This window comes from Oryctolagus cuniculus, chromosome 7, assembly GCF_051225735.1.
Source record: "Oryctolagus cuniculus isolate XC-2025 breed Fujian yellow rabbit chromosome 7, ASM5122573v1, whole genome shotgun sequence".
Lineage (NCBI taxonomy): Eukaryota > Metazoa > Chordata > Mammalia > Lagomorpha > Leporidae > Oryctolagus > Oryctolagus cuniculus.
Window position 1 is genome coordinate 89,192,825 of NC_142873.1, and position 72,089 is coordinate 89,264,913.

General features: G+C 39.3%; 1 long non-coding RNA gene across 1 annotated transcript; it reads left to right on the top strand.

Moving 5' to 3' along the window:
- Positions 1-9,488: 9,488 nt before the first annotated feature.
- LOC149125647 (uncharacterized) lies at positions 9,489-46,268 on the top strand. The gene is made up of 4 exons (XR_016236734.1): positions 9,489-9,622; positions 39,354-39,400; positions 42,872-43,025; positions 45,871-46,268. It is a non-coding gene; the product is annotated as an uncharacterized LOC149125647 (long non-coding RNA).
- The last annotated feature ends 25,821 nt before the right edge of the window (positions 46,269-72,089 follow it).

Below are 72,089 nucleotides of genomic sequence, written 5' to 3' on the forward strand. Positions count from 1 at the left end.
CCTGCAGACTCCGCATCTGGTGAGGGCTCACTTCTCAGTTCCTCAGTGGTGTCCTACCACTCTGTGCTCACACTTGGTAGATGCTCAAGAAAATTTCTTAATTACAAGGATTGCTCAAATGCTATGCTAGATATTCTCCATTTTAGGGCATCTGAATCCCATAGAAAGAGAACTGACATTTTCCCAATAAGAATATTTTTTCCGGAATTATCTTACCTAAATACTGTGTTTAATTTGTTCAATAAGCCTGAAGCAAAGACCACCTTGTAGATTTCACAGCTGAGGAGCTTGAGAATCAAGACATGGGTCAGCAAATATAGAACTGTATTAGGACCCGAATAGTTCGGAAATAGTTCAGAAGCCAAAGTCTAAGGATTTGTCAGGTGAACCAAAAGGAACTATAACCATGCTCACTACCTTCACAAAAGTGTATTAAGAATACAGGAGATTTAATAGCTAAAGTGGTTTCTACAGTCAAGTCTGTTGATTTCCTCAACATCCTAACTGAAACATCTACTTTTATGATTTGGTATATAAAGCAAGAGTGATGAACTGAGTTCTTGCTATCTCAGTTTTTCATATACCAGACCTTTAAATCCACTCATATAGAATGTCACAGAGATCACAGCTGTGAACAATACAAGGATGCTAATAATCTTAAAGTTTAGAAAATCTGAAAAAGAATTTTAAAATGTAAACCGAGTTACAGATATTATATTATATTTAATTATATTATATTAAATATAATATATTTAATAGACATGTTCATAAACAAATTCAGCAATAATATTTTCAGATACTCAAGCATGAGAGACAATGCAATATTGCCCATAGCCCTGCAAACTTGTGATTTCCTGGATTCAAGTCTCAGGTCCTGCAATTTAATAGCCAACTAATCTTGAATAAATTGTTTCATCTCACAAGTCTCAGCTTCCTATTTTGTAAAAGGAAGGAGACAATACTTGCATGCATATGCTATACTATTATGCAACATTACTGTGGATTTATCCTTAATTTATTTACTTGCTGCTATATTTTAAATCAATTCCTGTGCTGTTTCTGTGTCTCATCCCCCCTTTTACATATAGCCACTTATTTGCTTTTGAAAAATAGCAGTGGCAGGGGCCTGCACTGTAGTGCAGCCGGTTAAAGCCCTATTCTGCAGTGCCAGCATCCCATATGGGTGGCTCTTTGAGTCCCAGCTGCTCCACTTCAGATCTAGCTCTCTGCTATGGCCTTGGGCCCCTGCACCCATGTGGGAGAACTGGAAGAATTTCCTGGCTCCTGGCTTCAGATCAGCTCAACTCTGGCTGCTGCAGTCATTTAGGGAGTGAACCAGCAGAATGGAAGACCTCTTCTTCTCTCTGGCTTACGTAAATCTGTAAATCTGTAAATCTGTTTTTCAAATAGCAGTTTCATTGGATATGTAGAATTATACACCTAACAGGACTTTCTTAATCAGCAGTAGAGAATAGGAAAGAGAGTTTGCTATGGTCTGCATATGTCTTTCAAATTTCATGTGCTGGAAACTTAATTTCCAGGGAAACAGTTTTAAGAAGCGGGGTCTAAGAGGAGGTGATCTGGTCATGAGGGCTCCACCCTCAAGAGTGAATTAATCTTGTCAGGATCAGAGTTGTGTTGTTTTGTTTTGTTTTTAATTAAGAGTGCATTTGCTGTTGCGATGAGGGTGAAGTTCTTCTTGGTTCTTTGTCTAACAGTTACTACGAATGAAGGCATGGGAAAGAAAGAGCCCATGAAGGAAAAGTGAGTTTATAGAATGCAAGGAAGAGTCTCCTGCTAGTCAGGAGATCTCTCCAAGGTAGGAGCTGCCAAGTTACACTGACAAAGGCTTTTTATCCCTGTCAAATGGGGAACTTTGACTGACTGGCTGATATGCTAATGAGGCAACGGAGCTAAGACCTGTTTTGATTCGTACCTGAAGATAGGGTTTAAGCAGGATTGATGCTTCAGCCAACCCTCAGAGTGGGATAAAAAGAAGCCACTGGTCTAGGATAACCAATCCTCAGCCCAGGATAACTACCAGTCATCAAGCTAGTCAGCTGTTGTTAGCCAAAGTTTTTGCACGGAACAGTGCAGCTGGAGTATTGCCTACCCACCCACTAAGAAAACAAAAGGTTTGTTGCCCCTCTTTTGTGGCTAGGAGACCTTTGCTCAAGGGCTGTCTTAGTCAATGGAATGGGGTAGGGGCCTTGTGCACGGAAATTCCTTGCAAACATTCAGGTTTTTTTTTTTTTTTTTGCCAAGAAAAATTGCCTCACTGTGGATTTTTTGTTTGTTTGTTTGTGAACTTAACTCTTTTCTCAGTTCCTCATTCTGGAAACGGGGCCCTTTCCTTATCTGCCTGTCCATGAACTCATCTGACTCCTGCCACTGTGAAATGAGTGAGTTTAGCCTTTGCTTCCTCCTTTGCTCTTGATCTATCCTGCTCCTCCAACTTCCATGGGATGACTCAGCAAAAAAGCCCTCAAAAGAGCCATAGCCTTGGACTTCCAAACCTTCAGAATTGCAAACCTGGAAAATTGTTCTTTAGAAATGACTCATTCTCAGGTGTTGTGTTACAGCAGCAGACACTGCACTAAGAGGATTAGAAGTGATACAGCTTGTTTTTTTCTATTAAAAAAATGAAAAGTCTTTAAATTGGTTTTGTTATTTAGTAACTTAATTTGAATATCATTTGGTGTGAAATTGGGTTGCTTTTCATTCGGCCCCATCCCAAGAATATATTGCTAGAACTATGAAAAAACACTCATTATAATTGTGCCCCTAGTATAACACAACAGAGTGATGTAGAATTACACACCTAACAAGACTTTCTTATTCAGCAAAAGAGAATGAAGAGAGTTTGCTATGTTCTGACTGTGTCTCCCAAAGTAATATTATATCTGAATATTTTAAACTTTTTTAACTGAGGTGCAGAGAGACTGAGAGAGAGGGAGAGAGAAAGAGAACACTTCCATCCATTGGTTCACTCCCCAGATAGTAGCAATGTTCAAATATTAGCAATGATCAGGACTGGATGTGGCGAGGCTGAAGCCATGGACTAGGAACTCAATCCAGGTCTCTCATATGGGTGGCAGGGATCCACCATTTGAGCAAGGCAGGAAACTAGAGTTAGATCTGGAACTAGGAATTGAACCCAGGTATTCCAATATGGGATGTGGGTATGAAATCAGACATGACCCCCTAAAATTTACACCAAAATGTGGCTCCTTAAAGTTCCCCAGAAGTGCTATCTGGGGTGCCACATATGCTACCGGAATTTGGGGTGCCATACAATTTCACCATGGGCTTATTGATAAATCCCCAATATTAATAAGCCCAAGAGGGTTCTTGCCTAATATTTAGAGAAGAATTCTAAATACCGGCACAGATAAACGAGACAGCATGGTACATTTTAAGCTTTTATTTAGTGGGAAAGATGCATAGGAGAGTGAGAACTTTATTAAGAGAGAGAGGGAGATCTGGGTTCATACCGAGCACTAGCAACCAGCCATGTGGAGGAGCATCTAGGCCAGGAAGCCTAGGGCGGGTGGCCCGAAGGCCATGTGCCCCTGGAGGCGCAGGGCTACAGCAAGCCCTCTCCTGGCAAGAGGCCAGGGAAGAAGAGAAGGGGCCGGAACACACGGTGTCCCAGGCTTTTAACCCACTTCCATAGGGGAGTGGTTAATTAACCTGATTGGCTGGCGGGCACCCAGGCATGGCTAGGTAGGGGGATGAGGTCACACAGGGGCGTGGCGAAGCCGTGGTCTTTCAGCTCACAAACCTAATCGATTTTAACCTATATGCCTGCTACTTCAGGTGTTCTGACTATAGTGTCTTCACCACCAAGCTAAATGCTCACCCTTATATGAGAGTAAGACTTTTTAAAATTTTATTTTTAAGTAAATCCTTCCTACCACCTACTTCAGACCATATTCTCATTTTCTCATGAAAGTCAGGTTGGAAAAAGGATTCCATATATATAAACCATATGCAATTAACTTTTTAATTTTTTTAAAGATTCATTTATTTATTTGAAAAGCAGAGTTACAGAGAGGCAAAGATAGAGGCAGACAGAGAGAGAGGTTTTCCACCTGCTGGTTCACTCTCCAAATAGTTGCAAAGGCCAGAGCTGGATCGATCAGAAGCCAGGAGCCAGGAGCTTCTTTTGGGTCTCCCCCATGGGTGCAGGGGCCCAAGGACATGGGCTATCTTTTACTGATTTCCCAGACCATAGCAAAGAGCTGGATCACAAGTGAAGCAGCCAGGAATCAAACCAGCACCCATATGGGATACAGGCACTGCAGGTGGTGGCTTTACCAGGTAAGCCACAGTACCAGCCCCTGCAATTAACTTTTTTAAGGACTACTTTTCACCTATCCCATAGATTTGTGAGTCTAATTGATTTGATAAGATTTGAATTAACAGGAACCAGGAGTTATTTTTGTTTGCTCTCATTTTCCAAGAATCCTTTCAACATATTGCTATGATCTGAATGTTTGTAACCAACCAAAGTTTACATCATAAAATCCTGGATCCAAGAGCAAAATGACAATAGGAAGTGGGGCCTTGTGGGCAGTGATTAGGTTATGAGAGTGGAGCCCTTTTGAACACTAATGCCCTTGAAAAACATGCCTGTATGAGACCATTCACCACTTAACCTCACGAGGACAAAACCAGAAGTTGTCCTGTATGAACCAAACACCAAATCTGCTGGTCCCCGGATCTTGGATTCCCAGTCTCCAGAGTTTTGAGAAAGAACTATCTGTCATACCTAGTTTTTTATATTTTGTTAGAGCAATCCAAATAGACTAAGATGAGAAATTGGTACCAAAGAGTAAAAGTGCTGTTCTAACAAATAAATGAAAATGTAGATACAGTTTTTTTTTAAGATTTATTTATTTATTTGAAAGGCAGAGCTACAGAGAGGCAGAGGTGGGGAGGAGGGGGCCGAGGGGAGCAGAGGTCTTCCATCTGCTGGTTCAGTCCCCAAATGGCCTCAATTGCCAGAGCAGTGCTGATCTGAAGCCAGGAGCCAGGAGCTTCTTCCAGGTCTCCCACATGGGTGCAGGGGCCCAAGGAGTTGGGCCATCTTCTACTGCTTTCCCAGGCCATAGTAGAGAGCTGCATCAGAAGTGGAGCAGCTAGAACTCGAAACAACAACCCATATGGGATACCAGCATTGCAAACTGCAGCTTTATGCATTACGCCACAGCGCTGGACCCAAGAATATAGTTTTTTTTTTTTTTTTTTTTTTTTTTTTTTTTTTTTTTGACAGGCAGAGTGGACAGTGAGAGAGAGAGACAGAGAGAGAAAGGTCTTCCTTTGCTGTTGGTTCACCCTCCAATGGCCGCCGCTGCAGCCGGCGCACCGCGCTGATCCTGGCAGGAGCCAGGAGCCAGGTGCTTTTCCTGGTCTCCCATGGGGTGCAGGGCCCAAGCACCTGGGCCATCCTCCACTGCACTCCCTGGCCATAGCAGAGGGCTGGCCTGGAAGAGGGGCAACCGGGACAGAATCCGGCGCCCCAACCGGGACTAGAACCCGGTGTGCCGGCGCCGCAAGGTGGAGGATTAGCCTATTGAGCCACGGCGCCGGCTCGAGAATATAGTTTTGAAACTGAGTAATGGAGTAGAGCCTGGAAGAATTTGCAAGTGCATGTCAGAAAAAAATGTCCATTACCCCGGATAGATCATAAAGGGAGATTCTGGTGAGGGCTCATGAGAAGGGGAGAACTGTAGAGAGAGCCTAATATGCATAGAAAATACTCAAGTAGTCATGAGCAGAATGTTCGCAGAAATACTGACAGTAAAAGCCAGTGTGATGAGATCTCTGGCAGAAAGGAGGAACATATTGGAATCTTGAGCAAAGGCAACCCTTGTCATAATGTGTAAAGAAACTTATATTCATGTCCTAGTGTTCTGTGGAAGGTAGGACTAGTGAATGATGGAATAGGATGTTTGCCTGAAGAATTTCTAAGCAAAGCATTAGAGGCATGACTTGGCTTGCTGTAATGTTTACAATGATATATAAGAAGAGAAATATGAAAGCATAATTTTTAATCCAAAGGGAAGCATAATTTAAAGATTTGAGAAATTCTCAACCTATTCATACTTTATACACTGAAAAAGTGTGTTGGGGGGAGGGGGCAGTGCTGTGGCGTAGCGGGTGAGGCTGCTGCCTGCAGTGCTGGCATCCCATATGGGCACCGGTTTGAGTCCCGGCTGCTCCACTTTTGATCCAGCTCTCTGCTAGGGCCTGGGAAAGCAGTAGAAGATGGCCCAACTCCTTGGGCCCCTGAACCCACGTGGGAGGGAGACCTGGAAGAAGCTCCTGGCTCTTGGCTTCAGATAGGCGCAGCTCTGGCCATTGTAGCCATCTGAGGAGTGAACCAACAGATGGAAGACCTCTCTCTCTCTCTCTCTCTCTCTCTCTGACTCTGCTTGTCTATAACTCTGACTTTCAAATAAAATAAATAAATCTTTTTTAAAAAAAGTGTGTGGAAGAGAGAATACCATGGGTATGGTCAATCAATCATTTAATAAACATGTTAGTGTCTTTGGTTCAGGTGCTGAACAAGGCCCTGAAGTCTTCCAATGTTATTGGAGTTGCCACTCCCATCACAGACAAAGAATGCAAGGACTTGAGAAGAAATAATTTTAAGGCAGCCAGAGTGCTCAGAAAATCTCACTGCTCTGCATCCCCTGAGGCTTTGCTCACCACACTCCACCATGACACCCCTTCAGTGCCCCAGGTGTTGTTTTAGAGAGCTTTAGTATGGTGTCCACTGATCTCAGCAAAACTTTCTGGGTGTAACTGCCTTCATTAGATTGCAAAGGATGCCTAGAGAGAGCTGCATCCTGGAAGAAAACTGCCTTGGGACAGACTCATCCCTTGGACTACAGATAGGTTTGTGACTTTCATTCTGGAGAGCCAAAGGGACCTGACCCATTGCACAGAGTTGCTACAGAGGTGAGGCGGGTGGGGGAGGGGTGCACACAAAGCCATGGGGCAGGAACATCACCCTGGCAGGATCTCTGGGCCCAGGGACAGATCCCTGAGTACAAAGATTATGTTCAACTTTTAAAATTTTGGACTTCTTCAGAAATAATACTCATCCTTCTTACAATTTCCCTTTTTTTTTTTTTCAGAATGGGAATATCCTATGTATGCCCCACAATTGCAGTTTGAAAGTATTTATCATGTTTGATTTCACTGTTTCAAAGCCAGAAAACACTTTATTTCAGAATGAGTGGAACCCTATATCTCATCTCTCTGATTTAGGTGATATTTTGATGAGATTCTAGAATACATTAAGACTTTGGGGCTATTGGGATGGAATGAACATATTTTACATATAAGAGGGACATGAACTTGGGAGATCCAATGAGATGTTTAGTGTCTGAATGGGTATTTAATGACCATTATATAGAGCAGTATTTTAGATTTTGTTTTTGGTTCTGAGATGGTATGCAAAATAGCATTTTATATTTTATTACTAAGCTATTTTAATATATAGTAGTGAAATAATTATCATATCAAAATCAATTTAATGGAGATCATAAGTTAATATGCATTTTAGAGAACATAATCAAGTAACATATTGTCAGTTTAAAGAAAAATACTAAAAAAAAAAGTAACATTTACTTATTACTGGTTATAGTAGATATGGCAAAGTTATAGGCATGTTACATGTCAGGAATTTGGAAAATACTGGCATAAAATATTTTGAGGGTATACCTAATAACACAGAAAGGATTATGATTGACTAACCGTGTCTACCACAAACATTGGAAGGGCAAAAAACTGCCCCAACTGGTAGAAGTCATGTCTTAAATTATTTGAACCTAGCAAAATAACAAAGATCTTGTTATCATTGTAATTGCATGTGCAGAAAAGGTATCACTTCTATCTTGGGAGTAGATAAGAACTAAAGATACTCTGTTTTCCTAATTCTGACTGTGGTCAAAAATCCATAGATTATGGAAAATCATGATTTCCAGTAAGGCTGCAACTTACTCATGCAGAAAGGGTTGTGATTAATTAATGAAGTCTTCGTGAGCCATTGGAAAGGGAGAAAAAGAAAAAAAAAAACACCTGGCAGCATGTGCCATGTCTAAAATCTTGCCCTTCCTTACACCTTACTCCTTGCTAACCTGAGGGAAATTCTCGTTCTAGTGTCTTTCCTCAGCTGTTCTACTGGACTTGGGTAGCTTAAGTTAATGCTGCAAAATACAAGGTTGTGTGAGGAGATGCATTTCAGCTGTTGCAGAAATACCACTGTTTCTATTACTCTAGCAGTTGAGCTGAAGTTCACTCAACCGCACCAAATGGCACAAATGATGTCTTAAATTATTTGATCCTAGCAAAATAACAAAGATCTGGAAAGAGTTATCAAATCTTATCATTGTAATTGTGTGTCCAGAAAAGGTATCACTTCCATCTTGGGAGTTAATGATAACTAGAGACATTGTGTGTTCCTAATTTTGACTGTGGTAAAAAAATCTATAGATTGTTGAAGATCATAATAATAGTAGTATGGGATAGGAAAAAACTTGTGGGCAACTAAATTTTTTATGGGAACTGAATAATTAAAACCTAATTCTGTGGCTATTCTCCTGGGTGGTGACTGGGTTTATGACTGTAGGCACACCATACTGGGACTGAAACATTTAGTAGATCTAATTCTACAGAGAGAAGTATTTTGTTTATTTATTTATGTATAATTTATACCCCACCTGCCTCCAAAACATGTTTTATATCAAAGAAAAAGTAATAATAATAGGTGGTTGGTTGGTTTCAGAATCAAAGTAGCAAACTATATTAATTAACTGCATGCAACATTTCTATCCATTTCGTTTGGCTGTGATCACCCAATGACTATCACAGTTAAATGGATCCTAGAATGCCTGTAGAGAAATAAAATGGTAGAATAAAATTCTTAAAGTTAAAAATAATAACAAAACACTTGGGACTCAGTTCTGTTAACATGTCTAAACTCATTCAACCCATTCAGTAATTCCAAATATTCTGCTTGAACATAATGAAAAGTGTTTGTAGACAAGCACCCTAGAAATTCAAAGGGTTAAAGTAGGGACCCCTGGGTGGCTAAGGGACATAAATGGACAGATATCTATCCAAAACATCAAAAGTATCCCCCATTAAGTAGTTGCCTAATTTCTTATAGTGGTCTAACCTATTTTGAGGAGTAAAGTCATTCACAGCTTTCTGGCTTTAAGACATGAGCTTAGTGTCTTAATACTCATTACTATATGCAGAAATCCATTTCTCTCTTTGCTATCTCTTTTGGAAATCTTTGTTTAATAATGCTCAGTAAATTAGGCCTCTATAGGGTTGGCTTTATCCCACCCTGCCAGTTTCTTTCCCTTTTTGTACCTCTGTAAAATATCTGCGTAGAGTCTCTGATTTGAAATGTTAATTAAGGTGGGCCTGGCCTCAGGTTACAGTATACATTCCTTTTTACATGCAAAGGGATATGCTAACTAGGTCACTGAGAATCTGAGGGCCAAGAGGGACGCCTCCAGAAGACAACACAAGTCCATGAAGAATGGGGCAGTTTTCAGCAACTCTGAAAGAGACAATCGGCAAGACCCTGTTGGCTGAAGTGAGTTATCTGGCACACAGAAGCTTCTCATGTTAATTTTGGCCATGAATTGCATTTTGTAATCTCTTAATGTTAAGTTTGTATCCAGTTAACATAGATGTAGTATGATTTAATTAGAAATTTTAAAAGCCAGATATGTGAATAAACCTGACTTACTGATTTCAAAATGGCAAATAACATTGAATCTACTTGAATTCCAGAGGAGAGCTCTCAAGATTTTAAGGTTTCTGTGGAACATTCTTTTCGAATCTTCCTGGCCATGCTGAAAACCTAGATCCCTATATTGCACAGGAAAAGAAAGGGTGTCTGTATTTCTGGGTGCAGTGCGGTTGTGAGTGTGCAGGTCTCAATTGTTACGCATGAAACTAGTGTATATGGGATTGTGACTGTATTTCATACACAGTTCTTCCAGCAAGCAAGATTTAGAAAGGCAAAATCTACATTTGAAAGCAAGGACATCATAGATGTTAACTTTAAATCACGTAAGATGTAGCACAAAGAAATAAATTAATATTGTTGTGTAAAAAGTACCCTAAATTAGCCTCCAGAGACCTGAATTGGAAAATAAATGCAAAAGTTACACCTTTAATTACTGCGGTAGAACCTTTGAGATTTTGAAACACTTATTTGTAAAAAGCACTTTCATAGTTATTTTGGAAAGTATTTTCAAATTCTTTTGATTAGAATGTTGCAGATGAGAAATGCAATTCATTATTCTCATACTTGAGATATTTAAAGTTTTCCCTTTTATTAGCATGAGCACATTTTATCTGTAGAACTATAGAAGGCAGTCATTCAAACAGATGCACAAAAAGTATTCAGTAAGAAACATTTTCTCTCTAAGGTCAATCTTAACCCCCTTTGTCTTTTCTTGCCAATTGAATAGTCTTTCTTCCTTGCTTTATTGCAGGAGTTCATTGTGTGAACTGCATGCCCTCCAATAGGCATGGACACTGTGGAATCATTCAGTGCCTGCATTTAGTGGTCAATTGTCTGTTTTCAGCTTCCTTTTCATTCTGAAAAGTGAACTAGCTATTCTCTTCATGTAAAGTCTGTGCAGAGAAAACATTTGAACCTGTTAGACAATTAGTACTGGGGGCAAATACATGAACGAAAGAGACAATGGGAAGAAACCACTGACAATGGAGAGCTTGGGATTTTACCCCCGCTCCCTTTATTAAGAATAACCTTTATCAAGAATAAGCAAGTTGTGTGTGAGGAGAGGTGCAGTGGGTGGGGAGGATGGGGGACCTCTCTAAGAAAGATGAGGGAGTTGGCAGTTGCTAAAGATTATTTAGTTTGAATATGGAATTTGAGCCCAAATCCAGGAAAAAGATCACCACCTTGGTATTTAATAAATATTTCTTTTCAAAGAAAGACAAATTAGAACAATTTGGAGAAGGGTAAGTGATGTTTTTTTGACACCTGAAGAAATATAAATTAATTTCTGACTGAAGTTTGGAATTCTTCTCTTTGAAAGACTTTTGAAAATATTTGTTCCTTACAGTATTATTTAATAGTGCATTTTATGTAGCTATCGTGACTCTTGGCTTTACTTGTTGGCTACTGCTGCTGAAGCTGTAAAATACTTTCAACCAAAATGAGACGCAGCAGAGTGATTTACCTTATGACTATCTGGAGTTCATGCTTGCTGTTCTCCAAAACCCAAGAGTGGTCCATTTAAATAACATAGGTAAAACTTCAGAAAGTAGCCACCACTTCATTCAGTTAAAATGTAGTATCACAACCTTGCAAAATATTGGTCAAAGTCAGTAATTCTTTATTTGATGTAGAGTAAAATCAAGACAGCCATGCCAATTGTCTACTGTGAACAAAATCACTACTATGACTTTCTTTTTGGAAGTGATAGAAAAAAATCTCATTCCAAAATAGGCCACCTTACCAGAATGCACTGAGTTTACCTTCCCCACTGTGGCTTACTCTGACTCATTAGGATACTACTTTTCCCGTCATGATAATAATGATGTAGCCAGACTATTCCACTTCACAAAAAATATTTAAATAAAGTTTCTTCAAGCACAAATTAGATGCAGCATATTTACATTTTTATTTGATGAAGCCTGTTCCTGCTATCTTTGTTCTTAATTTGGTCTCAAAAGAATTAGCACTAAGAGGAAAAATAGTCTGTAAATATGTATGAAATCAAATATAGAGGGTAAGCTAAAAGGTATTGACTGCCAACAGAGCTTAGCTGCAGGAGGCAAAATTTTCTCCATAGTTTTCTTCTTGGCTGAAACACATTGCCTTCTATCTAGATTATTTAATCCTCAAAATGCACATCAAAGCGTCTCATCAGGTGGCATATGTCTTTATAGGCAGTTGAATGTCAAAGATCTAGCTTAAAGATTTTTGAAAAATGTAAAAACATAATAGATCCCAGATAATAACACAGCAGTGGCGCTCCTGTCTTCTTCCTTCCAGCAAAGTACCAGCATCACAGGCTGTGGCTAATCTCTGTGGCAGGAGCAAGAGCACATGCCACCGCCGAGAATGTGTGACATCTGCCCAAATAGAAACGAGATGCTTAAGCCGGGTTCCAGACCAATATTTGTTTGCTAGCAATCCCAATCTCTCTCTACACCTGTGGCTGCGCACAGCTCTGAGCCGTAAATTCTGTCCTGCTCTGGTGCCCAATTAGGCAGTGGAACAACTTATGCAAAAATATCAAAGAGGCATTTTCTGTCCTGTTATGAGAAGCAGGATGCAAGCTTCAGCACCAGCTCTCCCTATTCAGGATTCATTTTTCAGTCTTTGGCAAGGACAAATTACTTGTAACGATTACATCAACTCCTTTAAATGATTATATCATTGTGAGTTTAGTTTAAAAGCTCTTTAACACATTTATTTTGTACTTCAAATGTTGGCTTTTGTGTTGGAGAGACAGTACAGTGTAGGGCAAGAGACAAAAGCCCCTGTGTTGGTTGCAAAATGTCATACACAAGAGACTAGGTGTAATAGAAACTGCCTGAGTAGTTCCTCATGAGGCTAGAGTTGGGTTCATTTAGTTGAAGATGTTTAGGTATAGAAGAGCTAAGCCTTTGTGTCATTGAAAGATGTTTCAAGAGATTAATTTATAGTCAACATTATCATCTTTGCTATTATTGTCATCCAATATCTCTCCACTTCTTCAAAGAAAATTTCCATAGCTTCTTTCAGATTTTCAAATAGAAAAAAGAAAAGTAGAATCACTGAGGACTGCCAGCAACCAAACACCTCCTCCTTTAATCATGCCTCCCCAACCCCCGTGCCATAATCTGCCCGGCAACAAGGCACTTCCGGCTACCTCTGGGGAGACATTAATTCAAGACTCCTAGTGATCTGGGACATCATATCATCACACAACGGTTGTATTAATTGCATTATTTAAGTCTGTAAGGTATTTAGGGATGCATTTTGGCATAAAGACACTACATACACTAAAATTTTATTAACAGATGCAGATGAGAGAAATGGGCAATGAGGTTCCAGGTGCAGTGTTCAGCACGCCTCCACACTCTGGCCAGCCACCACTTGTTTTCTGCTCTATTTTCCCCTCTTGGCTGTTCAATTGCATTTGAACCTTTACCCAGATAGGAAAACAGGTTGAAAGCTTTCTAGGACCGTTGACGTTTTGGACGATGTGATGAGTTACCTCAGGAGTGTTCCCCCAAGTTGTGTTCTTTCTCCCTCTAGCCGTGATTATACAAAAGACAGTGGGAAAAAGAAGAATGGGTGGGAAGTCTTGTGTCTGACAGACACCAACATTCTCTAGTGGCTATTTGCATCTCTGCCCAGCTTGAAAATGTTGTCTGTTGTGCCAACACAGCTTCCTGAGTTGTAAAAAATGCTTCTCTCTGTTGGAGGGCTCAGAAAGATATTCTTCCTACAAAATCTCTTTACAGAACCTCCAATCCCTTTGGGCATATTCTGCCGGTGTACGGTAGCGCTGAACTGTCATCGGGTCCTCCTTGGTCTGTGAGATTGGGACGCGTAGAAATGGCTGTGACCGCTACTTTTCTCTTTGGGGATTTGCCCTTTTTCCATTTGCTTGGAGATTGAGACTGAGCTTTGTTACAGAGAATTATCCTGTGGCAGTGGGCTGGGGAGATAAGTCTTTGTTGAGACATAAAACACATGCAGACAAAAGTGTGAAAAATTGAAATGACAAGGTTGCTGGGGTGTTGTTTCTTAAATTCGGTCAAACGTTCAGACGTAGGAAGTGAGGTAGTCTCTGTGCCGTCGCTGTGTGCCTCAGTGACTCTACATTCCCTGTTCCCGGAGTGAAGAACTGTGAGACTGTATCACGGCATCTGCCAGACTCTAGCACTCTTGCAGAACTGGCATTATCCTGATGTCAGTAAATTACCGTTTTCTGTATTGGTTTTGGTGTGAATGGGAAATAAAATTGATGCCAATTTATAAGGCATTGGAACCAAATAAAGGCCAAGTTTCTTACTATCCATTGCTAAAATAACTATGATTCTGTTCTATATCATTAACACATATCTGTATTAGTAGAGTACCTGTAACATCTGTATCTCTATGTATAGAGCAGAGAATGTATTTGTGTCTTACTATTAATTGAACATCTGACCTCTTTTTTTGTCTCTGGCACAAATAGTCTCATTTAATTCAAGCTAATATTTTTACATCTTTAGGCCTCAGATTTAAGATTTCTGAAGGATACATGAAATGAATTTAGTTGCCGTGTAGAATGTCTTAAATACTAAAAAACTGCAACAACAAAGAACTGTAAAAAATGCATTTAACATCTGCACCTTAGAAAAGAGAAATATGTGGTACCTGCTAGTTTACTTTCTAGTTGTGTTGCAGAAGACTGTGGCTTTATTATTCCTTCTCTACTTGTGAATTCCTTTTTTTTTCACCTTCATAAACATGATTTAAGTCCTATTTATTCTGATTTCAAAACTCCTAATTCTAAATGCCAATATTAGTAAATTTGATGGATGCGACTTTTTTATTTGCTTTCATTTATGGTAGCAAGATTTTGATAGCTAGGTTAATGATAACTACTATTCTGAAAATCCAGAATTTTGTTTGAAATCAAAAATTTTAATGAGAAACAGGTTAGATATGTTTAACTGAAAAATTAAATAAAAATCATAAAGTTACACAACACACCAGAACTGTTTCTTTTTCATTAATGCAAATAATCAAATTATATCTAAATATTAATATAATTCAGTAAATACAAGAGCTGTCTGGCATAAATATAAGACAAGCAAATGAAAATAGCTCTTGGAATGAAGATCAGTGTAAAGCACATTATTAAAATAACATTTCCTGAAAAACTAGTATTTTATTTTCCGTAAACTGTCTACTCTTAAATTTATCCAAACTTCGTTAATTTTTAAGTGCCAGAAATTACATGTAAAAATATGTTTTCCCTTCTTCTGAAACTGTTACTCTGGAATCTAAGATCTTGGTTTCCAATCATGGCTTTGTTACTAATTTACTGAATACTAGAATAAACCATTTAATCTCTCTGGTCTCATCTTCCACATTAAAAAAAAAAAAAAGAAAGTTAGAAATTATAAGTCCTTTTCCAATTCTCATGTTTTGAATCCACTCTTTTTTCAGTGCCAGGTGATCTTTTGGAAAGCGTACTGTCACTTCCTGTCTTCCTGTACAGGATTCTGCAGTGTGTTAGCAGGACTTTAGGCTTTCTATAAAGAAAATATATATGCACCTAATAAAATGACATTACTGTGCTGCCAATTCATTTCATATTGGTCTAAAGCAGAAAGTTCTATACCCATTACCTTTAAAGTCAGAAAAAAAAGACATTTATCTCATTTGTGTATGTTTTAAGGATTCCCGTTGATATAATTTTATGATATTATGATATCCATCTCACAATATATTATCATTAATAGAGTAATTTGTGACATTTAAGTTGATTATTCTAATTAAGAGTTATGATAAATCCTCATTCAAAATTCATAACTGTTCCTAGCAAAACTTTTTGTTGCATATTTAAAATATTATTTATTATCCAGCTATGAGTTTTAGTATATAGCTTAATTTTTATTTATAAATAACTGATAGAGCATAGAAATAAATGAAATAAATAAGTCAAAACAAATCAGAGCATAGAAACCATTTGTTCTTGATTGAACAATACTTATTATGAAAAAAATTAATATTAAGCAACCTTCTAAAAACTAGTAAAATTAGTTTATATTTTTTACTATTGTATAGAGGACCTTCACACTCATTACTGCATTTAATTCACAAAGCAAACCCATGAGAACAACTAAGATTCCATTATGAAGATTAAGTCACTAAACTGGGAAGGCTAAGGTCACACAACTAGTAAGCAGGGTGGCTGGGGGTTTTGGCTTGTACCTCAAATCGCTTGCTTCTCTCACAGCTTTAATACAAATCATAAACTGTCTATGTTAACAAAACTACAGACACATTTCCAAGTACCTAAAATAAAACGAACCAACGTTCTTTAATGGAGACCTAGGTAAATTTTAGGAAGTTAGAAGAGCCCATTTGTGTGTGTGTGTGAATTTGTGTGTGTACATAATAAGAAGGGGAGGCAGTTTTAAAACTCGAAATAAATATCCACTTCCCTGAGAAATTCCGTTGTTCATTGAAAGATATCCCCACCAGATAACCTGCTCCAGTTCAAGTGTGTGAGCAGGACTAGGTATGTGGAGAGCAAAGACTAGAGTGAACTCTACCGACCTTGCCCGCTGCCCAGTTCTGACAGCAGCAGCACTTGCAGCTGTTTCTCTCTTACTACTTGGCAGCATTCACTTGTTCCTGGTTAGGAGGTCAAAGTTAAGTTTTACCCAGAACTGAAATCCTGAGAAATAATCTAAGGCTGTCCTGCAGTGGGTAAATGGAGAAGAACAAAAATCCTCCTCCCTTCTCCCTCTTTCACTCAGTTACATTTTCACAGATTTTCAGGTTTTGTTTCATAAACCAAAGCATCCATTTATATCATGTTTTTCTTTTATGTTTCTAGTTGGCACAACTCCTGTAGAACTTCCTTAGTTTTTTTGGGTCAATTATACAAAATAAAACTTGAAACCATAATTTGTGAACTTTCTTTTCTGTTATTTTGAGAACTCTTGATCCTTCAGTTTTGCTACTTTATGATGATCAAATTAAGCAAGGCAAATAAATATTGAATTGCACACATTTTCATTTGGTTATATCCTATATGCAGTACCATAGACAAATGGATTTTTAGGCTGTTAATGTTTCCTTTTCTAATCCAATGAAAGTTGGTTTTCTGTTTTTTTCTCCTGTTTAGTAACTTTTTAAAGTCAAATGTGGCTTAGCCCCTCATCATAATTTATCAGTGCAGAGAGCAGATTCTCATCTTCTGTTGTGTCTGAATGGGCTTTGGTGGGTTTGTCAATAGAGATTGAGACCATGCAAACTCACAATACCCTAACTTTAATCCTTTCACCTGAGACTGAACACTGTGCTGCAGCTAAGAATTTCTGCACCTTGGAATACAATCCTAGGGTCCTCAAAATTAGTTATTGGGCCTGGAGAGAGGGACAGTATTACTTTCTTTTTTCTCACACTTCAAGAATAATGAAATAAAAAATGTTAAATTATAAATACTTGCTATAAATATTATAGTTCATGCAAAATACTGACATTTGAAACATGGCCAAGTCTCTCTCAGATAATTTCTTGCTTCAAATACAGAATTATCTGTGTATATCTCTTTTATTTCTAAAACCAGAAACACCCGTCTCCTCTCTGACACATTTATTTAAAATAAGAATAAATGTATTACCTATGCAGATTATTTTTCACTATCACTATATTTGAGAGTATCAGAAATAAAAATACACTTAACACTGATGAGATCAGAGGTGGATTTGTAAGGAAGATAATCTTGTAATTGTGAAGGGAGGTGCTGCTAAAAGACCATATAGCATAAATAGTTGTTTCAGATGAAATAGTTAAAAAAAAAAAAAGAAAACAGTTGCTAACTAATCAACTTGGAGTAAAAAAAAATAACAAAAGGAAATTGTAACTAGAAAGAGTATAGAATCTCTGTGAAACTTCAAAAGGTACAGCTGGCTGGAGAATGTACAGTCCCCTGAGACTGCAGGATAAAAACCTATAAATGCACCCTCTAAAGTCTTTTCTCCTGACCTCATGCCAAGGTTAAGATAGAAGATTTTTTTATGACTTTGAAACAGAGTTAAGGTGAAAGAATTTGATGAAAACAGATGAGAAGCAGAGACCCTTCCGGACTCAAAGGGAGAACTCAGAGGAAACCAAGAGCTGACATCCCTGTGCCCTCCCATGTGCACCTTGTTTGGTGTTGTGATTATTGCACTTGCAATCACATACCCAAATCAGTGAATTCTGAGGGTGAGAAAGTCAAGGTATAAAACACTGGAGCTTCAAGGGAGAGCCACGTGGAGCTAGCTGCACGTGTTTAGCGTACAGCCCTGTGTACTTCAAAGTGGCCGGTTCCCTTCTCCTTGTCTCAAATAAGTGTGAGGAAGAAAAGTAGCAGCGATCTGTGGGGAACAAAGACTACTGCTACTCAATTCCAAGAGAGGCAGAGGAATATTCAGTCATGTTCTCCACTGGAGGCTCTGTGTGCTGTGTTCCACATGCACGGGTATACTTCACTCCATTGAGGATACTGTGTTCAACAATAAAATGCCAGCCAAGAACACCATGCTTTTAATTGCATCCTGAACTTTGTCACCATTTTCTGCCATTTTCAGATTTTAGTTCTGTTCTTCTCAAAGAGTAAAAATATAACAATAGCAATTTTTAAAAAAATGCTTTCTAGAAGGAAGCTCCAAACGTTTGGGAACATTTACAAATTCTTTCAGATTCAAATCTCATCAAACAGACAAAACAACGCTTGTTATTAACACCTAAACTAATAACACATGCTTGAAAATCTAAGTTTAAAAACAGTTCTAACAGCTGTCTAACCTGGAGATAGAAACAAATCAACCCATGTTGGGCAGGGAGGAAGCAAAAATCTTCCCTTCCTTCTGTTCTGTGTTCAATAAGGTGGATGCATCTTCCACGTGGTTAAGCAAGGAGGCACACTAGCATGAGTATACACCGAAGAGATCCACGGTGTAGGCAAGGCAGTCTGCATTGGTTCTTCCTTTGGGGCTAGGGCTCAGCCCACCTGGTCCCCTACAGACAGGCAGGGAGAACTCTTTTAACCTGCTCATGATACATTTTGTTTTCAGGATTTTGCAGTTAAAGCGCTAAGCACCCCCTACAGTTCTGAGGATCTGATTATTACTTGACTTGTGCCTGGGAGGAAACTTGGAGACCAAGATAAGAAGAAAGAAAGGGACACTTGGAAAGCTAGATGACTGAACAGGTGAAGGGGAGACAGGCCAACCTGAAACAAATGAAAAGACAAGCAAGTAAGAGAAAACCAAAGAAAGGAAAAGCTGGATTTAAACTCAGCTCCTTTCAAATGAGACTGGTGATGGAACACCTGAGAGTGTCGCGCCCCACGAGAGAAACATGCTGCCTGGCTTTAACTGTTAACCCCAAATTATGAGAGTTTTTGTCGTAAAACTAAAAGCTGTTTGACTCAAAGCGCAGTCTTTGCACATGAGATTGCGCAGGTTGGGACGAGCCTGGAGACTTAATTACTTTCCTGCATCAATTGCAGGGGATCCTTCAGGCCGCGTTTATGGCATATTGATGGGAAGTAAAAGAAACCTCACACAAAATGAGCCTCCAGTGTGCTGGTTTCCCAGACACCCAGGGATGCTTGATCTCTGTGCCTTCCTTTCATAATTTCTTTCTATTCAGGAGCAACATACTTGCCATGGATGCCGAGGCAGAGTGGAGTAGGAGAGTGAGAATAAGTGGGTAATGCAAAGGACTGGCTCACAATTGCTTTTGCAAGAATGGTTTCTGCCCCTCCCCCCCGCCAAGACTATGATCTAACTCAGTGGCCATACTTTCTAAAGTGAGAACGCTCCTTTCGTTTGTGTTTCTGTGGGGGGCTGTGTTCGCAGTTTTGGACAGACATCTTGCTTCTTCTGTTTAGCTTTTGTATTGTTTGGGGGTGAGCACATGCAACTACTCCATCATGAAAGTGATGTGTTTAGCAAAGACTCATTTCCTGATGTTGGTGTGGCTTACTGTCACAAAATATAGAATAAATCCAGGGACTGAAACTGCTTTTTGTACAAAAATAGTCACAGAATTCTACGTGTAAAACCTTAAAACTAGGCTGCTGGAGAAGAATTCCCAGAGAATGAATGGATGTTGGTTTCGCTGAGGGAGAACTGTGTCTTGGACACTGCTCTGTCTCCAACCCTGTCCTTTTCCTCCCTGGCTGTGTTCCTGCCGATCAGCTTTTGCAACAGTTCTCTGTGTGCTGAAAGACAAGCAGCACGTCAAGGCCTTGTCATCTCTGGTCAGGAGAGTAGTTTGTCAGGAGACTTTTCAACTATAAAAGCATCAGTAACTCATCAGAATATTTGTTGTTTCTTTCTGACAAAAGAGGCAAGTGTCTGTCAAGAAAAATCGGGGTTTTCCTGGCGGCTCCCGAGGAATTTGGAGTCCGCCTTGAATAGCTAAGGACTCCAGAATCCTTGTGTGCAAAATAGATGCATTGATTCTTGTAGAGTCTTGTTATTTGTGACATGCAACAGTGTAAGTCAACATGACTTTGCCTATTTGTTACCATGTGTGAGGCAGAATGTGCGGCTTTCATTAGCAAGGAGCACATTATGAGCTGGGGCTTTAACAGAGGTCTCACTGGAAACCCAGGCGAGGAGAGGTCACACATAATAATTGAGCAAGAAGCACTGGCAGGTTAATGGGTAGCTCTCTAAATGGTTAACTATCGATGTATTGTTTGGATGTTTGGGAAATTTTCCAAAGCTAGAAAAAATGCGTACTCATGCTTATAAACAAACAAATCAGTTGCTTAAGGGTTATAAGAAATTTAAATGCAAATAGCACTTTGTAATGATACCCCAGAGACTGACATGGTAGTCAATTTCTTGAGACTGCATCATGGTAAACTTAGATTTTGCTACCGGTTTCCTTAGTAACTGGAACAACATATTGTTCAGGACATAAAATAATATCCTGTTTCAGCCACTGAGAATCTTGAGCTGAAATGTAATTGATTTTGCATGAGGTACAGGATTATCATGTCCTCCCATTTTGGTGAGGTATTCCAGCACAAAATGAACATAGTCGGAAGTTTTTCTTTTTTTCAAACCAGCCATTTTGTTTCTAATCATTTCGTTGGTAGAATACTAAAATTGCTAGCAGTGTGGAATGTTATATCTTTAAGAATAGATTATTAAATAGAATTATATAGTGGATATATAATTCCTAAGCATACAAAGATGTCTATTTTTCTTATCTCGCATGCAGAAAGCAGCATAATATGAAAGTATGTATCACTATTAAATAAGTGATGTTTGTTTTGTAAGCTCCAAATAGAATTCAGTACATGCCCATGTAGATATAATAAAGTATGCATATAGAGGAAGCCTGGTATGCCATATAACTGTGCAATCTGAAATCAGAACAAAGAGTCAGAAAATTTTGTGTTAATTTAGGTTCTGCAGCTGGCCTACTATACTGCCTTAGGCAATTATTAACTCTCTCGAGTCTTAATTTCCTTATCTATAAAATGGGAATAATAACATCTGCATCACAGGGGTGTTTTGTGGGCAATTACTTGATGTGTACAAAGAGCTTTAAAGATATATTATGTTAAATCTTATGCTTGTTTTGAACCACACAGATAGCAGGGTGTTATAGGGATAAAATTAGAGTGTTTTAATGAGCTAGAAAATTGCAGGCCCCTGGTTTAGGAGAGGAATGTCTAAGGACTTAGAACTGTGTATATTATACTGTTTCTACAAATAGCACTTCCTCGAATGATATGGCCAGGTAGAACTGGTGAGCTATTGATTTTCTGATGATATCCTTGTGTTCCCAAGGAGGTGATAATGTTATGCTCTGTGCACCTTTTCTCTAGTGAATGTTGTAGTTTCCCCTACATTTCCCACTGCCCCTTCCCAATTCATTGGGCCATTGACCTCCTTCCTAGCTGTTCTGTGAGAGATTTGGGGTCTGCATGGAGGTTTTCCAGATGGAACTGCTGCCTACCATAATACCTTGTTAAATTCTTTGCCAGCACAGGGTCAGTCTTTTGTCACACCAGCCATGGACTGTTTTTTTTTTTTTTTTTCCTATGAAATAGCAGCTTGCCAAAGCAAACACCCTGGATATTAGAAGTGTTTTGTTAATTCCACCACTTACTGAGCAATTATTGAAGATCTACAATGAGCTAGCTAATATTTTAGGCAAGCCTGGATTACGAAGAAACATGAAGACTTGGTACCCTCCTATCAGCTGTTTCCCAGTACAACCCACTAAAGAATAATGTGCTAAGTGCAAGCCTTGTAATCATTCTACAAAGAGCTCTAATCAGTTTAACCATGGCTGAGATGTTCAAACATGCATTCCGGGAGCAATGACATTACAGCCTGACCTGATGGCTCAGAAACAACTTCTGAAGATAGTGAGAAGAAGGAAGACAAGGGAAGGTTGTAAAATACAACACACCACTAGGTTTTGGGAGGAAAAAGGGAACAAAAATTTGGTGGATCTCAAACAATCTCACTTGGTCGTAATATCAGTTTTATATAGTAAAGGCAAATAGAAGATAAATGCAAAAAATATTCTGCAGTGTCCCTTCTCATGGTTCATAACAATACATTAAGTGGGGCCGACAACATGGCATAGTGGGTAAAGCCACCACCTGCCATGCTGGCATCCTATATGGGTGATGGTTTCTGTCTTGACTGCTCCACTTCTGATCCATCTCCCTGCTCATGTGCCTGGGAAAGCAACAGAAGATGCCCAAATACTTGGGCCCACATGGCACCCATATGGGAGACTCAGATGATACTCCTGGCTTTTGGCTTAGGCCTGGCCCAGCACTGGCTGTTGCAGTCATTGGTAGAGTGCAATAGCAGATGCGAGATATATATCTCTCTCTATCCCTCCCTTTCTCTCTATAACTCTTTCAAAATAAATAAATAAATCTTTAAAAAAAAAACACGTTAAGTGGTTGATGTCAGTTCATCTGTCCTCCCTGAATATGCTCTCTAAATAGGCACCATATCTGGTTTTGTTTTCTGTATGGTTCGTAGTTCATTAAGCATCTGTTGAATGCAGCAAGCAAGAACCAGGTAGTGAAGAACTTGACATCAAACTAAGGGGAATGGATTTGCCCAGTGGACAACCAAGAGTCATTGACAGCATCCCCTCCAAGACATGAAGAATAGAAACAAGATGTAGGGACACGGGTAGCCTGAAAGCAGGAAAATTGGTCAGGAAGCTTTTACATTTGTCAAGGGATAGGTTACATTGCTCTTAACTAGAGAGTGTAAGTAACATGATAGACAAGCGGTCTTGTCATTTAGAAATGAGGCCTGGGGAATGCCTTGGCATTGTGCTTCATATGATAGTGCACCTAGAACAAACTGGGCAGTCATAAGCAAGAACTCATTTAGTGAGATGTGTGAAAAAGTTAAGTGATGGGTTGAATCTGAGGTATCCTTCATGCATTCAGATGGAAGTGGCTGCTGGATGTATGAAAATAGGAGATTAAGTCAACACGAAGTTCAGAAATGGAGATATACTTGACATCTCTAGAGAGTGAGGCTTGAAAACCAATGGGTCATCAAGAGAAGAAGTCCAAAAAAAGAAAATGATAAAAAAAAAGTCCAAAAAGAATCTGACATTTAGGAGAAGGGAGGAAAAAAGAGGTAAGAGAAATTTGGAGTACTATTTTTTTTTTTTTTTTTTTTGACAGGCAGAGTTAGACAATGAGCGAGAGAGACAGAGAGAAAGGTCTTCCTTCCGTTGGTTCACTCCCCAAATGGCCGCCACGGCCTTCGTGCTGCGCCATTCCGAAGCCAGGAGCCAGGTGCTTCCTCCTGGTCTCCCATGCAGGTGCAGGACCCAAGCACTTGGGCCATCCTCCACTGCTCTCCCGGGCCACAGCAGAGAGCTAGATTGGAAGAGGAGCAATAGGGACAGAATCCGGCGCCCCAACAGTGACTAGAACCTGAAGTACAGGAGCCGCAGGTGGAGGATTAGCCTAGTGAACTGCGGCACCGGCCAGGAGTGCTATTTTTTAATGATGCAACAGAATTGGGCATCAAATTCAAAGGCTTTTTTTTCTTTTTCTTTTTTTTTAAGGTGAACAGAATTCATGTGTTTCATCTATACAGATTTAGGAGCTTAGTGATACTTCCCAACCTACTGTCCCTCCCACCCACTCTCCCACCCTTCCTTCTCCTTTCTTTCTTATTCTGTCTCTTAATTGTTACAGTGTTCTACTTTCATTTTATTTTATATTAATAAAACTAAACCTACACTAAGACTTCAACAAATAGCATGAAGAAAAAAACCACTGTTCCTCAACATTAGAGACAAGGGTTGTAAACAATTGCTGAAACTCAAAAATGCCAATTTCACTCCTATCCATTACATTTCTGTTACTCTATTAATTACCATAGATCAGGGAATACATATGGTATTTGTCTTTTTTGGGACTGGTTTATTTCACTAATTATAATGTTTTCCAGTTGCATCCATTTTGCTGCATAAGACAGGATTTCATTATTTTTTACTGCTGAGTAGTATTCCATATATATATATATATATATATATATATATATCACAATTACTTTATCCAGCCATTAGTTGATGGGCATCTGAGTTGATTCCATATCTTAGCAATTATGAATTGAGCTGCAATAAACATTGGGGTAAAAGGAGAAGTTGATACCAAAAGTACAAGCAGAAGATGACTTAGGAAAAGTCATTGAATTTGATTATTTGAAGTTCACTGCTGATATGGAAGGGTTTCATTTGATCCATTGGCACTGAACTCTAAAATAAGAGATTAAAGGGTGAATGAATGAGAACTTTAAAAAGTGAACACAATCATTGTAAACCACTCCTTTCAACGGTTAGCAGTGACAGGTGCAGAAAAATAGGAAATAACCTGAGAAAGCTGTTGGCAGAATATGCTGTTTATCACAATTAAGTGTTGCTGCCAGAGATGTTCTACAACTATATATCTTTTTCCAATATGGGAATATACGGCTGCTCAGACTGATTGCATAGAATCCTGGGATAATAACCTCAAGTTCATGATTTCTACTTTCGATAGATAAAAGCTCTTTCAGAAACTCTCTGGTGTCCTTGTTCAGAGTACAGTAGTGTTCAAAGAAACCACTGTTGTGACTCTGTAGTCCATGTTTATGTTCTCAGAAAATGATAAAACAATAAAATAAACCTCTATACCAAGATTCTAATGAATTAAATGTATCATTAAAGTCTGAAAAAATAAAATTACTTTCTAAACCCATTTTATATTTGAAAATGTTATTTGGATCACCTTTCAATATAGTCTTTTTTTTTTTAAAGATTTTATTTATTTATTTGAGAGGTAGAGTTACAGACAGTGAGAGAGAGAAACAGAGAGAAAGGTCTTCCTTCTGTTGGTTCACCCCCCAAACAACTGCCACGGCCGGAACTACGCCGATCCGAAGCCAGGTGCCTCCTCCTGGTCTCCTGCAGGGGCCCAAGCACTTGGGCCATCCTCCACCGCTCTCCTGGGACACAGCAGAGAGCTGGACCAGAAGAGGAGCAGCCGGGACTAGAACCTGGCACCCATATGGGATGCCGGCGCCTCAGGCAGAGGATTAGCCAAGTGAGCCATGGCGCCAACCTCAATGTAGTCTTTACTTTTATATTTTGGGGGTGACAATACTCCATGAGTCTCCACATCAAAGGAAAGAGCTGGTTTCTTCCTGTCATAGAAGATAAACCATATCTTTTGCTGGATCAAAGGGCAAGCCATAATTATTGACCATTTTCATGTCACTGGATGGCTGTGCAGATATTTTTTGGCCTTTATCATATTACCTTGATAGAATTGGGTATACAAACCAGTGCAAAACTTGTGGTCTTCTGACTGTAATAAAGTATACTTAGTAATCCAGGTACCTCATGCCTTTCTGCTCAAGCTCAGGAAACCATTGTCAGCTGCAAAGTAGGATAAATCTTAGACCTTTCCCAATGCATGCATTTACATTATTAACACTAATAACATTAATGATGAAATAAAAAATTGTAAATTCTATTAAGCAACTAACATGCCAGATAAAATGTAGAAATTCTTAAGTACGAACATTCAGTATATGTTTATTCAGTATCTATAATAAATCAAGGAGTCTGCTAGGCTGGACATTAGGAAATGGTAAACAAAATAATAAGGGTCTTTCACTTGGAGTTGATAGTCTATTTATTTCTCACACAAGCCCTGCAAAGGAGGAATCGCACTCCCTTAGAAATGAGAACTTTGCAGGTTGGCAAAATTCAATAATTTACCCAAAGATTCACCTGTCTCTGGTTGGGACAGAATTGGAAACCAGGTCTGGATGGCATAGGTCACTATGCTTTACATCATATCACATAATACATTATTTTAAGTTTTATTTTTTCATTGATCTGGGAATAAATATGCTAGTCAAAATTTATATTTTGAAAACCCCTCTCACACATATCTGACACTTGGAAACATCTGATATAATTGCTTTGAAATGGAAATAATGAAATAAACTTTTTATTCAACTTTTTAGTCAAAATATATTTTATGTCAAAGAGCCCCTTCAAAATATCCCCTATAACATCCCTCAGAAAGCAGAAAGAATACAGCCTTCTTGTGGTTAATTTAAAATTCAGACTAGACTTTTTATAACCCTTCTTTCTTTGGAAATTCTGGATTTTTTTAAATTGTCATGATATAATTCTTACTGTAGTGTGTTCACTCTTGGAAATAAAAAGCATTTTTAGCCAGCTTGATGTGCAGACCCAAATTTAGGCAAACATTTTCTTTTGTTCATGTGTAGTATGCATATTTTTTGCTGTGACGCAGGAACACAGAAAGAGAGGCACTATTGCTTAAGCAGCACTAAAGACCACAGACTCTGAAGTCAGAGGACACACAATGTAATACAGCTCGCCCGGTCTGTCACTTAACCCATGATTAGGGTAAATTACTTTCCTGTTCCTCAGTGTTCTTTCCTGGGAATTTGAATAAGAGTTGTAGTTATGGATAAAGTGGTTATGTAGCTTAATTGATTTAACGAACCCAATGCACCTAGCACAATGCCTGTCACATAGTGTACAATAAATGTTAGCAGGATTTGTGACATCACACTGGGGACCCACTGCTTAAATGTCTCAGTTAACTCCATACTTCTTTGTTATAATTGTTCAAAGTTACTTTGCTCTGAACTCTGAGCTCTAAAGCAACGGCCCTTGACTTTACTATTTCTAGGCGTAGGGTGGGCATCCCGGATCAGTAGTGATGACACCCGACTTATTAAAGTAAATGTCACCAGCCTCCACCGTGAGCATTTAAGCAAGGTGAGTAGGATGAAAGAGAAGAAGGAATCAGAAATTGTGTCTCCTATTCCCAGCTCCATTACTGACTTGCTAGCACAGAATAAAGAAATCACAAATAAATAAACAAACAAATCACTTAACCTTTCTGCATTTCGGTTTCCGCAAAATGAGTGATAAGCCTTTAGTTTTTAAGAGCTTTGAAATCACCGGCTGGAAGGTGCTACAAGAGTGGCAAGTGTTATTAACTTTCCAGCATTTCAGTCTTTCTTATGCATACTTGGAATGTTTGCTTTCCATCTTGGGAATTAAATACTTCTTTAACATTGATATGTGGTAACTGCCGGAATTAGTGAAATTTGCCAGCGCCTCAGATAAAATCAGAGGACAAATAAGTCAGACAGTTAATTATGTGAAAGAATAGATTAGGAGAAAGAAGGACAACTTCAACAGAAATCTGGTTGTTGTCCCAAGATCAGGGTTATAACTTTGGAAGGTAAAAGGGAGGGTGGAGGTTATAGAGATAAAAGGAGAGCAGTCCCTCCGTGCTCCCCAGTTACGCTCTCCCGGCACTCAGCCTAGACTTCTTCCAGACTTGCATCCTTTTGCTCTCACAGTGTGTAACCACTTCAATCAGACTCAAGCTGCTCTGTTTTGTGTTTTTTAAGTAATCGCTCTTGCTTGATATGTCTCAAAAACCTGTTTTATTTCAAAAGCCATATTCTTTGCCTATTAAATTCCTCTTTTGTATATTATTTGTAAACTCATCTTTGTAAGGGCATGTATATATCCTTTTTCTATATGTGCTTAGATGTACAGACATTGTTTATATACACATACATTTTTGTTGTTTTCAAGGATGTTAGGGAGTTTTAAAAATTCTTATTATTTTGTTATTAATTGCTCATTATTATACTAATTCTCCTAATTATTTTTAAATGGTGAGCATTTGTAAATTTTTGATAAATTATTGAAATACATGAAGCATTAACAGTTTTGTTTCTGTTCATAAAGCACACACAAAGAGTTTCAGTTTGTTGGCCAAATGAGATTTGCTACACTACTCATAAATCTCTTATTTAATGTGTTTTTGTAAGAAATCAATATTATTTTGGTGTAAAATAGATAAAATATAGTGCACAATGCATTTTACAAAATAGGCTTTACTAGAAGAACTTTTATGTTACATTTTAGTATGTCATAATTTTATTTGAATTTGGGATTATATTTTTGTGTTTATGTGAAAGTGTTTTTCTTTGGAATTTGCAAATTCCATCAGATTTGTTTTATGTATAAACATGGGTGTATAAATAAACAAAAACATATAGTCACTTTTTTCTTGAATATTTGTGGCACCTGAATTTTTTTTTTTTTTTTTTTTTTTTGACAGGCAGAGTGGACAGTGAGAGAGAGAGACAGAGAGAGAAAGGTCTTCCTTTGCCGCTGGTTCACCCTCCAATGGCCGCCGCTGCAGCCGGCGCACCGCGCTGATCCTGGCAGGAGCCAGGAGCCAGGTGCTTTTTCCTGGTCTCCCATGGGGTGCAGGGCCCAAGCACCTGGGCCATCCTCCACTGCACTCCCTGGCCATAGCAGAGAGCTGGCCTGGAAGAGGGGCAACCGGGACAGAATCCGGCGCCCCAACCGGGACTAGAACCCGGTGTGCCGGCGCCGCAAGGTGGAGGATTAGCCTATTGAGCCACGGCGCCGGCTGGCACCTGAATTTTTGTCGTGCAACAATTCTCTAAGGAAACACTATCACACATCAATAAGCAACAGACATGACAATATGCATTCAGGTATTGTCCTTGTATTAATATTCTTTGCAGGAAATCTTATAGTACTCATGAATTTGAATAATTTTTATAGAAAGCATGTAAATATAATCATTAACAATCTGCTGCGTTCACTATTCAAGACATGAGATATAGTATTTTCCTAATTACATAGACCAGTGTGGGAGGATATGTCTGTGAAAGAAGATTAAGCCATTTGTATTTATTCAGTGTTGCTTTATAGTATTAACTAGCAAACTCGGCACTGCCATACTGAGAGCTGAGGAATCTGATCACAAGAACAGCAAAGTCTGCCAGTCCTGGCTTGAGACAGCAGACTAAACTAAGTGTCTATCAACCACGGCTTAACTGCATCATCCTTCTGCAATCTTGCTATTGATGGGAGTATTTAAACTGATGCAAATTACTGTTTAATAATCAGGACTTGGAAAATGCACTTGGTAGATGAATTTTATCTTTCCCCCCACTTATTTTAATGCAGAGGGGAAAAATACTAAGTTTCCAAAACTTAAAGAATAGATTTTCATTAAAAAGTTACATTTCAAATCAAGTTTAAAAATATAATATTGACAATGGCTATAAACAATAATTGAACAGAAAATGACCATTCATCCGTATGCAACAGTTTTTTTATATTTATTTTTTATTTATTTGAAAAGCAGAGTGTATGTGTGTGTGTGCGTGTGTGTATGAGAGAGAGAGAGAGAGAGAGACAGAGAGACAGAGAGAGAGAGATCTTCCCTCCACTGGTTCGCTCCCCAAATGGCCACAACAGCCAGGGTTGGGCTAGGCTGAAGTCAGGAGCCTAGAGCTTCTTTCTGATCTCACATTTGCATGCAGGTGTCCAAGCACTTGGGTCATCCTCCACTGCTCTCCCAGGCAGGGAGCTGGATCAGAAGTGGAGCAGCCGGGACTCAAACTGAAACACAAATGGGATGCCAGCACTACAGACTTACCCTACTATGCCATAGCTCTGGCCCCCATATATGTTTATTAAAAGATGATCTGTACATGGCCAGTGTTGCAGCATGCTGGGTTAAGATGCATCCGGGTGCTCTACTTCTGATCCAGCTCTCTGCTAACTCGCCTGGGAAAGCAGCAGAAGATGGTCCAAGTGCTTGGGCCCTGCAACCTACATAGGAGACCCAGACAAAGCTCCTGGCTCCTAGAATTGGCCTGGCCCAGTCCTGGCTGTTGCCACCATCTGGGGAGTGAACCAGAAGATGGAAGATCTCTCTCTCTCTCCCTCTCTCTCTTTGTCTCTGTCTCTCCTCTCCCTTTCTCTTTGTAACTCTGCCTTTCAAATAAATAAACAAATCTTTAAAAAAAGAGGTGATTCATGGGACAGAAATTCTAATACTTATGACTACTAATATGTGCCCTCAAATTGTGTATTTTGTTACCTGTTTAAGAAGGAGAAAAATATTCCACATTTAGAGGCCAGGATAAAGACCTTTGGAAATAGTATATAATAAATAAGTCTATGTGGGTGAGCTGAGTGCAGAATCAATCACCTTCTGCTTGCCAGATTTGATGAAGTAGATGTTTAATAATTTGGGACATTTACATTCACTCACCACTCAAGTGAGCTTTGCAGAGAGTTTTCCTAAGATTAGTACAGTATTTCTGTAAGTTGACAGTTCAATGCCCAGAAAGAGTCCTTTAAATGGTCCTCCAGTTTTCCCTGAAGCAAAATTTACAGTGAGCATATGTAAGTGCCTGTACTCCTACGTGAATACCAATTGGTGTCATTAGGTGCCTGGAGTCTCGGCTTGCCTTTTCGAAGCATGATTTTCAGCTGGAGCCGACTCAGACAAACCAGTGTCAGATCTTCACTGTGAGTTTCATAGCTTGATATTGCCTGGGTAGCTGGTTTTGCTCTGAAAGCTTCTCCAGTGTTCTCGTCTGCTTGGAGAAAACAATAATGCTGAACTTTTCCTGGGTTCCCTGCACCTCTCTTCTATGGCACACAGTGAAGTTACCTGGAAACTAGAATGAAGTAGCACAAGAAACAACAGAGATCAAAGAGACCGAATCAAAGAATGGAGCAGATTGTAAGATTTTATTTATATCTTAAAATTTATTTTATTTATTTCAAAAAGCAGAGTTACAGAGAGAGGGAGAGACAGACAGAGAGGTCTTCCATCTGCTGCTTCACTCCCCAGATGGCCCCAACAGCCAGGGCTGGATCAGGCTGAAGGCAGGAGCCAGGAGCTTTCTCTGGGTCTCCCACATGGGATGCAGGGGTCCAAGGGCCCGGGCCATCCTCCACTGCTTTCTCAGGTACATCCACAGGGAGCTGGATCAGAAGTGGAGCAGCCAGGACTTAAACCAGCTTCCACGTGGGATGCCCGCACTGCAGGCAGCCACCCAACCCACAGCTATACCAGAGCGTGGACCCCAGGTTATAAAATTTTAGTCAGATATTCAAAGGACTGACCAGAATGAATTATTCCCAGGCACTAGGAAGCAGAAGCCAACAGACTCCTGAGCCTGCCTGTTTATTGCCAAATGTCATTGGACAACATGTGCACTCTACAGCCTCACAAGATTATGGTGACATGAATGTACAATGGGAAGGCGGGGATTTGAGCCCTTGACCTAGCATTTTGTGGCCATGAAAACTTAGATGAATCATTTTCCCTCTTTTAACACCATTTTTATTATTTTTACCTGACAATATATCCAGGCAAAATGATACATAGGCATAAATATCATAATTAACATGCTATTTCCTGACCTCTGAATTGTAGGTGATTTTTCCTACCTAAAACATTTCACTTGCTTCAATAATTTCCTGTATATGTTTATGATGAATACCAACTATAAATGTACAAGTAAATCTTTTTTTAAAGATTTATTTTATTTTTTTTGGAAGAGTTACAGAGAGTAGTAGAGACAGAGAGAGAGAGAGTTCTTCCATCCCACTGATTGACTTCCCAAATGATGATAACTTCTGGAGCTGAGCCCAAGTTAAGCCAGGAGACAGTAGCTTCTCCCACATAGGTGCAGGGGCCCAAGAACTTGGGCCATCCTCTGCTGCTTTCCCAGGCACATTAGCAGAGAGATGGACTGGAAGTGGAGCAGCTGGGTCTTGAATCAGTGCCCATATGAGATGTCAGCACTGCAGGCCGTGGCTTTAAACCACTATACCACAGCACCAGTCCCCACAAGTTAATCTTGGATCAAACACCTTTTTGATTTGTGAAAAATATTATTGAAAGATTTTAGAATTTGTGAAATTAAATAAATCCTTTGGATAAATAAAATATATTGCCTAATTATATATATATATATTTTTTGACAGGCAGAGTGGACAGTGGGAGAGAGAGACAGAAAGGTCTTCCTTTGCCATTGGTTCACCCTCCAATGGCTGCTGCGGCTGGCGCGCTGCGGCCGGTGCACCGCGCTGATCCAATGGCAGGAGCCAGGTACTTATCTTGGTCTCCCATGGGGTACAGGGCCCAAGTACTTGGGCCATCCTCCACTGCACTCCCTGGCCTCAGCAGAGAGCTGGCCTGGAAGAGGGGCAACTGGGACAGAATCCGACGCCCCGACCGGGACTAGAACCCAGTGTGCCGGTGCCGCAAGGTGGAGGATTAGTTAGTGAGCCGCAGCGCCAGTCTTAATTATATATCTTAAAACTGGGGGCTGACGCTATAGTGCAGCGGGTTAAAACCCTGGCCTGAAGTGCTGGCATCCCATATGGGTGCTGATTCTAATCCTGGCTGCTCCTCTTCCAATCCAGCTCTCTGTTATGGCCTGGGAAAGCAGTGGAAGATGGCCCAAGTCTTTGGGCTGCTGCACCCGCTTGGGAGACCCAGAAGAAGATCCTGGCTCCTGACTTAGGATTCGTGCAGTTGCAGCCGTTGCGGCCACCTGGGAAGTGAACCAGTGGATGGAAGACCTCTCTCTCTGTCTCTACCTCTTTCTGTAACTCTGTCTTTCAAATAAATAAAATAAATCTTTCAAAAAATATTGAACAAACTGTCCTTAATCTTCACATGAAGTAACCATTTTCGCTTGGCTATGACCCCGATGGACATTTAATCAAATATGTTTATGAAGCAGAGGATACCCTTCCCTCGATTACAATTTTTGTTTTAAAAGGTAAAATTGTTGTTTGCAGGTATCCTTAGATCAAATAAAGTTATCAAGATGTAATGGAAAACTCCTTTAAGTTGTCAGCTCATAAGCTGTCAAATTTACTGTCAATCATCCACCCAATTTAGAGTAGAAGGATCTTTATAATTTTCAACATCTTGCTTACGATTTTACTGTGTGTTTTAGAAGATTGATGAAATTGATGAGAGAATTATATGAATGGTAATAGCCTTGTTTTAGCACATGCACACAAATACTTGTATCAAATACAGATTCTTTCTTCCAAAGCTTGTATAATCTGATACAAATTCTGAGTTTCTCAATTTTTTGCTTACCCACTTCTTACTATGCCATTATTGCGTCGTGTATACATATTTTAAAATGCTCAGAATCCTATTTCTTTGTTGTTTAAACTATTCATGGACTGGTTTTTTATGATTTATATATTCATCTATTTGAAATGAAGAGTGACAGAGAAAGAAAGAGAGAAAGAGAAAAAGAGAGAGAGAGATCCCACCTGCCAATTCATTCCCTAAATGGTGGCAAGCCAGGAGCCTGGAACTCTGTCCACTCTCTCCTGGTCTCCCATGTGGGTGGCAGCATCCCAAGTTCTTAGGTCATCTTCTATGCTTTCCCAGGCATAATATCAGGGAGCTGGATTGGGAGCTCAGCATCCGTGACTCGTGGAATGCTGGTGTCAACACTGGCCACCTAGATTCCTACCTTTCTTAGTGTTATATATCCTTAAAATGAATAACCTGTAGGCCAAATTTCTTTCTCTGCCATTCTCAAAATTGAAGATGATAAGAGATTGTCATACAAGATTGACAATATTCCATTAGAAAATGAAGGCATAGTAATGGAAATTTTCAACAATTATTTGATTCTTTAAGTTTAAGGTAACCTGGATTATTTTGAGGGAATGTACTTTTCACTGCTCTTTCTCTCACTGATACTAAATCATAGAGATAAAGAGTTAAAGTGCATGGCCATTTAAATTGTAATCTTGTGGCCATTGCTGTGGTGTAGCAGGTAAAACTACCGCCTGCAGTGCCGGCAACCCATATGGGCAGCAGTTCAAGGCCTGGCTGCTTCGTTTCTGATCCAGCTCTCTGCTATGGCCTGGGAAGGCAGTAGAAGATGGCCCAAGTCTTTGGACCCCTGCACCAGTGTGGGAGACCCTGAAGAGGCTCCTAGCTCTTGGCTTTGGATCTGCTCAGCTCTGGCCATTGCAGACATCTGTGGAATGAACCAGTGGATGGAAGACCACCTCCCCCCAGCTTGTCTGTAGCTCTGACTTTCAAATCAATCAATCAATCAATCAATCAATCAATCTTGGGGCTGGCACTGTGGCACAGCATGTAAAGCTGCTGCCTGCAGTGCCAGCATCCCATATGGTTGCTGGTTCAGGTCCCATCTGCTCCACTTCCAATCCAGCTCTCTACTATGGCCTAGGAAAGTAGTAGAAGATGGCCCAAATCCTCGGGTCCCTGCATCTGCGTGGGGGACCTGGAGAAAGCTCCTGGCTCCTGGCTTTGAATGGGCACAGCTCCAGCCGTTGCAGCCAATTACGGTGTGAACCAGCGATGGAAGACCTCTCTCTCTCTCTCTGCCTCTCCTCCCTGTGTAACGCCAACTTTCAAATAAATAAATAAATATTTAAAAAAAAGCAAATTTTAATTTTACTAAAACAAAGAAATAGAAGAGCTTTTGGAAGGTATTAAGAGTGCTATATATTTTTTAAATATTTATTTATTTGAAAGTCAGTTACACAGAGAGAGAAAAAGAGGCAGAGGGGGGAGGTTAAATCCAATGGTTCATCCCCCAGTTGGCTGCAATGGCTGGAGCTGAGCCGATCTGAAGTCAGGAGACAGGAGCTTCTTTTGTATCTTCCACTCGAGTGCAGGGACCAAGGACTTGGGCCATCTTCTACTGCTTTCCCAGGCCCTAGCAGAGAGCTGGATCAGAAGTGGAGCAGCCGGGTCTCAAACTAGCACCCATATGGGATGCTGGTACTGCAGGTGGCGGCTTTACCCGCTACCCCATAGCTCCAGCCCCAAGAGTGCTATATTTTAATATATGTGTATGACAGGTGCTATTTAGCATGACTACCTCAGTTAAGTTAGGATTAAACTTCTACTTCTTAAGTCTTTGCAGGTGAACTCAAAAAACAAGTCTGACTATTCTTGTAAGCCAATCAGAGACCTTAAGTACCTCTTCAAAACAAAAAGGCTAAGTAAAGCTTTTACTTACTTCACTTCAAGCCTGTTTACCTTAAGGCAGACATGCTGTACCTGCCTCTCTTGATTCTCTCTGGGAATTGTTATTGATAATAAAACCCCTAACGGGTTCTTCTATTATAACTCTCTATGCTCAGCTAAATGGATTTATAATCTACATAAGGGTAGCCAATCACCACCTACTATCTGGGAGTCTTTAAGATATGTTCTTTCCATCTTATGGGGCACTCTATTCTCAATTGTTTTTGTTCCAGTTTTGCTTTTGCTAATTAACAAACTTATATGTTTCAGAACTCGACTTCTGGTAATTACTGACCATGCAGGGGACAGACATTGATGGTGACTGAGACTGCTCCAGCTCACAGCGCAAATTTATTAGATAAGATAAACAGAGACTTCCAGACCCAGGACAGGCAGGGCCTACACTATGCCCCTCAAATCTACACCCTTCAACAATCCCTCAAGATTAAGGGAATGGAGTCTGAGGGGGGAATGTTGTAGGCAGGCATATAGGCTAAAATTGATTAGGTTTGTGACCTGGAAGACCACGCCTTTACCATGCCCCTGTGTGACCTCATGCCCCTACTTGGCCACACCTGTGTGCCCACTGGCCAATCAGGCTAATTAACCACTCCCTTTTGGAAGTAGATTAAAGGCCTGGGACATGGTGCGCCCAGCCCATTTTTTTTTTTTTTCTGGCCTGTTTCCCTTTTGTCCTAGACCCCGTTGCTGCCCCTGCACCTTTGGGGCATGTGGTCTTCGAGTCTCCCTCTCCATGCTCCCTAGCCTACATGGTCCTCCACATGGCTGGCTCCTGGTACTTGGTATGAATCCAGATTTCCCCTTCTCTTAGATAAGGCCCTCACTCTCCTATGCATTTCTCTTACTGAATAAAGCTTAAAAACTTAAAAAAAACATGTGTATGAGAAAAAATATTGACAAATAAAATGTTAATTATGAAACTTGGTTGTAATAGATACAAGTTAATTACTATGACATGAACTGGATAGCAGCAGGAGGTGGGATAATTGATGTCAGATGAATGTGGAAACTCCCTAGGATGAGCCCAATCCCAGATGAAGTGATTGGAAAAATATAAAAGCTGTTGTGATGCATGTACTGGTCCCCTGATGAAAGCCGATTAATTTCAAAAGTTGACGTTAGTCAGTTGGGGGAGACGGGCAGGAATCTATAAAGATCCTTTTAAAAAGTTTGAATGGAAGCAGGCTATTTTCTATTCCTAACGTATGAAGAATGTCATTTGCTAGAGTGGATATTTTGCCACTATTCATTAAAGGGTCCATTGAGTGTTGCATCCTCTACCTTCCTCCTCCTATAATTGTTTCATATCCCATGATAGAAAGTGTAATTTGTTCTTTTGTTTTTTTATTGTCTTCTCTTCCTATGAAAGTAGTTCCACATGCGTTTTAGGTTCTTTTGTTTCATTACATGCCAAATTAGCAGCACTTCCACTAGCCTGGTTTTGTTATTTCATTAATTCTAGGAACAGCAGTGAGTAGCAGAATGGGGCACCAAAGTACAGGGGAAAGCCAAATCTGCCTCCTGCTTTTATTTCAACATTGAAGCCATTAGTTGTGGAAGGAAAATCTCCACTGAATTGAAAATGGAACATTTTAGCTCTTTATTTATCCAGTCCTGTTTACAAAGTCTTTATTGATTGACTGTCACAGTTTTTATTCCTATGTTCATAGTTCCAACAGACAAATGGGCATAGGTTATGTATGTAACACACTCTCCAACAATTATTTTTATACTTAGAATTAAGGGATCCAAGTGGATCGAAGAATTGATGTCCTACATTTCTGATCTTCTGATTTAATGCAAAATGCCCCACTAACTTTCATATTGTTTCATGTGGGCATATTTCAGCTTATTCAATCTGCGTTTGATAATAGTCCATGCAGAATGTCAAAGGGAGTTCACCTAGTAATCAGAATTGAAGAAGACATGTCTCCATTAGAATGTCTTTCCTATCAAAAAGGAAAATCAGCATCCAAAAAAGATGTTCAGCATGATCCCTGTTCATTCAGAACCTCTCCTGTGTTTATCCTCAGTGCCTTTGTGTCTCTCACATTCCAATACGCCAATGAACTTCTGAGCATGGCTTTGATTTCCACACTATTCCACCCTGTAGAGAACTGAATGCCACTCCTTAGAGTTATTGTCTGGAAACAGCTTATTGAACCTTGTTGACTCTTCAAGTTTTTCATTGTTCTCTCTTTTGCTCTGATCTCCAGCCCTATTGGAATTTCAAGAAGCAGTCCTGCATTGTGTGGGTTAATTTTTTAAAATGGTGTTTAATTGTAATAGATAATAATAAAAGGCAATTTGGTGCTAACAAGTAGTTTTTGTTCTACACAGATATTATAGCAGGAGTTTGTTATAAAGGGCTTAGTCTTGACCTTCTGCAAATTATTTCACTGTGACCCTAGTCTCTTCTAAATGATAAACATACATGTTTATTCACATCTATACATAATTGAATTATTTTGTATTTATACTCATGTCCCTGCAGGTCCAGAAAGATTCCATGATATTCTTTTATCCATAACTGGTGACCATGTACTTTATGACCTTCCTTGCTTCACATTTTCACCTCTTTCTTAGGAAAAAAAGAGATCTTTTGTTGAAAGCTGCTCCTGTTCTAAGAGTTCGCTCCCTTCACCTGGGAACTCCCCATTAAAAAGGTCTTTACAATGCCTACAGGCTGCCAATTAGTCTCATACCATAACTGTGGCTGCCTTTTTAGAGAGACTTTTTTGTGTGTTATCTATTGTGTTAACTCGTGTGTTAATGTTATAGGGATTTGACCCATAAATTTCTAAAACCTCACTGCAGAAAAAGCAATACATCATAATGTTATAAGATAAATATATTTAAGTGAGATATGGTTTATTTCAACTGATAAAAAAATACCTTTCTTATCCAATTTTCTCAGTCCATAAAATGTCTCTCATAAGTAAGCATTCCAGAAAAAAAGGCACTATTTACATTCCCATTTCCAATATATAAATTTTGATTAAAATCCTCTTAAATGTACAGTTTAGTTATATGTTATAGCAAGCAAAATATAGACGGTATGACTTAGTATTTTCCTAGTGACTTCAGGTCTTTGTTACAAAAATCAATTGTTTGGTTCTGTATTGTCCTTGGGGCTTCTGACCTGTGGGATTTTACATTAAATACCCACACACAGTTGAAGTTCTATTGTTCGTCTATGTTAATTGTTCTTTTCTGTTGGCTATCAGTTCACATTTTGTTAACATCATCACAATTTTAAAAAGAGCAAAGATGTCTTGGAAAATTAACTCGAAGGACTATTCTGGAAATCACAATTTGAAAAACCTCTTAGTCCTTTATATTATTTCACTTATTGTTTCAGCTTTTTCTGTTTATTTTGTCCAGGTTCTTCTACCTTTGTCCTATTCAGAGGGACACAGTATGGGGAAAGGAACAGAAAAAAATGTTACTGCACTTGAACCGTGTTAACAGACACAACTAGCATCTCCATGTGGGGCCAAAGTGGTTAGCTCACAGCTGTGGTTCCAGACTTCTCTGGCAAAGGAAGGAAAATGTGAGGGTGGATGTCTTCCTAGAATCTGCTTGAGAGAGCTACCCCCATTACAATGGTCTTTCCCTATAAAAGTCGGGGCCCTTGAGGAGACACGCTGTTTTGTCACAAGCTCTTAGATATTTGTGGGCTGACTTGACTGACTGGCTACTCTGTGGCAGAATTAAAGAAATAAAGTAATTAATGAGAAGAAAGGCAGATTGGCAGGCATTTCTAGGGTAAAATGAGACATTAGTTCCTGATTTCCTACACCAGCTACTAAAAGAGTCCTAAGAATGATTTGCAACAGACATGCTTTCCATATTTCAGTCGAAAAGCAAGAACATCAAGGTCACTTTCTTCATTTGAACGGGTAAAAAACTATATAAAATATGGATAAACTGTCAATCAAAGTTGGTTTTCCCATATATGCGATGGTAATGTAAGCCATATTGCTCTGTTTTTCTTAAAATTATTTTTAAACACAACTAGATCTTGTATGTTGGCAGCAGTTTTTCTAATTCTTTTTTTTTATTTTTTTTTATTTTTTTCCTTTAACAAAGACAGCGCCTTCAAACTCTTTTCATAGCAACGCTGGAAATCCTGCCAGGTAAAAAAAAAATGTTATTGAAAACCTTTCTCCCCTTATAGGCCCGTTTTGACAGGAAATCTTTGAGAGGCAGCAGCAATGAAGTGCCCAGAGATTTCATCTGTCTTCTTTTGCTTCAGGAAATGCTGAGCACAAGGCTCCCTATTAGGCAAATAGAAGGAGTACCAAATCCCCTTAACAATCATCTTTGGCTGGCTCCTGGGTTGACAGCTCACTGTGTCCTAGACTGTCAGGCCCTGGAACTGAAGATTATATAACTGGGACCAGTGTAAAAGTTTCTGACAGTACTTCACAGAAAATAATCTATTGTCTCTGTTTGCAGGTTATCTGGCACTATAAATTTTGCAGGGGTAATCAGAATAAAATCTTACAGTATCAGGAAGGCATTAATTTGCAGAACTTTTGCTTTATTTTCTCCGTGCTTTTGACATAAGTTTCCTGTCTGGGTGTTTTCCCCCTGTCATTCTGTGTGATCGGTTAAATTTCAGCAATCATTAGCAGCTATATTACAATATGCAATAGGATGACAGTGTTTTGTTTTATTTCGTTTTTCGACAGATGCCAAATCTAAATTTCAAATAACCTTTTCAAAAATCAAAATGCCAGCTTGTAGCAATATTACACATGTCAAACCAGACAAACTTTAACAAATAATTAGGATTAGGTTAAGTGGGTAATGTTCACAGTGGAAATTTTAAAATATTTTTAATAATTTTAGGCAGATATACATCAGTTGGTTTAGATTAATTTTTGAACTTTCTGTAATTTCAGATTTAACAGCTACATTGTGGATACTTTGCAAAATTAACAAAATTTCTGAATTTCAAAGAACCAATCAATTTGTGAAAGTTTAACCAAAATTCGATAGAAAGTGGGATGTGTATATCATATGCGCTATATGACTTGATGTTACAGATCTACATATTGATTGAATAACAGCTCATGTCTCATGAAATAAGAGCAAGGAGTCATTCCCCAATGAAAATTAGATGGTAGTGATTTTTAAACTTCATATAAGTCACATAGTATAAGTTTATATTTTGGTGATTAACTTTCAAAATCAATTACCAGAATGATAGATACAAAGGAATTAAGATCTCCAGGACTCAGAAGGAAAGAAGTACCAAGAGCATCCTAAATGGTTTCTCAGACGCTAGCCTTGTCTGAAAATCCAGCCACCAGACAGCAGTCCCTAAGTGACACTCTTAAAAAATAAAGTGTAGTGGGTCACTCTATGCAGAACGCTTTAACAGTTTCAGACCCATAAAGAAGCAGGGTTTTTGATTGTCTGAGACAACCAGAGCCACCACTCTTATTTTAGGAGTGGGCCTGTGATGTGTAAACTGTTTGCCCTGTGAAACAACGAGGAGAGTTTGCTGAGGGAAGTGCCCCCTGAGCAGCTGACTTTCTGCTCTTCTTAGTGTGCCTGACTGATTACTATCTTGATTTGCAAAATGGCTCAAGAGTTAGAGCCAGGGGATCATTCTACAATGCAGGATAATAAACATTAAATGTTCTTCTTAATAGTTCCACTCACACTTTAAAACCGTAGTTTTGATATGGTTTGACTACTATCAATAAAAAGTTCAAAATTATTTATAGAAAGTCTGAATGATATAGAAATATCAACTATAATTAAGGTTACTCAGTGCCCTTTAACCAACAGAAGAAAATAAGATTATACTTTCTTCACCATAATTAAAATGTACTAGAAGTGAACTTCCTGTTCAGGAAGATTAATATAGCCTGGGAATAGTTTCATTTTGTTTCTGCATGTCTCTGTTGATGGTTTTAATATAGAAAAATTTAAAAGATACTGTCCCATCATAACAAATAAAAGGGACCTTCAAAAAATTCACAGAAAATGCATATAGGGAAAAAACTACATTGATGTGAAAATTTTCTGTACCATATATTTATTATTTATTAATAAGGTGTAAGTTTCTTTTACTTATCTGTCGCTCCCCCTCTTCATGGAGGAACGACACAGGACCCTGCGCTGTTCTTTCGTCTGTTCAGCCCTCCCCGGGTTTGCTGCTGGTTCTTCCCGGGTTGGCTACTGTCCCTTCCACCTCCGTGGAAGGGCGGTTCCCCCTGGCCACATTCCCCACTTCCGCAGGGGAGCGGCACACCGCCAGCCGGCTCTCTCGGGGGCTGCACAGGTGTTCCCCTTAGATGTTCCCCTTAGATGTTCCTGGTGCATGCCGTCTCTCTCCTCCTTTATAATCCTCCTCTGCCAATCCCAACTCGGCTGCCCACATGCTGAGTACGCTGCTCTCCTCCAATCAGGAGCAGGTCCTGCTGTTTATTGGTTGAACTGGAGGCAGCTGGGTAGAAGCTGTTTTCTCCTCTCCCAGCGCCATATTATGGGAGAGCAGATGCATAGAATAAGTCTTAATTCGAGTAACTTAGTCTAGTCCGGGTTGCTCCCCACACTTATCTTTTTTTACTTTTACTTACTTAACCTTTGTTAGAAACACAGAGATACAGAAGGTATAGCAGACAGAAGACTGCTAATTCACTCCCCAAATTGCTGTGACAACCAGGGCTGGCTCAGGCTAAAGACAAGAGCCCAAGATTCAGTTTGGGTCTCCCATGTGGGTGGCAGGGACCCGATTATTTGAACCATTGCTGTTGCCTCTCAGGGTGTGCATTAGCAGGAAGTTGAGCTGGGAATGGAGCTGAGACTTGCATTTAGTCACACTGGTATGGCACATGGGCATCCCAAGCAGCATCTTAACCAATGTGCCAAGCACTCACCCCTAATTTATCTTTCAATTCTCCATGACTGTTTGATATACCTTCACAGCACATGAAGGCAGGTGGTAGCGCATTGGGACTTTCATTGTGTTAGAGGAAGGGGGGGGGCTGATGGGCGCTAAATGGCTGCTGAAGCAGTGAGAAGCAGCAGGAGCTTGGTGTACACATAGAAGCCACAGTGGAGTGCAGACCCGCGCCCAGCAGGACCCAGAAACACAAACAGTTGCTCTCTAGGAGAGACAATACGAGTGGCAGTTGGGCCTGCAGTGGGAGTATTAAGGGCAGTTTGGAATAAATGAATCCTTTACTTTCTCCCCACAGGGGCTCCCCTGCCCTGCCTCTCTGTATTAGTGGGCTTTTCATTACTTTACTGAAGTACCTGACAGAGGAGCAGCTTAGGAGGGAAGAAAGCTTATTTCAGCTTATAGTTGAGGGCTTTCCAGTCCAAGATCCGGCGGCCCCACTAGTGTGGCATCTGGCAAAGGCTGGCAGTGGAAAAGCACGCGTGGAAGAAGCATCATAATGCCGGCTAGGAAGCACACCAACCCTCATGTCCTTCCAATACCTGCTGGAAGCAGCTCACTTGCCCCCTGCTACGTAAAGAATTCCCCAGTCCCTAGTATTTCTGTCTCATGACCCTGTGTCGTTCATTCATAGCACTTGTCTGCATTGCATGTTTCTTTGTCCCTGACTTGCTTGCTCTCTCTCTAGGCCCCACCGGAGCTGTGCACTGGAAGAGGGCCAAAAGCTACTCTGGCATGTTTATTCTTGTGTCCCCAGCACCTCTAATTGTGCCTGCCAGTTACTAGGTGCACAAAATAAATACTTACTCAACAATAGGTGAATGTGCAAATTCAGTTAAAAAGTAAGTGTGGATTTCCAAACTGCAAGCTTATGTTTATTAATAAATAACAACAAATAGGGAACTTTCTGTTGATTGAATTGACTTGCAATGTGGTGAGTGCCTATTGGCATCATTCACTTTCTGTTCTCTCCTGAGAACTGCATTTCCCAAAAGCCCTTGCCAGCAGTATTCCAAGGTTGGTTCCTCAACTGAGATTCCTAACAAGAGCCTTGGAAGTGGATTCCAAATACTGTTACTTCTTCTCTGCTTGCACTTGACGGATCTGAGAATCTTTACCACGTGGAGTTTTGCAACTGTATGTTAAGATTGGAATCACCTGCCATATTTCTGTATCAGTACTGGCAACTTCATGAAACTCCTCTAGCTTCCCAGATCTCTGAATGCCAGGTGCAAATTGAGAATGATCAGCAACTTCGCCTCACTTGTCACTCGTCATCGTTTTAGTCCTATTTAGTTAAAATTTCTATTCTTTAATAGTTTCAGACTTCCACAGATTTTCAAAAATAATAAGGCAGATTCCTACACCCTCTCTTCCTAGAAATCTCGTTCTCAGCTTACCAATATCACCACTTATATCAAGAGAGTTACGCAGTGTATCTGGTTGTTCTAGTCTTTTTCAATCTGGAATACGGTCTCAGTCTTTTCATTTCCATGACCTCCATGTTTTTGAAGATTATAGGGTAACAATGTTGTTGCTGTTCCCCAACTGTGTGAGTCTGATGTTTCATCATGATTAGACCCGAGCAATGAATTTTAGGTGGGAATAACAAAGAAGCAAAGCGGTTCTTCCCATTACACCTGATCTTGTCACACACAATGTTAATTTGTCCCATTATTGGAGCTTTAAATTTTGATCACTAGATTAAGCTTATGAACACCATGACTCTGCTCTGTAAAGCTTTTTTTTTTTTACTTTGTAAATAATAAATGTTTTCTGTGGAATACTTGATATTAGATTAATATCCCTTTGCTCATTCCACTTTCACTCAAGTTTGTCTTCATTAATATCACCTGTCTGAATTAGTATTATAATGACTTTAAAATGGTGATTTTTTTTGAGTCAATAAATCATTCCTCCCACATTTATTGGTTGGCATTATATGAATAACAGCTTTTTCTTCTACCTATTTACTTATATGGATTCATGGATTTCTATGTTATTCCATGGATTAATATATGCTATTACCAATATTTATTTTTGGCTTAAATTTCCTAGATTCAACTAGTGAGAGAATCTTCAGGCAGATTTTTTTTTCGTTTCTTTTTTTTTTTTTTTGACGATTTATTTATTTGAAAGGCAGAGTGAAGAGAGAGAGAGAGAGAGAGATCTTCTATCTTGTGATTCACTAATAACTGCAAATAACTACAACAGCCTGGACTGGGCCAGGCCAAAACCAGGAACCAGGGATCCCATTCTGGCTCCCCACAATGGTGGCAGGGGCCCAGGTACTTGGAATATCATCTATTGCCTTCCCAAGTACACTATCAGGAAGCCAAATCGAAAGTGGAATAGCTGGGACTCAAACTGGTGCTTTGGAATGGGATACTGCAGCTTAACCCACAGTATCCCAACACTGGCCCCCAACAAGTTCCTTTTCTCCCTTTGATTTGTCCTCAAAACTCTTTCACTCTTTAAGTATTGTGTTACCTGTTTACATATCTTACTGCTTCCAGACACACATTGTATTTTTCCAAATCCTGACTTGAAAGCTGCCATTTCTCTAGAGCCCTGACTCAATGCAGTGAAGAGTTATAGTGGAAACCAATATCTGGGTGCTGGGAGAGTTTGCTGCCTCTGGGAGTGTGTTGTTACACCCAGCAACTCTTGTTGACAGAGCTGTAAGAGTGTGTGTGTATGAATTAGCATATGCACACACGGTTGAACACCGTTATGTCCAGATTTCTATATATTTTGAAGACTGATCAATCCACCAAACCAAGAGTTCACATCAACAACTCCAGTTGCACTCTAACACCACAGGGTTTACTTCAGCTTTCCTTTTTTTCTGTATTTGTACCTTTCTTCTCCAGGGAAAAAATTGTCCTCATTACTAGCGATTCATTTACATGTCAGCTTCTCATAGGCAATGGTGTCTGGGACATCTGTGACATTTTGTTCCAATATGTCATCCTTACATAAACCTTGGGTGAACTGTCACTATAGATTGCCACCAGACTACCCTTACTCTCTACTCCTAAACATCTTCCTATAGGTAAATATTACTGCTCTTCTCATCTTTTAGAAGAGGGAAGAAGGAAATCAGACAGGCTCTCTGGCATGTTTGTAACCCTAATCCCCTATATTAACTCCCTTCTGATTGACATCCATACAGCAATTTTTGATTTTTTTTAGCCAGCAACCAATCTTTATATTTTGGTATACAAATATCAATGCATATCAATGCAAAGAAAACTTATAGTGCATTTTAATTTTATATACCATACAAGTAAAATTTATGTGAAAATCAGAATGAGGAAAAATGCCTTAAAAGAGGGAAAGACTGAAATTTTAATCTGAACATTTTTGAAATTTTAAATTTGCAACATCTAGGTAACTGAGTATGCCTTTTGCCTTTTGCTACTGCTAAATTACCAGATGCTCAAAACACTTTTCTATATATGAAGAACTATTTTTCATTTACAGTACTTAATTGATGCTAAAGGTTTTGTCATGTCAAACTGATTCAAGGTCAGAGTTATATAAAATATGTCAGACTATTTTAACTGTTAAAGATATATCACAAACGTCAAGTGCTAGTAAATAACAAGTGACAAATCTTAGATTAATATTTTACTGAGTAACTTTTTCCTTTGAAAGCATGCTGAGTTTTATTTTCATTTTCAGGGAATAGTATATAGAATAAAAATTTCTGCAAGAAGAGGAAAGTGACTACATGAAAGAACATATTACCTGCACGTCAGAACAGAATTTAACTAGCTTGGGGCACCTGCTACTCTGTGTGTGAAAGAAAGCCCTTCCCCAGTCCTGCACTTACAGCCTTCTATCTGTTCATCTTGTGCCACATGACAGGTGAAAAATGTAACCCAAGAAAAAACAAACTTCTGCTTTGAAATATTTCTGCTAAGTGAAACTCGTTCATCTGAAATATTTGCTACCAAGGAAAGTGCTCCTGGCAGTGTCTCCTATCTTTCTCTCATGGTTTTGAAATATTTGGGATTTTAAAATGTTGAAATTAGAAGAAAAGTTATGCACCAAGTTGATACAATCATTTGCTTAGAAAAAGAAAATATAACAATGAATTTGTGTCAGAAAATGAACACTAGTTTTCTCAATTCTAGTATGTGTTTGAATTAAATTAAAAATGAAAAAAAATTCTTGACTTATGTATACTTCAAATCGACTGTTAGTTCACCTGTTAGCTAAATCCCACTATAAGGCCAAAGTAAAATTAAAAAAAAAAAGAAAAAAAAAAAGAGTCAGGCTCAATTTTCAGCTGGTATTATTCCAAGGGTTTAGGAGCTGTAGAAAGAAAATAAATAGGCTGGCAGAAATAGAAATTCTTTAATTGGGTTCAGTAAACATTCATTGGTAGAGTCCTGTACTCCAGGTACGTTGCTAGGTATTAAGAGAGCTATGAAATGAATCTAATGTAGCACAGCCTGGTGCCACAAAATATTTTCAGCCAATTATTAGAGAACTGAGACCAGGGAGCCTACTGAAATCTGCATAACACAAACTAGCATCTTTTTTAAGTGCTAGACCATTTCTTCTTAGTGATGGGGAAAGTTGTATTTCTTCTCTCATTATACCCCTACCTTGGAACTTATATTGGCACTTTAATGCATTGTCTATGTATGGTCACCAGGGAGCAATTTCAGAACACAAAGCAGGACTTAAAACATTGGAGACTTAGGAAATTTGCTAGGTCTGGATGTCCCCCAGATCTCCTGTTGTAACTTGATCCCCATTGGATGGTATTAAGAGGAGGAGACTTTTGGGAAGTGATAAAGCCATGAGGGCTCCTCCATCATGAATGAATTAATCCCCTTACAGAAGAGGTTTCAGAGAAAGTTTGTCTCTGCTGCTCTTGCAGTCTTCTGCCATGTGACAGAACATTTTCGTTGCCCTCGGGGGACGCAGCTACCAGGCATCATCTTGGAAGCTGAGACTGGACTCTCACTGGACACCAAACCTGCTGCTCCTTGATCATGGATTGCTCAGCTGCCAGAGCTGCCACAAACGATGTCTGCTGTCTGTAGATCACCTAGTCAGTAGTATTGTGTTACAGTAGCAGAAACGGACTAAGACAATGATCTAAAAAGGCAAGGAATAACACGCCACAGCAACTTCCCAAACCCTGCTCAAAGCTGTTGGAGGGCGGGCGCCGCGGCTCACTAGGCTAATCCTCCACCTGCGGTGCCGGCACCCCAGGTGCTAGTCCCGGTCGGGGCGCTGGATTCTGTCCCGGTTGCCCCTCTTCCAGGCCAGCTCTCTGCTCTGGCCTGGGAGTGCAGTGGAGGATGGCCCAAGTGCTTGGGCCCTGCACCCCATGGGAGACCAGGAGAAGTACCTGGCTCCTGGCTTCGGATCAGCGCGATGCGCTGGCCGCAGCAGCCATTGGGGGGTGAACCAATGGCAAAGGAAGACCTTTCTCTCTGTCTCTGTCTCTCACTGTCCACTCTTCCTGTCAAAAAAATTAAAAATAAATAAAATATACTTGGTGTTGGAAAGGAAAGGAAAAAAGAAAAAAAAAAGGAATGTTTTCCAAGGTCAGGGAGTTTGAGAAAGGCTGGGCTAATTAAATTTGAGTCTGCCTCTTTCCTGCAGATCTTCTCATATATACACAATCTCTAAGGGGACTATCCTACCCTGAGATTGGATCTGGGGGAGTCTATGCTACTGAAAACGGGCAGAAATGGCAAGGGAAAGTCACAATTCATTGTGCTGCTTTGATTTTCTGTACTCTTTTAAAACATCTAACTCACATATTTCTTGTAGCATAGCCAGTATCATTCCTTGTTTTCTGTTGCCACATTTAAACACTGGAAACAAATGCATCAAAATGCTTGGTATCTTTTTATCCCTTACAGATGTCCTTGCTCTCTGGTAAAGAAACCACTGGAATGTTGCCATTTTAATTAGGCTTAGCTACAAAAAAAGCCTTAATCTGCCATTGAGATGTACATTTGCTCATTTTATTAAAGCTTAGGGGAGAGGGAAAGTTGGTTTTCCATTTATAGAAATTATGTAATATTACAGATAAACTTATTCCAAAATAGTTTTACAACTTAGAGTGAATTTCAAATATAATTGATGACTTTGAAATTCTTGCCAAAATAAAGAGCACTTTTATTTCATGTTATTTTTAATAACCAGAAATTTCTCCCTACCATTATTAAAGTGATTATTTCTTGGAACTGTGTCAGGTAGTATAATTTTTCATGTTAAGAAGAATCTCCCAGTCATATACCAAATACTTTTATTAGAATAAATATCACCATCCCTTAACTAAGGAGAAATCAAATTAAGAAAACAGCTTTGTAAAAGTGCTATATAATAATATACTTCTAATTTTTATTTTAACAAAATGCAAATACTTTAAAAATTATCTAATCTTTTCCTTTTTAAAAAGATTTATTTATTTTTATTTGTAAGTCAGTTACAGAAAAAGGGGGAGAGAGAGAGAGAGAGAGAGAGATATTTCATCCACTGATTCACCCTCTGAATGGATGCCAGGGATCCAGGAACCTAGAACTCCAACTGGGTCTCCCATGTGGGCGGTGGGGATCCAAGCACTTGGACCATTTTCTGCTGCTTTCCCAGATGCATTCATAGGGAGCTAGATCAGAAGTGGAGCAGCTGGGGCTCAAACTGGCACTCCTATAGGATGCTGGCCAACACAGACCATGGCTTAACCCAATGCAGCACAATGCTGACCCCTATACCTTACCTTTTCCTACTACGATTTCTTTACTTTTAGTTGAAAGGCAGAGTGACAGAATAGAAATGACAATGAGAGAAAGAGCGAGCAAGTGAGTGATCAAGAGATATTCCTTCTAATGCTTTACTCCCCAAATGTCCACAATAGCCAGGGCTGGGCCAAGCCAAAGCCAGGAGTCTGGAACTTAATCTGGGTTTCCTAAGTGTATAGCAGGGACCCAAATATTTGACCCATCACCTGTTACCTCTCAGGGCACTACCAGTACAAAGCTGGATAAGAAGTGGAGGGAGAACTCAATTTGAGGCCTTCTACTCTGGGATACTGGCATCCCCATAGGCGGCTCAACCCCTTGTGCCACAGTACCTAGCATGGTTTCTTGAAAATAAATTTTGAATATGTTCAGTAAGAATTATTCTGTTTATAGAATTTTCATTTGGTGCTATACTTTATAATAAATATGTAAATAAAGATAAAAGAATATGTAAGGGGAAGTGTGTCAACTCAGATTTATCAAACATTTAAAACAGATGAGCCTAATGCTTACTTGGGATTGTGAAGAATCATATTCGTATTTAACTTGTGATTTTAAATAACATTGTCTTTATGAGTTAATCAATGTGCTAATGTCACAGTTAAGAAAGAACATGTAGTAGTGTGAAGGAACAAGGATCAGAGACCTTGACTGCCTGGAATAAATCCTGGCTGCTACTGCAGGTGGTGTGTCACTGGAAAAGCTCCAAACTTCTCTATGCCTTAATTTCCTCACCAGAGAAATTAGAACGATATCAGCAAAAACTACCTAATATTACTAATTGCTGAAAGCGTTTGAGCAGTAAATGAGTTTATTCATGAAGTGTCTAGAATAATACCTGGCACATGGTTATTATGAAATACCTGTGCTTTGTCTCCACAAACCTAACATTTATTTTAATAGTAGTTAGGTCTCATCTTGACTTAAAAATTTCAGTTCATTTTCTTTCCTTTAAGTGCTATAGTTGCCTTTGGCTATTATTACTAAAAGCTCCTATAAGAACTCATAAGACTTTGGAGACAGCAGACTCTAACATTTTAAATTGTAACTTCACTTGAGTGTTGAAACTTAAAGTACTAAAAATCTCCATGACAGTTTAATGAAATAAAAATACTGTGTTTTATTTTTAAACAAACTAATGAGTTCACTGCTAATTTTTCTTCTAAAAATTTGTTAAACTATGATCAGAACAGTATTATATTGAACAAAGACAACTTTTTCAAGCAATGCTGTCGGCCGTCGCTGCGGCTCACTAGGCTAATCCTCTGCCTTGCGGCGCCGGCACACCGGGTTCTAGTCCCGGTCGGGGCGCCGGATTCTGTCCCGGTTGCCCCTCTTCCAGTCCAGCTCTCTGCTGTGCCCAGGAGTGCAGTGGAGGATGGCCCAACTTGGGCCCTGCACCCGCATGGAAGACCAGGAGAAGCACCTGGCTCCTGCCTTCGGATCAGCGTGGTGCGCCGGCCACGGCGGCCATTGGAGGGTGAACCAACAGCAAAGGAAGACCTTTCTCTCTGTCTCTCTCTCTCACTGTCCACTCTGCCTGTCAAAAAAAAAAAAAAAAAGTTTTCAAGCAATGCTGTCATGAATCAGTATCTGAATAGAAAAAAAAAAACAAAACACAGAATATAGAGTACCTCTGCCTCTCTGTAAACACACTTCTTAAAATGTAACACACAACATAGTGTCTTTCCCGTGTTAATTATTCTCTACATGTTTGGGAATTGTGTAAGATGAATCATTTAAATTGAGATTTCAGTTTGGCATTAAGATTATTTATTTATTTATTTTATTTATTTGACAGATAGAGTTAGACAGTGAGAGAGACAGAGAGGAAGGTCTTCCTTCTGTTGGGTCACTCCCCAAATGGCTGCTACGGCTGGCGCACTGTGCCGATCTGAAGCCAGGAGCCAGGTGCCTCCTCCTGGTCTCCCATGCGGGTGCAGGGCCCAAGCACTTGGGCCAGTCCAGAGAGCTGGACTGGAAGAGGAGCAACTGGGACTAGAACCCAGCACCCATATGAGATACCAGGGCCGCAGGCAGAGGATTAATCAAGTGAGCCACGGCACCGGCCGGCATTAAAATTCTTTTTTAAAGTGTGTTTTCAAATATCATCCTTGCCAGTCATTGTGATATTCAGTCTCTAAGATTTCTAGTGAAACAGCAAGGCTTCGCTTCATTTTGTCTGCACCTGTGCCCACTATAGTCTCGCTCTCAGGTGACCAGTAAGCTCCATCAACCTACCCAATCTTGACCTCATCCTAATCTATAGCCCACCTCACACTACTTATAAACATCCTCCTTTGGTACTTGTACCGGGTACATATTACAGTATCTTCCTGTCACAATGCTACTCCACATCCAAGAGTGAGCCAGTAAGAGCCAGGCATACACTAGGTGATACCTCCTCTGACCATGAATTATTAGCATTATTAGCACATTGTGCCATTGATAAATTTTTTTAAAATTATTTATTTACTTGAAAGAGAGAGAGAGAGAGAGAGAGAGAGAGAGCTATTCCCCCATCTGCTGATTTCACCCCAAATGGCAGCAATGGTCAAGCCAAAGCCGGGAGCCAGAAACTCTATTCTGGTCTCCCATATGTGTGGCAGGGTCCCAGGTAACTGGTCTATCGTCCACTGCCTTCCAGGTGCATTATCAGGGAGCTGGATGGTAAGTAGAGCAGTTAGGTCATGAAACAGAGCTTTTATGGAATGCTGGTGTCTCAGGTGGCAACCTAACTTGCTGTGCTACAAGGCTGGCCCCTGTTGGTGTGTTTCGTTCCTAGGGAATTGGAACTGAGATATGGGCTCTGACTATGGCTGAAAGTGTACATTTAATTTCAGAATTTTAAGGTGGTATCATTGTTTGTGGCATGAAAAGAAAGAAGGGCCTGTCAAGGAAAGACTGGAGTCACCACTCTGGGAAGAAGCAAGATGGAAACCACAGAAAACATGAACAGACTTCTAACCCTGAGTCATGGCCCTTTTCTGAGGTTTGAGTCTGTTCATGGTTTGGAATCTGGGACATACATTTGCCCTTCCCAGAAAAATGAGTATTTCATTAGTGATAGAAGAGTCAAGGAAATATTGGAGAAAGTCCAGTTATTTCAGTCCTAAAACAATTTACTATGACTATAGCTAAGTCTGGCTTGGGACTACCAAAATGTAAATTTGAGTTTTACCATAAGGACCAATAGACATAGATACAAGTATGAAAATAACAAATAACAAATCTTAACGTCAAAATGTTTTCAATTTACAAAGCATCCATATAATGTAGTTGTCAAGATAACTATCAACAGCTAGAAAACTGTTCATCAATGTCTCCAGCAACAGTTTACTCAAATTACAGATGAAAATTCCACAAAACACCTTGCACCATCAAAAGGAGTCACATTTCAGTTACTTCAAGTTGCTTCAAGTCCTTTTATTTCAGCTTGAAGCATTGTTAGGATGGTGAAATTTAGCGAATAAAATCCAAGACACCCAGTGAACTTTGAATTTGACATTATAAATACTATTTTTTAGTAATGGCCCATGAAGTATTTGAAACATACTTATACCAAAAAGTTATTTGTTCTTTATCATGAATTCCAGTAAAACAGAGCATCCTGTGCTTAACCTGAGAGCCTTAAGCACAGGAAATAAAATACAACCATAGGCACAGAATTTTTTCCCAGTATGCATCTCAAGTGGTCAGACTTGGTACTTGACAGTTAAATCAGTCAAAATGCAGAATGGGCATTTCTACCAAAATATGCTTTCAGTTAACTGTGTATGTTTGTTGAATGTTTATGTGTGATTGCTCTTTCTTGATACTCATTCTTAATTTCTTCTTGTAGGAAGAGTGGAAGATACGAGAGGACATCAGACATACTACATTTTCACAAAGCTTTCATTTTTATTTCTGGTATTTTAAAATATATTTATTTATTTTTATTTTATTTGGAAGGCAGAAAGAGAAACAGATGGACAGAGGTTCTTCATCCACTGGCCCACACCCCAAATGTATACAAACAGCAAGAGCTGGGACAAGCCAAAGACAGGAACTTGGAACTCAATCCCATGTTGGTGACTAGGACTGCAATACTTGAGTCTTCACCTACTATCCTCTGGGCTCTGCATCCCCAGGAAGCTAGGTCAGAAGGAGAGGAAGGTGGACTCAGACAAGGCACTCAGATGTGGGATGTTCTACACTCTAAGCAGCAACCTGACTGCTGCACCAAGCATCTGTGCTGTTTCTCATTTTAACAGCAAGAGAGAAGTCATTTTTAAAAAAGTAAATACATTTTCTTGAGAAGGCTTTTGAGTAGTAAAAAGAGAAGAAGAAAGATAAGAACAGAAGAAAGCACAATTCAAAGGATAATTTTGAAAAAAGGAAGAATATTGAGATTTTTAAGAACTGTCTGCTTGCTTTGGCTATTTTAAAAACCAAATTGAATTAGCTCCAAAGCAAATCTAATCATTGGTAACAGGGGCTGGGAAAAAATAGACATTAGCCTTTAAACAGGCACAAAAATTGATACTGTTCCTGATTCAAAAAAAACTTGATTGAACTGAGATTTATATCTCTGTCCAAAAAAATTGATCTTGTCTTTTGCCCACTGAAAATTTCTATCCCTCCTCTCTGTGTTTCTCGCTCCCTCTCTGTTTCCCTTCCATAAATGAAAATAGCATACATATAGAAAGTATGAAAAATGCTGTACTTGGAGAGGCTTGTTTCCAAACAACAATCAGGAAATGAACAAAGTATACAGTATTATAATGGCAATGGCTTTATCCTCTTGGTGGGGCAGTTAGTAAGAAATGGGGCAGGGTAGGAATATGGTTTAAAAAAGCTGTCCTTAATAAGCACCAATGCTTCTGCAGGTCATTAGTATGCTGAGTTATGTTTCATGGAACGTAATGTCTCTGCCTGAATCCCTGTAATAATGAACTGTGATACCAAAGAATATTAATTAAATCAAGATAAATAAGATCATTGTACTTTGAACTCAAGAATGATGTATATTCAACAATAATGTCTTTAAAAATGGAGCAGAGCATAACAGACAACTCAATTATTTTACTGATAAAATAAGGCATTACATTCTCAGAAATAATTGCGACCCTTTTCTAAACTGAGACTGACGCTCCGTAGAGGAAAATTCCAGCAACGTGACTTGCTTTCACTCAGTGCCTATCAAAATTCTCCTTGTGGTAGCTCTTGGAAAGATCATCTTTTTTTATGATTAGAACAGGGAATATAGGTGTCTTGCTGACTAAATTGCTCTTTCTGAAGTCTGATGTACCCACCCACTATGTCAGACTCTCCAGTACTAATATGTAGGTCCCTTTAAACCAGTAGGTTACACATCAAACTTTAGGTTTGAAGCTCTGGAAGATTCTCTAGGATCACAGGTTAAAATCTCACCAGGTCCAACGCAACCTTTCATTCTTCCAGAAGGGATAAATCAACCAGCACGTACTTCACTGTGTTAGGGTGTTTCAGATGAGAACTTATAAACTTAGACTCCTTTGCTTTGTAATGACATTAAAGATCTCATGGGGTGTTTGTTCTAAGGTTTGGAGACCGTCCTAAACCTTGAGTAATTTTTGCTTATACTTGGAAGTCTGCACTACAGGATGCTTGAACATTCTTATATGTTATTAAGGTTTTGCGTACCTTATTAAATTATGAAAATTAAATTCACCTTTGGAGAGTCCTTGCAGAATTAACATTATCTGGAACTAGAGAATACAGTGTACATGGTATGATTTGAACATCTCTGTAGTCGTATTTTCATCTTTTGTGGGTTACATAAGAGTTTTATGCGCCCTTCAGCAAAATAGCATGGCAATCAGGCCTGTGTCTGTTTTTTAAATAAGCCACAGCCTACTGGCATGAGACTCAATTCTAGACTCACAGAGTACAACACATTTACATCTCTGGTGACTTTTTGTACCAAAGACCCAAGGATATTTTGAAGACATTAATAAAATTACTTTCATTGCCCTGTGCCTGATCAAGTGTGCAAATGTGTGTGGAATACCCCCTACCCTTGCACTTTATTATAAACATTCATCTTTTGATATCAGTTCCTCTTATGCCTTTTGGTTTTATTTTTTATACTTTATTGCTTTAAAAAGTGTCATTTTCCCCCATTGTTTCTGATCAGTTGATTGTCTTTCTGCAGACAAATAAGGAGAGAAGTGAAGGAGCAGCTGGTGAGTGTGTGAAAGTGGATAAAGGAGACAAATTCTCATAGTCAGCATTCAGATGTAGCCCCTTCAGGGTTTAAACTTTGGAGTTTGCTTTAGAACTCTTGGAGAGCTATATATAATACTTTGTGGCACATGGCTTTGCTTCATGTTTTAATGCTTAATTAAAAACCACCATTGTGAAGCATGACCCTGTGAGACCATTCCAGCAGAATATCAGAGAATTTTCCACACCCTGCTTACAAATCCCCATAGGAAGGATGTCCTGCTGGAAACTCCCAAGGAATATAGGGAAGGTAACAAAAATAAAACAAGTTTACTCTCACAGCTTATGGGAAATTGCCTGAAGGCACTTGTTTTATATGGAAAAACCAACTTTATCCCATCCCTAAAATACCTGAATATTTCTTCTTAGGAAGTCTTTTACAAAACCCAAATGGAGATGTTTCTTCTGTTCCATTCACTGCCTTTAATCCACTGGCAGCCTGTGGAAACACTTTCTATTTCCTCATCTCCCATCATCGTAATGAATTCTATAAACTTCTTCCAGTTTGAGAGCTTCATTTTTATTTTTATAGAAGTTAATAGCTGTGTAATAGAGAAAATGTGGGGAGTACTTCCTCTGAATGGAGATGCAACGCTTTAATGTACCCAAATGAGTCTCCCCTCCCTGTGTTTAGTGTGACCTATGTTTTCTGTTGAAATGTTAATATCATCTCATTCATCATTCAGCTTGCTTAGTCTCCTTTGTCTACCCTGTTTGTTTTCCTGAAATCATTTACTGATAGAGCGTAATTATAACTAGTGTTTCCCTGTTTGGGATTTTATATTTTGCTTTGAAAAATAATACAGCTAAACTGGATAAATCCTTGTCATTCCCATTAAATGTTGAGTTCCAAGTATATATGATGCAATGTAGTGTTTATGAGTTTCATGTTCTTGTTAGACATCAAAGAGGCTAATGTTGACACACACACACTCCATGAGACTAAGATTTTTTGTACTTTAATCACTGCTTTATCTTCTATGCCTATATCATTGACAAGCACATGGCCTAGGGCCAGCAAATATTTGGTGATCAAATGAAATTACAAATTAGCCAATTCATATTTCTGTATATACACTGAAATATTTAAATTTTTTATTAATATAAAGGGAACAGATTTAATGTAGTTCATAGATACAACTCTAGGAATTAATGATATACTTGCCTCTCTTCATCCCTGCTATCCTCTCTCTCTTCCTCCTTCTTTTCATTCTTTTATTCTTTTTTAATTTTTGAGGTAAGATATTTTAATTCACATTATAATCACAGGCTTAATGTTCCACTAAATAAAAAATTCAACAATAAAAAGTAGAAATACCACTATTCAGCAGGAATGTTGACAAGAGCTATAAACAATAATAAAATCTCAACATATCAGTTTCATTCAAATACATTAATTTTTTTTGTGTACTCTACATACTAGCTACTATAAAAAGAGAAAATATCTGATATTTGTCTTTTTGTGTCTGGCTTATTTCACTAAGAATAATGGTATTCAGTTGCAATCATTTTGTTGCAAAACATGTTTTCATTCTTTTTGATGGCTGAGTAGTATTCCTATATATGTATATATTCCAATATATATATATATATATATATATATATCTCATATTCTGTTATGCAGTCATCAGTTAATGGCCATCTGGGTTGATTCCATTTCTTAGCTATTGTGAACTGTGTTGCTATAAACATGGGGTTACAGATAACTCATATTCTGATTTCACTTCCTTTGGATATATCTCCAAGAGTGTGATGACTGGGTCATATTATAGATCTATTTTTAGATTTCTGTGGAATCCTCATGCTGTCTTCCATAAAGTTTGTGCCAGTTTACATTTCCATCAACGGTGGGTTAGATTACCTTTGCCTCCACATCTTGCCAGCATTTGTTATTTATTGGCTTTTGGATGACAGCCATTCTAACTGGGGTGAGGCAAAACCTCACTGTGGTTTTTATTTGCCTTTCTCTGATGACTAGCGATCCTGGACATTTTTTCATGCATCTGTGGGCCATTTGTACTTTCTACTTTGAAAAATACCTGCTAATATCCTTTGTCTATTTCTTTACTAGATTGTTTGTTTTGTTGTTGTTGAGTTTATGTATTCTGGATATTAATCCTGTATCAGGCCGGTGCCGCGGCTCAGTAGGCTAATCCTCTGCCTTGCGGCGCTGGCATACCGGGTTCTAGTCCCGGTAGGGGTGCTGGATTCTGTCCCGGTTGCCCCTCTTCCAGGCCAGCTCTCTGCTGTGGCCAGGGAGTGCAGTGGAGGATGGCCCAAATGCTTGGACCCTGCACCCCATGGGAGGCCAGGATAAGTACCTGGCTCCTGCCATCAGATCAGCGTGGTGCGCCGGCCGCAGTGTGCTGGCCGTGGCGGCCATTGGAGGGTGAACCAACGGCAAAGGAAGACCTTTCTCTCTGTCTCTCTCTCTCTCACTGTCCACTCTGCCTGTCGAAAAAAAAAAAATCCTTTATCAGATGCATAGCTTGCAAATATGTTCTCCCGTTATTCATTTTGTTGAGTGTTTCCTTCATGGGGCAGAAGCTTCTTAGATTGATGTAATCCCATTGTGTTTCTGGGGTTTTATCCAAGAAGTCTTTGCCTATGCCAATGTCTTGTAGCATTTCTCCTATGTTTTCCTCCAGTAATCTGATGATTTCAGGTCTTAGGTTTTGATCCTTGATACATTGTGTGTTGATTTTTGTGCAGGGTGTAAGGTAATGGTCTTGTTTCATACTTGGGCCTGTTGGGAATCCAATTTTCCCAACACCGTTTGTTAAAGAGACTGTCCTTTCTACAAGGAATGATTTTAGCTCATTTGTCAAAGATTAGTTGGTTGTAGATGAGTACAATAATTTCTAGTGTATCTATTCTGTTCCATTTGTCTATATGTCTATTCTTGTGCCAGAAACATGTTGTTTCAATTATAACTGCCCTGTAGTATGTCCTGAAATCTGGTATTGTGCTGCCTCAACCTTTGCTTTAATTGTTTAAGATTTATTTCACTATTTGGTGTCTCTTCTGTTTCTATATGAATTTTAAGATTTTCTTTTCTAGATCTGAGAAGAATGTCCTAGGTATTTTGATTGGGATCCTATTGAATCTGTAAATTGTTTTGGGTGGTACAGACATTTTGATGATATTAATTCTTCCAATACATGAGAAAGGAAATTTTTTTCACATTTTTGTGTCGTCTTCTATTTCTTTTCTAAATGTTTTGTAATTTTCATTGTAGAAGTCTTTCACATCCTTGGTTAAATTGTTTGTAGCTATGGTGAATGGGACTGATCTTACAAGTTCTTCTTCAGTCATAGCATTGCTAGTGTATATGAATACTATTGATTTTTGTGTTCATTGGTCAATTTTATATCCTGCAACTTTTCTGAACTCTGTTAAGGGTTCCAATTGTTTCTTAGTGGAGTCTTTTGGTTCCCCTATATATATATATATATTAGATATATATGGATATATATAGATGTAGATAGATATATTAGATATATATCTAATTGTGTTATATGCAAACAGAAATAATTTGACTCCTCCTTTCCAATTTGTATCCCTTTCATTTCTTTTTCTTGTCTAATGACTCTGGCTAAAACTTCCAGAATAATATTGAATAATAAAGGTGTGACTGCTCATCCTTGTCTGATTCTAGATCTTAATGGAAATACCTCCAAGTTTTCTCTACTCACTATGATGCTGACAGTGGGTTGCCAAATGTCTGTTTGATTGTGTTGAGGTATCTGCCTTCTATAAAAATTTTTTAAAAGGTTTTTTTCATGAAAGGGCATTCTATTTTATCAAATTCTTTCTCTGCATCTATTGAGATAATCATAGTTTTTATTCATTTTGTTAATGTGATGTGACACATTTATTGATTTTCATTGTTGAACAATTCCTGTATCCTTGGGATAAATTTCACTTGTTCCAAGTAGATGATTTTTTGATGAGGAGTTGGATTCAATTAGCTAGGGCTTTTTTTTTTTTTTTTTTTTTAAGATTTTTACATCTATGTTCATCAGGGAGATTGGTCTATAATTCTTTTCCTAGTTTTGGAATCAAGGTGATGCTTGCTTCACAGAGTTTGGGAGGATTCTTTCCCTTTCAGCTATTTTGAATAGTCTTCAAAGAGTTGAAATTAGTTCTGGTTTAACAGTTTCATAGAATTCAGCAGTGAGGTCATCCAATCCTAAGCTTTTTTTTTTTTGGTGAAGTCTATTAGTGATTCAATCTCAGTCATTGTTATTGGTCTATTCAGGTTTCTATCTTCATATCTCAATTTTGGTAAATTGTATGTGTACAGAAATCTATCTTTTCCAGATTTTCCCATGTGTTGATGTATAGCTGTTTGTAATAATTCCTGATGATTCTTTTTATTTCTATTGTATCAATTGTAACATTTCTTTTGTCATATCTGATTTTATTAATTTGGGTATCCCCCCCCTTTTTGTAGTTGGTTTATCAATTTCATTTATTTTTAAAAAGACCACCTCTTCATTTCACTGAGCTTTTGTTTGTATTTTTTAACTTTTATTTAGTAAATATAAATTTCCAAAGTACAGTTTATGGATTACAATGGCTTTTCCCCCCCATGATTTCCCTCCCACTCGCACCCCTCCTGTCTCCCGCTCCCTCTCCCATTCCATCCACATTAAGATTCATTTTCAATTCTCTTTATATACAGAAGATCGATATAGTATATATTAAGTTAAGATTTCATCAGTTTGCACCCACACAGAAACACAAAGTGTAAAATTCTGTTTCAGTACTAGTTATAGCATTACTTCACATTGGACAGCACATTAAGGACAGATCCCACATGAGAAGTGGGTACACAGTGACTCGTGTTGTTGACTTAACAATTTGACACTCTTGTTTATGGTGTCAGTAATCTCCCTAGGCTCTAGTCATGAATTGCCAAGGCTATGGAAGCCTTTTGAGTTCGCCGATTTCGATCTTATTCTGACAGGGTCATAGTCAAAGTGGTACTTCTCTCCTCCCTTCAAAGAAAGGTACCTCCTTCTTTGATGGCCCCGTTCTTTCCACTGGGATATCACTCGCAGAAATCTTTCATTTAGGTCTTCTTCTTCTTTTTTTTTTTTTTTTCCAGGGTGTCTTGGCTTTCCATGCCTAAAATACTGTCATGGGCTCTTCAGCCATATCCGAATGCCTTAAGGGCTGATTCTGAGGCCAGAGTGCTGTTTAGGACATCTGCCATTGTATGAGTCTGCTGTGTATCCTGCTTCCCATGTTGGATCGTTCTCTCCCTTTTTATTCTATCAGTTAGTTTTTGCAGACACTAGTCTTATTTGTGTGATCCCTTTGACTCTTAGAGCTATCAGTGTGATCAATTTTGAACTGAAATTGATCACTTGGACTAGTGAGATGGCATTGATACATGCCACCTTGATGGGATTGTATTGGAATCCCCTGGCACGTTTCTAACTCCACCATTTGGGGCAAGTCCTATTGAGCTGTCCCAAATTGTACCTCTCCTCCCTCTCTTATTCCCACTGTTATATTTAACAGGGATCACTTTTCAGTTAAAATTTAAACACCTAAGAATAATTGTATGTTAATTACAGAGTTCAACCAATAGTACTAGAACAAAAAAAAAATACTAAAAGGGATAAAGTATTACATTGTACATCAACAGTCAGGACAAGGGCTGATCAAGTCACTGTTTCTCATAGTGTCCATTTCACTTCAACAGGTTTCCCCTTTGGTGTTCAGTTAGTTGTCGCCAATCAGGGAGAACATATGATATTTGTCCCTTTGGGACTGATCTGGCTCCTGTGGGTATATCATTCACCTGCTAACTACCACTAATTCTGCTCAACTGTGCAGAATTACCTCCCTTCTGAATCAAAAAAAGAAAGAGAGAGAGATTTACCATGCCTAACCTGGGAGTGTCACCTTTGGCACACCCTTAACCCTGAGGAGCCAAACAGACTCAGGCCACACCCATCTCAAGCCCCTAAGGCTGCATCAAAAGCAGACAGTCCACTTAATACAGTCATAGTATAACAAGAAAAAACACCACAGCGAGGGAAGAAGAATCCAAAGAATATCTCCACAATGCCAAGCAACAAACGTGGAAACTGAGGAATCAAGAACAAGGAAGACATTATGACACCCCCAAATGAACAAGACATCCCAAGCCAAGATTATGAAGATGATGAGATGGAAGAAATGCAAGATACCGATTTCAAAAAATTTATGATAAGAACAATTGGAAGTTTTCAAAAACAAATGCTTGAGCTATGGAAATCCTTACTGGACAGGATAGAAAATCTCCTTCGAGAAAATGAAATCTTAAGGAGGAATCAAAATGAAACGCAGAAACTAGTAGAACAGGAAAGTGTGATAGTGAAGAGAAATCAAAATGAAATGAAGAACTCAATAGATCAAATGACAAACACATTAGAGGGCCTTAAAAACAGAGTCAATGAAACAGAAGAGAGAATATCGGACTTAGAAGACAGAGCACAGGAAAGTATACAGTCAAACCAAAGAAAAGAAGAGGAAATTAGAAATCTAAAAAATATTATTGGCAATCTACAGGACACTATTAAAAAACCCAACATTCGGGTTCTAGGAGTTCCTGAAGGCATGGAGAGAGAGAAAGGATTAGAAGGCCTTTTTAATGAGATACTTGCAGAGAACTTCCCAGGTTTGGAGAAGGACAGAGATATCCTAGTACAGGAAGCTCATAGAACCCCTAGTAAACATGACCAAAAGAGATCCTCACCACGATATGTTGTAGTTTTGTTTGTATTTTTAATTTCAATTTTTAAAATTTCTTTTCTAATTTTTATTATTTCTTTCCTCTTACTAGTTTTATGTTTGGTTTGTCCTTATTTTTCTGGGTCCTTGGCATGCATTTGGATCATTTATGTGAAAAATTTTAAATTTCTTGATGTAGGCACTAGTTGCTATAAACTTTTCTCTTAATGCTACTTTTGCTGTATCAAATAAATTTTGATATGTTGTGCTTTCATTTTCATTCATTTCAGGGAATATTTTAATTTCTCTTTTGATTTCTTCTATGACCCACTGTTCATTTGGAAGCATGTTGCTCAGTCCCCATGTTTCTATATATGTTATAAAGTTTCTTATGTTGTTAATTGCCAAAATGCAACATCCAAGCCATGTTCTGGATAAATATCAAACAGGCTCATGTGTATACACACACTGTATGAAATAAGATCCTTTGTTTCTTCTCACTGCTTTATCTTTTGGCCTACATCAGTGCAAAACACAGAGCCTATAGCCAGCAAGTATTGGTTGAACAAATAAAATCAAATATTGTCAGTTCATATGCACTTCTGTATATACTGTATATACTGTAATTTTTAATTTAAAAATTTAAAAATAAATGTGATCAGTTTGATGCAATAAAACATGGCCAAACCCTGGGAAACTATTTGCTGTGACTAGAGTTTTGTGCCCTTTGGTGCAGTCTGCTGAAGTAATAACAGTTTCAAGTAAACTCTCCTTCCAATTCCAATTAGAAAAGACTACCATGTTCATTTCATAAATAGAGGTGGAGTGCAGTGTGCAGAAGATTTATAAGTGTGCTTTTTCAGTTAATCCTGTAACATGGTAATGATGTTTCTGTTTTTAAAGAACTGACCTTGTACTCAGAAAAGTTAAATATTTAAACAATATAGAAGTTAGTAAGAAATAATAATTTTAAAAGTTACATCATGTCTTCCCACTTTTGAGCCTTCTGCTTTGTCCACTATCTTGCAATTGCTTGTGTGGAGTAGGAGGGTACTTCAAAAAGTTCATGTAGAGAATTAAACCATAAGATTTTTTAAACAAGTTGAAATCCATGCATAGGTTTTTTTCATTATATGCATTTTCCACAAACTTTTTGAAGCACCTTCCTACTGCAGCATGTCCAAGGCTGATCTATTCCTGAGTTGCCTTAACAGAGCTTCCCATCTCTATTTTGAGGACTGAGAGACAGACAGATATTGATGTTATCATAGAAAATCTGAAAGCACTTTATTGGAAATTTTTTTATAATTCAATGTTAATATTTGCTAATTCTTTGTGTATGTGTACCATAGATAGAATATAAAGAAAAATATGAAAATATTTATCTACAAAGCTCCAGAAAAGGCTCTACTTCCCCTCCAGCCTACCCAATGTGGTATATAAACGTGAATTTTTCTGTCTACAGCCTGTTGGTTAGCACTATAGTAGGGAATATAGGATTTAACAAATTATTATATTATAAAACTGGTATCAATAGTTGGCATAATGGCTACTATGAATATATGGAGGACTGATCCTTTTATTCTTTTATTATTTCCTTATCTGACTGAAACTGTGATAGATGCTAAGATTGCAGTAGTCTTCAAAACTAGGCATAGATATCTGCCCACATGGCATTTACACATTCCTTCCAAAAATGGTCTTTCTCAAATCATCCCTAATATCAAGCACCTGCTTATTTCCTTTTGTCATCTCAGCCGTCTTTTAAGATCAGTGGCATCTTAACTGACCTTTCTGCCAACTCTTTAATTCATCCCCAATAATTTCTAAGACATAGATATGATTTATTATAAAGTCATTCATCTTGCTGAGACATTTCTTCTTTCCTTTATAATAGTCAAAATTCCATGCAAAAACCTAGGGCCCAATAACCTGCCTAGCTGACCTATCTACCCTTCTCACCCTCTTACCCTACAATCTGGACTCACAAGACTCTTACCATTCTCTGGCCTCTTCAGAAGGCCACCAGCTTAGTTATTCTGTTTCATTTATCTCACAGGCATTCTATTCTTCACACTTTCTGCCTTGTAAACTTCTCACCAGCTAAGATTCATTTCATGTGATGACTTGAATCCTTTTTCATCCACAAGGTCTCCTGTCCTTATTGGTGGTACCTTAGTTACATTTACTTTCACATGGCAAAGCACCAGTCACGTTGGAAACTCCATAACTTCTTCTTGAGTTGAGTTTTAACTTTGAAAAGTGGAGAAGTAGCAATATGGTCTGTATCTGAAAAAAAGAGAAGACGTAGACATATGCCAGACGGAGAAGGTGGGTTGACTACAGGTGGCTGAAGCAATATTGAAAGAGAAGCAGAAGTGGAGAAGCACCAGTGAAGAGGAAAAATCTGTGTAGCCATAACTCTGGAAACATAGTTAGGAGGAGTGGAAAGGTCAGGCATGAATATGAGAAAACTGAAGCTGATAATCTCTGTACTCTGCCCATACAGCCCTGGAATCTGCCATCCCCGTGTCTGTTGTGTGTCATTCCACCTGTGAGAACCAGCTGCTCTTTGCCTGAAGACTGCCATGTGTCATGAGTACCTCCTTTGCATGTGTCGGGAGACAGTGAGAAGGCAGTAAGACGGATAGACCTTGGCATTAAAGTACCGCCCTGAGGCAGTACTCAGCCAATGGCTGATGGACATTAAGGAAGGATGGAGATTGCTGTTTGCTGAAGCTTCAGGCAGGAAAACTCTGAGACATGTATTCCATTTTGTCTTTCAAAACTGCCTCGTGGGATGAAACTTGCCACTCCAAGAACATACATTCAATTGGCTCCACCTTTCTTCGTTGGCATTTCTCTACTCCCCTTTCATATTTCTTGCTCTCCTGCTCACAAATAAGCTACTTGAACTTTAATTCTAGTCTCAAGATCTGCTTCTGGAGACCAAAATTGAAACAGCTGATGCTAAAAATAGTCCTAGGAAGTAGATTCTTAGAGTTGGATTCTGGGGCTGGTATTGTGACGTAATGGGTTAAATCGCTGCTTGTGACACTGGCATCTGATATGGGTGCTGGTTCCAGTCCTGGCTGATACAGCTCTCTGTTAATGTGCTTGGGAAAGCAGTGGAAGATGGCTCAGGTACTTGGATCCCTCCATCCATGTGGAAGACCCGGGGAACGCTCCTGACTCCTGACTTAGGCCTGGCCAAAGCCCCCCTACCTGTTGTAGCCACTTGGTGAATGAACTAGTAGATTTAAGATCTCTCTCTCTCTCTCTCTCTCTCTCTCTCTCCTGCCACTCCTCTCTCTCTGACTTTCAAATAAATAAATAATTCAGTTTTTTTAAAAAAGAATATGATTCTGGAATTGTATCTTTCACTGGTCATATGCAACAAAGATAGTATTGCCACTGATGAGAAACATGGTGATAATGCCTGGCGTGTGATTATTAAGAATTATTAATCATTGGTGGCAAGATGAGATGCAGAGGAGAATGCTCTGTTTAATGCATTTCTGAGATACCGTGGAAATGATCATTATAAGAAATGTGGAAAGATTGGTTTTTGGTAACTGTCGTCAAAATTCTGAAGAAAGAAAACAATAGGTTGAGGTAAGCCAGCCCTTAGTCTAAAGCATTTTATGAAAGCCAAAAATATTTGGCTGCATATAGGGAAATCCACATACCCAGCCTGATGGTGCAGTGACTATTCTGAAAATCACAATGTGAGTAGTAGATTTACTACCCCAAGAAAGAGATTGTCTGTGCCCTCCTTCACACACACACACATGCACACACATACGCACACGCACACGCACACGCACACGCACACAAACCATGGATTCAGCCCCAGAGTTTCCAAAGATCTCGGCTGGGAAGTGTGGGTTGAATCATTTTGAAAATCTCCATCCCTCAGATTTTTTTGAACATTTTGAGTTGGCCGATGTGTCTTCCTTCCTAGAAGAGAGCAGTTTCTCCACACCTGGAGGCCATGTTTAAACTCCTTCAAGGTCTGTGCCCCATGGATGCTATGGCCTTTAGACTAGTAACTTAAGACAAGCCCTTGGACTGGCGCCGAGGCCGAGCAGGTAAAGCTACTTCCTGCAGTGCCAGCATCCTATAGGTGCACTGGTCTTGGCTGTTCGACCCAGCTCCCTGCTAATGTGCCTGGGAAAGCAGAGGAAGACAATCCAAGTCCTTGGGCCCCTGCCCCCAAGTGGGAAACCATGGAGAAGCTCCTGGCTCCTGGCTTTGGATCAGCTCAGCTCCGAGCATTCGGGACATTCGGGGAGTGAACCAGTGGATAGAAGATCTCTCTCTCTTTCTATTTCTCTTTCTCTCTCTCTCCCTCTTTCTCTCTCAGTAACTCTGCCTTTCAAATAAAATAAATAAATCAAAATAAGACAAGTCCTAGCACAGCTCCACTGGGGAAGTGTTGCTATGTTATGGGAAGAAAGGGATTTCTCCTGAAAAGAGTTAAAGGAACTAGCTAATATGTTACAGTAGAACTAAAATAATAACCCTAGCAGTGGATCTCAAGGGTTTTGAACTAGGAGTGGAGGTGGAATATAAGGCTAGATTATGTTGATTTATTGATTTGGGACATTCTTCTCTAACCAAAGGTTCAACGTCCTGGCAAGGACACATGGAGTCCATCCTAATATACTGCCTGGATGGCTCCTTGAAGCTTGGATGAAAATGATGGCCTACAACGAAAGAGGTAGATTTGCCTTCGCTGCCTTGGCAGAATATTGAAAGAGTCAAAGGACTCAAGGGATGCAACATGAAAAAAAATGAATTTATTGTATTTGACCTGAGAATCCATCAGCTACCTTCACCAAAGCAATAGAAATTATGCTCTGGGAGGGACATCCACATGGTTGAAGCACTCAGTGGTGGCTCTCTTCTAAAGACCAGTATGGGTTAGAAGACATGATGCCATCAGAGCCCTAAAGCCAGTGTGGATAACAGCACTTGGAAGGCAGAGACCATGTAACAGCATTTAACCATCAGTGGCTTAATGAGTATAAGTTAAATGGAAGCAAGGTTGTAATAGCATCCCACAGGTTCTGGAATGTAGGGAGGGATCAGCTACATAATTTGTAGGGCCTAGTGAAAATGAAAATGCAATCGTTTTGTTACACAGTTGTTAAAGATTTAAAATGGCAATAGCAGAGATATGAACTCAACATAGGACACTTCTGAGCATATGGCTCTGCTCCATTGGACAATTTGTACTTCAATAAATCCCATTTTGAGAACGGACTACAGTGGTTCTAGGACTGAGAAAGATGGGCAGTTCAAAGAAGATGTTGATTAATCTAGCCAAAAATATGACAAAAATAAATAAAAGGCCTGTCTTAACCATCATAGTGGAAAAATTTTAATCCATCACCCAATCTTGAGGCTTCAGCCAGTTCTCAATCCAAGAACACTCCACTGAAGGACAAGTTGGGCTCTTTTGAGCAAAGAACCTGCAAAACCACAAGCTAATCAGAGAAATGACTAATAACTCTTTTGGGATACTTAATACTTTGGAATTTAAGCCTTAGAGTAAATAAGGATGATGTATGGTGCTAAGACAGTTCATGTGGAAGGTGGAGAGAGTACAGTATGATGTTCCAAGGAGTCAGCTGTCTATATTTTTGGATGGAGGCTTCCACCACATCTAAAAGTTAGCTTATGTCTCTTTTTGATAGCGCAAGAACATGACTTCTGAATTACCATCATTTTTCTTACTTTGCAAATTATGGTTCATATTAACTATTAAATGAAGAATGGATTTTACATTCTTGTATAATTTAACAAGTTGATGGAAAGATATGTGGTCACTACTCCCTCCTCTACGCAAATGAGTTCTGCCTAAGACAAATCACCACTAATTCCTTCCTGGTCTGAACCTTGCCTCCCTTACAATTTAGCTTCCTACATACACTTAGTGCTCTAGAAACATGGCCTGCCTTCCACCTGTGTTATTCTTTCTCCCTTTCTTGATCTTCAGACAATATGATTCTTTCTCTCTGCCCATCCAGCATTTCTCTTCTGGTTCCTGGTTAGGCAATAATCATCTTTAGGTCTCAAGTTTAATGGTCATGTCCACTAGGTGACTTAGAGTAGTTTAAGTCTTATTCATCTCCATATCACAAGCTCATGTGCTTGATTCAAACCTATTTTTGGGTTAAAAGAAGTAAACATTTTCATTGAAAGAATGTTAACTTTTTCTCCTAATCGTCTAGATTAAATTCTAAATTTATTTTAATCTTGTTGTTTCAGAGTTAACTTTTCTTTTTTTAAAGATTTATTTATTTATTTGAAAGTCAGAGTTACACACAGAGAGGAGGAGAGACAGAAAGAGAGAGATCTTCCATCCGCTGGTCCACTCCCCAGTTGGCTGCAAAGACTGGGGCTGCGCCGATCCGAAGCCAGGAGCCAGGAGTTTCCTCCAGGTCTTCCCATATGTGTGTAGGAGCCCAAGGACTTGGGCCATCTTCTATGAGAGCTAGATCGGAACTGGAGCAGCCAAGATTTGAACTGGTACCCATATGGGATGCCGTGACTGCAGGTGGTGGTTTTGCCCACTACGCCACAGAGCCAGCCCCCAAAGGTAACTTTTCAATACATTTTATTTAATTATTTAAATTTTATTTGAAATACACATAGAGAGAGAGAAAGAGAGAGAGAAAGAGAGAAAGAGAGAAAGAGAGAAAGAGAGGAAGGAAGGAAGGAAGGAAGGAAGGAAGGAAGGAAGGAAGGGAGGAAGGAATCTTCCATCTTAAGGTTTACTCCCCAAATACCTACAGCAGGTGGGCTGAGCCAGTCCAAAGGCAAGAGCCTGGAACTCAGTATGGGTCTCCTACACCTATGTCAGGGAAATAAGTACTTAAGCCATCATCTGTTGCCTCCCAAAGTGCATGTTAACAGGAAGATGGATCAGAAGCAGGGAGCCAGGACTCAAGGAACCAGGCACTCAATTAAGAATATGGGCATTGGAGGCAGGAACTTTAATCTCTGTTTCATTTATCTTGTCCCTTACTCTTACATCATTTACTCCTTTACTGTGGTTATTTTGAGAACCAGTAAGTCAGGAGAGCTGGGAAGTCAAAGGGATGTTAAGATGGCCCCATCTCTGGTTTATAGAAGGTCTTTATCTTCGAACTGTTGAAATCCCTTGTCTGACCTTTATGTCTGAATTAGAAATGGGTCTTAAGTGCAGCAAGGCAATGTGTTGTGAGAAAAGTTTAAGCTCCTATTCCTTGAAAAGATTTCATTGGCCTGTAATATTTATAGTTCCTTTGGAACTCTTACTGATTAGGCCCCTCTGATACCGTGAATTCAATGTCAATTTTCTTTTGGGAAGAGAAAAAAAAGTCTAGAAGATAGATTTTCTTTACAGCATATTTATCAGAAGTATTACAAATCACTAGAGTTAGAAATAAAAATATATAATTTTGTTTTTCAATCTAATATCAAATCCTTCCCCTTACTCTATCAGTGTAACAGGAGTCAAGATGGCAGAAGCCTGCACTGAAGGCAATGTGCTGGTATGTCTCTGTGATTTACAAGTGCGGCACAAATGTCTGTGTGATTTTCTTACGATCGTGGTTTGGGACAAGTATGTATTTTTGGAAAGGAGGAAAGTGTAAGAGATTCTTACTGAGGAAGAATCTTTAGACATATTTTCCCTGTAATACCTGTATGTCCCAGCAATAATTTCTGAAATGTGTTGTGCCCTGAATATGCTGACTGGAAAAGCACCTGTTCTGGAGATGAGGCTACAAGCCTCTGTAAGGCCCTTTCTCATCTGGAAAACAGAGGAAAAACTGGATGATAATTGTGCACATCACCAACACAAACCATTGAAAATGAAAGTTTAAATGCAAGTGGCCTGAGATCAGTACAGACAAGGAATCATATGCGGAGGCTGCTCCCCTGTCTGCTCTGCTTGCTGGCTTAAGTGAATTTGGGCAATTCACTTAACCTCTCCATGCCCCCATTTCCTTCTCCTGGCATCTGATGACATTGAGAGTGAATCTCCTTGCAGTTATGTGACAATTACCCGATTAATGACTATTAAAATCTCTAAAGACAAAATGTAAGGAAATGTTTAATAAAATGGTAAATAGGGAGAAAATGGACAGTCAAGGGCCTGTAGTCACAACTGGAAAAATTATGAAAGGTTACTTTGAGAGGCACAGGGAGAGCCAGATCTTAACACGAGCTAATTGCTGACTGCTTGATCTTATAACTCAGAGCTTGGCCTAAGTTTCTACGGTGCGTGACAGTAGGGTCTTCCACACCTGCATCATAGTGAGGCTGCCCTCATAACCAAGTTCCCAATCGCAGCAGCATGTGAACTTTCCCCCTGAGAGCTGCTTCTATTTCATAGATGCCTCTGTTAAAACACACACACACACACACACACACACACACTTTTTTTTTTTTTGCAAAGATAGGACACTAAGTCATTTCCCTCCCCTTCCAGAGCAAACTCCCCCGCCCCTCTCCAGAATGGCTTTATCTCTGTAGTTCCCTGTAGTTCAAAGGCAGAAATGGAACATAATGGGATTTGGCTGAAGGGTTATAATCCTAAGAATTCCAAAACTTTTCATCCAAGGGCCATTTCTAAAGAGAGCTTTCATCCATTGGCAATTTCAGCTGAGAGCTTTTCAGTCTGACTCAGGAGGCACCACATAAAGGCTTTAAAATGCTCCAGTCTGTTGCTGTCCCCCTACCAGGGAGGAGACAGAGGCTCTGCATGGTTTTTCTCAGCCCATTTTTGAAAGCATTTATGTGAAAGCGGAAGTGCCTAGATCTAAACCAAGAGGAATGGGAATGGCCATTTTCTTGGCCAAATCTATGATCAGAGACGGAGTCTCCCTTCACTCTCCATCAGAAGGGGCCTTAACAATTATCATTAGTCAGGATCAGACAGGAGGGTATATAATGTTGAGTCAGGGGTGCTGTTTTTATCCAGGATGGCAACACGATAATGGGGAGAGAAGAGGATGCTTTGTGACCCAGGTGTCAGAAGAGAAGTGAGCACCTGCACACAAACTCACGCTTCCCACCCCACCAGCCCCTCCACTGCACATAAATTCTCATCTCAAGGGAACCAGGGAAAGAAATCTTCTTGTATAGAATAAGCGGAATGTGTCTTCAGAGGTTCAACATGTGCTCTTGGCTCTGGTCCCTACTTTTGCCCTTTGGCTATAACCTGGATTCTCTACCAGTCATTATTTAGAATGAATAGGGAGGCTCCTGCACAGTTTTTCCCATTACAGTAGGGAACTGGTAATGTAGAACAGCAACTTTTAGAAACATCCCTGTAGTATATCGTGACTTATACACATTTCCACTGCCTTAGGAGGGGGTAAAGGTAATTTATTTCCATGTCATTTCCAACCCCATAGGGTTGAACAATGAGGACTCCCTAAGTACTTAGAGAAAAGGGAAATAAGGCTGCCCTGTGAGAATTAAATGGCTGGAAAACAGCACTTAGCAAAATGTTTCCTATTTCCATGGGAGCATTCCAGAACGTTCTTAATTAGTGAAATTGACACATCTATTGCCAGCATATATCATGCAAAGAGAACAGCCATTTGGCAGCTTGGCTTCAGAGGATCCCGTGTGTCCAGAGGTCATGCTCATCCTGGTCACAAGGTCTCATGAGATCTGATGAACCATCCTCAAGACTCTCAAACATTCTCTATTCTGATCTTGCGATTCCTGAGCAATCCTTTGGTTTAATAACTCAGAAAACTGTGGCCCTGTGTATAAAGAGATAAAAAGAGTTTAGTCACCAGAACTAATATTTCCTCTTTATAAATTAATACTTGGCTTTCTAGTTCATCTAGCAGTTAAAATTCATGTAGCAATTAATTAAGAATACAAATACCTTAGCAAAATTAAGTACTTTCCTATCTTCCTATCTTTCTACTTCATCTAGTTTTTATAAGTTTGTCTCTAAAAGTGCAATCATTTCTGTGTTTACTCCTAAAATTCATTCTCATACCTGTAAGACAAAAGACCAAGGAGAATTCATCAAGATGATTCCACCCAGTGTGGAATATTGCAGGTCAGTCACCAGCATCAATAGCTTATTTTGAAATCGTCCACCACCATGAATGTTTTCTTCCATCATAAATCAATAAA